At 40.7% G+C, this 72,089-nt stretch overlaps 2 long non-coding RNA genes across 2 annotated transcripts; both read right to left on the reverse strand.

Moving 5' to 3' along the window:
• Positions 1-1,241: 1,241 nt before the first annotated feature.
• Positions 1,242-24,944, reverse strand: LOC121356408. The gene is made up of 3 exons (XR_005955555.1): positions 24,789-24,944; positions 7,545-7,647; positions 1,242-1,351 (listed from the first exon to the last, which is right to left on the reverse strand). It is a non-coding gene; the product is annotated as an uncharacterized LOC121356408 (long non-coding RNA).
• Positions 24,945-54,411: 29,467 nt separating this feature from the next.
• Positions 54,412-71,548, reverse strand: LOC121356778. The gene is made up of 4 exons (XR_005955627.1): positions 71,423-71,548; positions 59,394-59,513; positions 54,929-54,997; positions 54,412-54,462 (listed from the first exon to the last, which is right to left on the reverse strand). It is a non-coding gene; the product is annotated as an uncharacterized LOC121356778 (long non-coding RNA).
• Positions 71,549-72,089: the final 541 nt, after the last annotated feature.

The following is a 72,089-nucleotide window of genomic DNA, read 5'->3' on the forward strand; positions in this document are numbered from 1 at the left end:
TTCAAAGACCTCCCCAAAGCGTTTGTTTGTGTGTTGGGCAAAGGAGAGGGGAGGGAAAAAGCTGGATCCTGGCTTTGGAATTGCCCCCGTTTTGAAGGTGAGGACTGTCTGAAACGCTTGGACCCGTTTCTAAATCCCCCTGCAGTCTGGAAGCACGGCTTGACTCCGGTCCAGCTGTACCCAAAAGCAGGGATAAATTATGCATGTGAGGGGCTGCAACAGCCTTCACATTAAATATTGATCTGCTGGTGCTGTGCCACGCTGCGAGCCCGAGCGTCTCCAGATCCACCTGTCTGCTCCGCGGTGACGGCCGCTCCCGCAGGACCGGCTCTGGCGTGGCACACAAAGCCTCCCGTCTCAAATAGGTGGGTCCAGAGCAAATTTCCTCAGCTTAATTTATTCCACACCCTTGCTAGCATAACAAGTGTTCCTCAGCCTCTGTGGATATGTATTTGAGAGGGAGCTGTCTGTCTACATTTGATTTTACATTTCCTTCGGCTGGTTCAGAGATCCATAAGCAAAACCTGGCACCCGGGGATGTCCAAGAGGATTGTGAATTCATGAACAATAAATGGGTTACAGTCAGACATACCTTAACATTTTAATCTCTGGTAGATAGGGCTTGGATAAGTGCTTTTGGATAGCTCTGTGTAATAGATTTATTCACCTGTATACATAGTTTACTTGACCATTTCTGAGCAGAAGGATTTCTTAGGGGTGAGGAAACAAAAAGTCTCCTCCAAGGGTGGCCACCTGCACTCTCCCATTGCTGGCCTGGCAGGCAGAGCTACCTTGCAGCCAGCTGGAGCACTAGAGCACATGCAACACCATTTTCAAAGGAGGGACTGGGCACATCATCCAACAAGAGTAAGGAAAAACCTCTTTCCAATCCCACCACAGCCCTTTTTGATCTCAGCCTCCTGCAGTGGGGACCATGTCTTGGAAATTCCCTGTAGCCTAGGAGACAAATCATGCTCTTACAGGCCCTCCTTCCCATATCTATCCCCCAAACTCCAACATAAAACGGTCATTTTTTGATCTGGAGGAATTTCTGCAGCCACAAACCACCTCTGACTTCTATGGGTACTGCTGCCCCAAGACATGGGCAAACTGCACCCAATATGACCTAGGTTTCCGGCACCAAAACCAAAAAAAAATTATCCTTCTGAGTTCTCCCTCCCATCCTGCAGCAGTTCTCCTACCTCCAGACGCAGGTCCTCGAGGTCCATCAGAATATTGGAGGCAGCTGTCTTCTCCAGCCCACTTGCTTGTCTCATCCACTTGTCAATGTGCTCCTTGTAAAGGTGCTGACGTTTGTTTGAGACATCAAAACTGTAAGACTGAATCAGACCTGTGAAGAATACAAATAACTGTGAGTGTTAAGTAATTTTCTTAACATGAAATAACTGTAAGCAGTTTTCCCAACATTTGTGCATTACATCCGAATTTATAAGTTATAGTGAGTCATCAAAACCATTTCCAATTATTTTAATAGGTGCTCCAAACGAGAATCTGAGCAGCCTCACCATATAAGAAACCTGGAAGGGTTAAAGTAGGTAACTTAATAATTCACTTTAGTTAAACATTTCCAGTTAAGTCACATATTGAAGTTTTTCCACACCTGAAAACATAGAATCTGTCTGAAAAGTACTTAGTAAAGAATTAGTGTGGCATGCCCATTGACTAGGTATTCCAACCAGATGGAAAACGCTTACATGCTCAGCGTTTACTAGATTTCCTCTCTTTTTTTTTTTTTTTTTTTTTTTTTTTGCCTAATTGTAACAAATCCAAGAAGGCACAAAGTTGGAGAAAACAATGTAATAAAGAAAAAAAAAATGGGAGAATCATACTTTCTTATTATTTTCACAGGAAGATTTGGGTTTAACTCTTGGGAGGAGACCCAGCTCAAATGACATTTTCACACAACCAGTACATCCTCTCCTATCCGCACTGAGCTGGGTTCAAAATAGCTGAATAGCAATAACTACCAGGCCAGTTGTGGATCTGACATTCAGAATTAAGCAGATGGCAAGCACGAAAATACAGTCTGGGTTAAACACTGACCACATTTGCCAGAAGCACAGACAGAGAAACCCCAGCCACATCCAGATCATAGGCAGAGCACATCCAGATCTACCAAAACAGTGAGAGCAGAATTCAGTATAAATTATTCTGTGCTAATAGTACACGGACATCTGACAGTATTTTTCTTTTCATGCCCTGCTTTTTTTTTTTTTTTTTTTTTCTTCTTTTTTCTCTTTTTTTTTTTGTTCCCCTTCAAAAGGATGGAATTTCACTCTGTACCGGACAGTTTGGCCAAGAGCTTTTTCCCAAATGGACGCAATCTCCTTTCTGATGTGAGTGCCTAACACCAGTCTCCTGCCACTCCATCCAGCCACGCTGCCCCCGCGGTGCTGCTGGGTAGGAGGTGATATTTAAAGCCATGCCAATGGAACACAACAGGGGATAGGCAGAGCACAGGCAACAGAAGGAGGATTTTGCAAGAGCTCGCTGGGTCACGATAAACTCCTTCTCTGGCCACATCCAGTGTCCAGCCCGTATGTCTGAAGATCTTTGCTGGAAAGCCTTTGTTATTTATTTGGAAATTCACTGTGGCTGTGGTTTAACTCTGTGTTTTGGAGCTGTTCTTTAATTGATATTGGACACTTCATCCTCCATAAAAAACGGTCGAAGGAAGACAGTGAGGCAGGTGATCAACACCAGTGGGTGACCTGGTCTCTATAAGAATGTTACTTAGACATCAAAAAAATCTGCTGGAGAAGAGAAAACAAGTGCACAAGAGCTGTATTTATGAGGTTAAGAGAATCCTACCTTTGGCTAAGCATCAGTAAATGCCTTGCAGAGAAACTTCTTTGTTTCTGGCACAAATAAATATTTATTATTGCACTGGGGAAAAAAGTGCTCTCACAAAGCCTAACTATTTTAATAAAAAATTTAATATGTTTATTTCTTCCAGACAGGAGATAAAAAGTTGTCAGAGAAATAATGGTTTAAATTACAGTGAGATGTTTCCTTGCCTAATCTTTCTCTTTCTTCTTTCCCAAAAATCTACGTGGCATGCTCAGAAGTTTTATTTTTAGTGAGAAATGTCAAGGAAACACTTTATGGTAAGTGGCTGCTCTCTATTAATTCTTTTGTTATTAAATGTGGGAACATTAATTACCATTAATCATTTTGGCTCTAGTATAGATTTCCCGCAATAAATTCTTTAAACACATATACAAACCCTATAATCTAATCAAGTAATTTTCTTCTACCTACTTGGAAGGGAGAAAACAGCAAGACTGTTATTGTTACTTCTATTTTTTTTAATTCTGAGGATGCAGAGGAGAAACTGGCAATGGGACCTCTATAGGAACAGAGAAAATACCCAATAACTATTCCTACAGACAGTGTATGTGCTTCTCACTAATAATCATGCCTTAGAAGAGGCAAAGTGCCTTAATAAAATGTAAAGAAATTCAGAAAGCAAGAGATTTATGCAACTCTAAGTCATCAAGGAAATATATTTCTCTGCAAATGCAAAGACAATAATGAAACTTTGTTTTTCCTCGAGAAAATAAGAAGTAAATACCTGAATTAATTCTGCAGCAATTAGCAAGGTGCTTCCTAATGTAGCTGTGATACAGCCCACATTTCCAGTGCTGACAATGAAGTTCATATTTAGTGACATAAACATAACTTTATTGAGATAAAGAAGAAATGTAAAGTTACAAATACAGGTTGCTGTTGTCAAGATAGTCATGGGAGCTTGTGCTCTGTTGTTTTTCACAAGGTAACACTGGGCTGCTGAACTCTTTTTAAACCTGCCATCACCAGATTCCCAGATTTTCATACTGGCAGGTGCATTCTTTAAACCACAGCGGGTAATTCTGCACAATAACGTTGTCATTACTCCTCGAAAGCCCTAATTTGAATAAACATGATGAATGAATACACTGCATTTCTCAGAACAAACAAGCTCCATCTTAAGCATGGAAGCCACAGTGTGACTGATTAAGTATGGATGCTGCTTGCCAAATCTCACTTTCGCTTTTAAACTTGTAATTGTTCTCAGAATGAAGTTTCCATAATGAACAGTTAAAACCATTTACCTCAAATATTGATTTACAGCTGGAGGCCTTGCATTAAAACGTGTCTTAGCCACTTTGGGCCTTTACCAGCAGCCAAGGTCTGTGCAGGCAGAGGAGAATAACTCTGTGAGGATTCCCTTCACTGGGATGTGATCCACACTTTGCACTCCAAAGTCCACAGTCATCCATCCAAAATCCAGCAGCTAAATAATACAGCCACATCCCAGCAGCTCCTCAAGTCCTCTCACCTCATGTTAAACTCTTTAGTCCATCCTAGCACAAGTTTTACAAACAGGTTTTAATCTCTCCACTCATGCCTTTCCCCACTCCAGACAGCTCCCACTGTTTCTGCCTCTAAGCTTCAGCTTTTCTGGAGCATCTGATCTCCTCCACAAATTTCCTTTTGTTCCCTAGGATTCTGGTGTCCTTTCAGGCTTCTTTCAAGGCATTCTAGACACTCAACATTTAATAGAAAACTCAGCCTTCTAAGAAAAGATAGCCAAACATTACTTCTCTCTTTTTCATTTTTTCTTCCAGAAGCTCCCTGAACTGACATAACACTTCACAGCTGGGCCAATTCCTATATCATATCCTATTTCCTTTCCTAAATCTGTTGCCTTTACAGACTGCAAACCACTTCTTCTATCAGGCAGCTCAAAAGTATTTTCAAGTAACCTGCAGCTGCTGAGCAGCTCCAGGGGGTCTAGACCACCTATGTGAGATGATGAATGGATGTTCTCACTCTTCCCTTAATAAAATCCTCTAGAGGGGAAATAATGAGGGTCACCAAAGATTATATAAATTCCTTGCTGATGGAAATAAATTCAAAAAGAATAGTTCCCAGAGATGGACAGAATCTTTGTGGGGAACGTCAGTGGAGGTGCAATCCTTCCGGACATTGGAACAGTCTGCTCAGGGCAGTGGTGGAGTCCCCATCCCTGGAGGGATCTAAAAGCTGTGTGGATGTGGCCCCTGGGGACATGGGTTGGTGGTGGCCTTGGCAGTGCTGGGGAATGGTTGGAATCCATGACCTTAGAGGGCTTTTCCAACCTTATTATAACAATAAATCCCACGATTTGCCAAAGCATTGCTGGGAAAACCTGACTTCCCATCTGCTCGGCAGAGAAATCACACTGAGACCCCTCCAGGAACGTGCCAGAGCGTGGATCTAAAAAGGCAGGAATGTGAAAAACCTCCTTTTCACCCCTTCCATCCACCAGCAGAGCTGAGGGTAACCTACTTTCCCCCAGGAGTGCCTGTGCTTGCGAGGAGCACAGGCACAATGGCAGGGAGCTCACACACATTGTTTGATAACGTTTTAGCACCCAAGTACCCTGCATCCCACGGCTTTCCTCCCTCCCAGGATGTCATGGAGTTATTGACATTGACAGAACCAGGTTAACAGAGACTAAAGGAACACTACAAATTCCTGCCCCTAGCAGGAGGGATTGAATAATTGCTTTTTTCCCCATTTCTGCTGCATTTTTTTTTTTCTGTAAAAGTTCTCAAGCTCTGGAAAACAACAGGTTGTAGTACAGGTTGTTTCCCACCATGCTGAAAATGTGCTTTGCATTTTGCACCATGATAGCCTGGACCCCCTCTCAAAATGACTCAGTAAAGAGGTAAATTCTGAGGTATCATTTTCTCCAGCTGTATAAACACTAACATTTTTAGAAAATATAATCTGGGATCATATATCATATGTGTGCTATAAGAAAAATAATTTTAACAATCCAGATTTTGAAAAGAAATACAGAGTTTTCTTAATTTGTCAATTTATCACAATTTATGCCACAGATAGTGAAAACTACTCTGGTTTCAATATTAGTCAGACATATCCAGAAAAGAAAAAAATAAAAGACCTGTAATATTCACCAGTACTTAATTTTTAGCAAATTTAGTCATCTTATTCAAGTCTTTTTCATTAGATTATTGTCACTTTCTGGGAAAAAAAGAAAATAAATTTAAAAATTAAAAAAATATAAAAGTGAAAAATCCAAGCATTTCCAGTTTCTGCTGGAGAAGAGACAAAATGCCTGTGACTTAAAGAACCTGTCACAAGTTATAAGCATAAATAGCACAGTTTTATATCTTCGGGAATAACTTCAAATACACAGAACAGCCCCCTGGTTTTAATCTTATTTTTTCCCTTAATAATTGACCTACATAAGCAACCAAATCCTTGGTATATTATAGTGGCATAATTTAAATTTCTCTTACGTGTACTGTAGAGTTGTCACTGAGGTCCCCAACCAATCATTATGGAAGACTGAGGGCTGGAGTGATGCTTTGGTTGCCGCAGTATTTAGGGGGGAAAAAAGGAGGGAAAGCAGTAAAAAAAAAAAAAAAAAAAACAACAAACCCTCTCGAAATGAACAACCTGGTGGAGGTTTCAATCCATTAGCAGCATTGAGCTTGCCAGTTCTGTACTGCAGCATTTGACAAGGCTCTGAGCCAGAGATTAAGGCACGTCTCCTGAGGAAGGAAAAGAACAGGAGCTTCCACACTTCATTAAGGATATGTTTTATTTGCAAACTGCCAACCCACAGAGTGGCACTGACTTTTGGGTCATGGAAAAGGTTGCAGTTGTGCACTTGAGCCGTGCCAAGCTGAGTTGGATAATGCTCCTAAAAAAGCAAATCAAAGAAAAATGATAAGGAAAATAGGGAAATCCACTAGTACAAACCACCTAAAATAGGACTTGAAATGTAACTTGTGCTCCAGTCAGGATTTTCCTCCTCAAAAATCGTGCTAAAGCAGGACAAGAGCCCAAAACAACAGGGAGCAGTTAACTACAAAATGCATATTCAAGCTGTGTATTTTTCTTATAATTTAAATATACATTCTCAGATTTATTTCACAGTGATTGCTTTAAAAAATGTTAATATCCCTATAGAATCGAGCCTTATCTCCATTTGATGCTTTGCCAAAGACTGTACTAACATTCCACCACTGTACACTTTTTTTTTTTTCCTAAGCTATTGTTGTTTTTTCCTGGCTTGTTTTTCAAAATCCAAATAGAAATACATAGTTTATATGGTTTAGAGCATAAATCATAAATCACTCATCATAAAGGGCCAGTTCTTGGAGTCTTTATTTGTTGTTTGCACTGGCAATTTCCCAATCATTTTCACAAGGAGCAGCATTTGAATAAAGACATGATTGCCAGTAAAGGTAAATTTTCTTTATTCCAGGAAAAAATGCTTTAACAATAATATTCTGGGTTAAGTTCCAGATCCTCTGCAGTGACATCAACAGAATAGTTTGAAATGAAAGGTGCTCAATGGCTAAAGGTAAGAAAAAAGAGTGCCCATGGGACCATCACTGGGAAGCTTGCCTAAGAAGACATAAATTATATTTCTGGAATGTCCATGACCTATTTCTTTGGATTTTAAAAGCTCCAATAGTGATCACCAGTGAAGCTGTGATTTGCTCTGCCTGTGCACCCACCTGGTCCAGTTGCAAACACCACTGCAGCTGTTGCAAAACTGGCAGAGGTGAAGGTGTAGCTCTACAAAGATCAAAGCTGATGGCTCTGCATCATCTTCAGTGCCTAAAGAAACCAAAGCAGTTATTTTTATTTTTAATTTGTAGCTGAAAGACCATTTATGGACATAAAATGCTGCTGCTGGGTGTCCTTCAATACTTAAGAAAACATGAATTTTATAATCTACTGCTGCACAGAACAGCAGTAATTTTTAAAGTACTTCAAGCTCAATCACCTTGGTAGAATGTATCTTTTTTTTTTTTTTTTTTTTTCCTTAAATGCATGCAGATCTCAGGGTATTTTCACTTAACACGTCCACACGTGCATTTACCAACCACAGCTGACTAGTGGTTCTTCCCTGTTGGGCTTCCTGATTTTCCCTATTTCACTACCTTTGATGACATTTTCAGCTAGAACTGGTAGTTTCTGTGTAGCCCAGAATGACAAGATGCCATGGGAGCCATAACTGGCAGCAAAAGTGGCACTCTGGCTCAGCCCAGGCAAAGGTTCTGGGAAGCATCTTTAATGAGATCAATGGAATATTTGCTTTGCCTCTCTTCTCTGTTGAAGACATGCAGAGCAGGGAAAGTCAACAGCTGCAAATATATTGGTCTTTTTTGGTCTTCTCCATTCAGGATAACCAAATTTGTGACCTTGGAAGGAACAGTTAAACTGCTTGCAAGGATGAAGTGGATAAAACCATCAGCCAAAATGAAATGTTCACCCAGAGCAGAATCACGGCATCCCCTTAGTCTTGAGAGAGAATCAGTGATTGGGAAAAATGTCAAAAGCTTACAAGAGAGAACTTTTGAACTGTTGGCCAATTTTGCTTTGGTCTTATAAATTTTCTTCACTTGCCATGTTCTGCCTTCATGAAAAAAAAAAAAAAAAGAGAAGAAACAACTAACAACAAAAACATCAAACCTATAACCATCAGTTAGCTCTGTGGTGAGGTGTTTTTCTGCCAACCTGAGGTCAGAAGCAGAGCTGGCATCCCAAAAACAAGGCTTTGTATTATAGCATTGTATTTTTGATGCGGTATTTGAGAGTCAATTACTGTTTCCATTATAAACCCTGTTTTCCAAGGGTTTATACCTCAACCGTTTTCATTTTCATCATGCTGAACTTGGCATATGAGTATTATGGGTTCACAATTTTTAAATAGACCAAATGAGGTTGGCCCATTTTTAGATACAGAGTAGTCAGAAACTGTTTGTCAGTTGGTTTTGATTTTTATTCTTTGAATTTCAAAAACTGAACTGTAGTTTCACTTTTAGAACTGCATTACTTCAGAGAATTAGTCTCTGCGGCTGTGTCTGATACCTCTCAGCACTTCTAAGAAAAATTTAATTGCATTTTTTTGTAAATAAAAAAGCCTGTTGACAAAATTCTCCCTTTAAGAGCTGATTTTCTTTGTGTAATTTCAGATGCCAAGACTCCCAAGCCATATGTCCTTCCAGAGGCTGGTGCACATCAAGCCACTTTTACAGCTGAGAGGTGGATTTTAGCCCAGTAACTTACCTCATTTTAGAAAACTGGGGGCAATGCATCAATTCAGAGGTCAACATCTCCAGTCATAATCTTTCCGGTGACTTCAGAAAGCTTTGGACCTGAGAGACCTGGAGGAATTGTCTCACTGTTTCCCCCACCAATGACTCAAGGTTGACTGTGCAACGTGGGGCAGAGGGAGGGCTGTCTCCTGGGCCAGGTGAAGCCCAGAACAGAGTGTACCCTTGATGGAGACCAAAATCCAGATGGCCACTGGCTGCTGAGCCCTCCATCTGGGGCTGCGTGTCACTCAGTAATTGCACACAGCAGATGCTAATTGCTTAAAAGCTCCTTCAGCTTAGAAAACTCACTTTGCCAAGGCCACGACGAATATTTTTCTTTGACTTCAATTTCCATGCATTCCTTCCACCTGAATTTCCTGCATTTTTTTCTATTAATTGAAGATAGCTGGAATCACAGGGCAATGACACAAAAGTTTCACAATTTGGCTGTAGAACTGTTGGACTGACTCATATTCAGTTCATCCCTGTGAACGCCTGTTTCTGGAGAAAAGGTTTGTTTCGTCTGAAGTACAAAGAACTCTAAGTTCATTCTTACTAGAAAGGTTTCTGGTATTTTTCCCCAACAGAGCTGCTCTGTAGTCTAAAATCAGAGCAGAATCTGCTCTCTATGAGCCAGATCTCTACTTTAAGGTGACCAATAAAACTTTTAACTTCTAAAACACAATTCCACGTAATTTTTTTTTTTTTTTTACAAATCATTCTTAGAGTACACCGGTAAGATCTGCAAGTTGGATCATACTAATGTGCTTCATTGGGAAAATGAATCACAGCGAAGCTGTGACTCACCCAGAGCTACACAGAGGATCAGGGTCAGAGACAGGAGGAGAACAAACATTCCAATTCCCACTGCCGTGGGTTGCTTTCCCAACACAGAAACTGAGCAGAAAGCAATTAGATTCCAGTCCAAACTTTGCTGTTGGCAATCAATTTCAATAAGTTCTAGGACAAACCACTACTCCTCACTCATTCTGGGGGCAGTCACACGATTTTGTCACCTCTCCTTACATCCCCCATTGCAGCAAGGTGAGGCACCAAGCCAGTAGGCAACACCAAGATCCATCACTGCTACAGTTTACATCATACTGTCAGGTGGATCCAATTTTTCCCACATGTGACTGACAGGCTGAATTTCAGGGGTGGAATGCAGAGTTTTGGGCTGCCATCTTCCCTTTCACCGTCTGTGTGGGATCACCACGGGCTGCATGTGCAGAGAGTGCTTGCCCAGATCATGTTTTTGTGAACACTGACAAGAACAACTTTCTTGAAAGCTATCAAAGGCATCCTCATTATCCTTTATGGGCTGTGTAGAAAATGTCTCCACTATTAGACATTTAACTGGAGTGCAGCAGAATGATTTTGCTGGCCCCCTCCAGTTCTTCGGGTAAAAGCTCTGTTCATAATCAGTTTCTGCTTTTTTTAATGAACCTCAAGAGGTCCCTTCTGGTACACTTCAGTTCCCTTTCTAGTGTCCCATTGATTTTACAGACTTTAGGAACTTGCTCTTAACCTTCTGCTTTTTCCCTGGATCACTGCTGAATGATTAGGCACTACACAGCCCTTTGTTACCCAGAACACTGAGAGTGATATCTGGAGAATTAAAACACCAGTTACAATAACGTTTGCTGGGGAAAGAGACTGTTCTTCTCTCAGGGCTATTGACCCCATTTATGTGCATGATTTTCTAAGAGGACAAGAATGACTTCAGACTCAGGGAAAAAATACAGGATGGTCTGCTTGAGCACAAGATTGAAATCCACTCAAGAGCCTATGCTTGTACTGTGAATTTCAACAGCAGAAGTGGAAGCATTTAGTGTTGGGAAGGGTAGGCCAGAGCCTGGAATATGGTGGGCAGTGTGCAGGAATAAAATGTAGAGATTAAAGAAAAGGATTTTAAAGGATTTTCCAACTAAAGTGTTTCCAGTTATCTGATTTGATTCACATGGAGCCACAGCAGTGCCAAAAATGCATGCTTGTTGGGTTTTTTTGAAGTTGGAGAAGTTTGAGAATTACTTCTTAAGACATGCCAGGTAAATTCAAAGAGAGGGATGCTTGATGCAAGGACATCCTCCTAACCACAGAATAGCAGTGCCACAGGCTGTGATTAAATGTGCTGTTCCTCCCAGAGACTCTGATCCTTCTCAGATGCTCTCATTCCACCCGAGTCCTGGTGCAGGAATCATAGAATGGTTTGGGTTGGAAGGGACCTTAAAATCATCTGATTCCAACCCCTCCTCACCAGGGGCAGTGATTTTCCCATGCAATTTTAGGACTTCTTTTCTTTGCCATGCCCTCCCCAAGTACCACATCAAATTTTTTCAGGGTAGATCAGTTCTTTGAAAACGGTAAAGGACCGAGCTCTGATATCATCCTGCAAACTTCCTCACTACCCCCCCTGCCCCAGGATTTTCCCAGGAGGGTGAAGTTCAGGAAACTCCATTTGCATCAACAGGTTTGAGGCAGAGTGCAGAGACAGCTGCAGCCCAATTACCTCCCGCCCTCGGCTGCTGCTGCCTGGCTGAAAGATGCTGGGAGGGGGGCAAAAATAAAAAAAAAAAAAAACAGCCAAGCTTAAAACCAGAGAAAGAAATCTCATCGTTGTTGTGGTTGTTGAGATGCCAGCTGAAAAGGAATCATTATAAAGAGGCTGATACTTTCAGGGGAAACAGAGGACTCACCCGAATGATCCCAGTTAAGGGCCTTAACAGAGAGGAGGCTTTAACGGCTCTCTGGAACTGGTGAGTCTCCCTGCTTGGCTGGGTTTGAATTGTGTGTTACTGCAGTAACATCTCACAAACAGGGACACCCCTCCTCTTTAAAACTGTTTGCTCCCGAAATAGCAACGCAATTTAGCAATATTTTGTATCAAGACAATTACATTGTAGTATTATTGTAGTCTTAGTACCTCATTAAAACAAAAAAATGTTAAATCCTTGTTTTGTTGAACACAAGAGATGAATAGTAAATATTGATTTAGAATGAATGCAAACATTTCCCTAGGAGTGGATAATTACAGCCTTTCTATGCAAAACACTTATATTTGAAGAAGCACTTCACTTACTTTGCCATGTGGTATACATTCTTTAGTACATTTTAAATTATACGTTGTCCTGGACAGTGTCTGCTCTATAATTTCTTGTGTCTCTACACCAGAGTCAGTATGTAATTTTAAACTGCAAACTTTCTGCCAACGAGAAAGGGAGAACAAGCTTAACTCTTTCCCTTAGCTGGGCTCAGAAATCAAATCAGACTGCACACAGAGTCCTACAACCAGTGAGTTCAGGGCTCGAGCAGCAAGGAACAAGTTCAGAGTAGCTGGAATTTAACAAAGATGCTGCTCCCAGCAGTCCTCGTTTTCACACGGTATTTTCTGATTGCATCCAAGGCTCCATGTGCTCCAGTTTCCAGCCAGATCACAAGGAGTCCAAAAGTTTGAACAAAAAACCCTCGACTTCCAGAGAATTCACAAATGAAATGAACACGTGAAAAAGAGCGCTGAGGTTAAGCACATTCGAACGTGTATCTCAAGGAAATAATTTTTTCTACTTATTTTGGCATTCAGATGGGCAGTTCCTTTGCAAACTGACATGGGAGAGGCTCGGCTCTTTCTAAGGAGGGCCAGGCTTCCATATGGTGCTACATTTTAAACCATGTATGTCTATTAGGTTGAAAAACTGCAATATAAATTCATAATCAGGCAACATGAATGTGAACACAATATGCCTCTAGTAACTTGAGAGATTAATCCAAATGAGTTATGAATTTTGTTATCTTATATAACCACAAGCACCCTCACTGCATATATTTCATGGACCAAGTTTTCCAAACCTGGGACCTTGCACCTAAATGACTTTTTTTTTCATAAATATTCAATCCCTCATCTCCTCATCCCAAAACAGGGACAAGCTTAAATGGATATTTAAACTCATCCTAGTTTAAGCAGCATTTAAGGATGCATTTAGAGCCCCCTGACACACCATGCAAGGAGAGGGTTCTGTGTGGTGCTGGATGCAGAAAGTTCAGGCCCCACAGAAGATTAGAGACTGTGGTTAATTCGTTGCAGTAATGAGCAGAGCAATGGCACTCAAAGGAAGAGCAAACAAGCGTTGAATGTGATTCCAGACATTGACCACAAATTGCATTGAGTAACCCAGCACAGCCCTGGCAGGAGGCTCTTACATGTGCCATATACTCTGGATATCTCCAACTTTTTCTGTAAAACTTACAAAGCTGCCTGTAACTACAGGACAAGGGGAAACTGACTCAGGCTGTGCCAGGAGATGTTCAGGTTGGACATTGGGAAGAATTTCTCCACTGAAAGGGTGGTCAAGCTGCCCAGGAGGTGGTGGAGTCACCACCCCTGGAGGTGTCCAAGGAACTCGGTGCTCTGGTTTAATTGAAGAGGTGGAGATCAGTCAGGTGTTGGATTCAGTGATGCTGGAGGTCTTTTCCAACCTTAATGACTTTTTGTTCTGTGATTCTACAGGTCTTACATCCACACATGTACACCAGCACACTCATGTTTGCTCACAAAGCCCATCCCAGTGTTACTTCTGCTGGATTTTTAATCAGGGAACCCATTGAGTATCTACTACCGTACAAAAGAGTTAAATACAGGTTTAAGGAAATATTATTGTATTAGGGAAGTGGTGGAGGGAGGGGAAAGAAACTAGATAAATTTGAAATAAAACAGATTTTACTATTTCAAAATAATTCCCTGGAAGGGGAAAAAGGGGAGAATGAATGGAAAAAAGCAAAAAAAAAAAAAAAAAAAAGGCAGCATATCAAAATACAGCAAGTTCTAAACTGAAACAGCAAAACATTGCTGGGGAAAACAATGAAATGCTGATGCCCCTTATTTTCTCCAAGATCTTTCTCAGGAGCCTCACACTTCACCCACCACCAAACCCTTTCCACAGTGAGGTTTTCTCCGGCAGCTGATCATAAGGAGACACATTTCCCTAAAGTGTGCTTCCTTAGGCACGGCTTTGTACTTCCCGAGAAGCTTAGCAGAGTATTAAGGCAAGAGACTTCAATCCTGTGGGCAAAGTTATGCGTCTACAAGGAAAATATTCAACCTCCCCACTTGGCACCTACCCCTGTGCTATTTGGAGGCAGCCCCATCTCCACAGCAGCACCCAGGATATTCCTGCTCAGAGCGACTGAAGAAACCTTCCACTGGAATTTACTGCCTTTAAAATTGCCTCTTCCCTTTGCCCCTTATTCCATGGATTTGCATAACCATAGGGGAAAAGACGACACGAGATAAAAATAAAAGCGGCCACTGCGGATCCAAAATCAAGGGGAAAGTGTCAGGGCAGTGTTTTGCTTTGGGTTTTAGTGGAGACAAAATAACTGAAACTACTAGGAAAGATAACGTATGACTAAGAAAATTCCCTGAGCAATCAGAGGATGTGTTTTCAGCTTTTTTACATTCTAGTTTTATTTTCTCACAGCAATGAAATAGGATGAGATTGGAGTCCCATGACCAAGCTGGCACAATCCACGCACCCTACCTGGATAATCACGGACTGTAAATCATCATTTTATAAGAATTTAACTTTTCAGCTTCCAACATAATCAAACGTGGTGGTGAGGGGGGCCACTAATCATGACAAAAAATATACTTCAGCTTCTTTCTTGAAGTGCCAACTCCAATAAGTTCTCCGAGCGAAATTAAATGCATGCTCTTATTCCAAACCACAGTTTCCCCCTGGGATGGCCCGATCTCAAGTGGGGGCTGAAAGGCCAGTTGAACCACAGCCCAGGGTTACACCCATTTTTGCAGTTTTTTTTAACTACTGCATGTAGTATAAATTGTATCCCAGCCCACTCAGTGACTGTGCTTTCCAGCATTGGTAATAAAAAAAGATGTCTTCATAGTTTCCACATTCCAGCACTAACGAGTGGGCCAGTCCATATCTTCCCTCGGTTTCTCACAGTTTTGTGTTTGTTTGTTTTAAAGGCTTCTCTGCAAAGCTAAGGGCAGAAAAGAAAGAAAGATCTGGTGTGTGGCGTGACGGTTGGCGCCGAGTCTGAGAACTGTAACAAAGAGTCATTTTAGAGTAGAAATTAAAGTGGAAAAGACCCATTAGTCCATGTGCTGCCTGTCCCTGCCAATGTGAGGGTGCTCCACGGAGCGATGCTTTTCCGCAGGCTCAGCTCCGAGCTCCCCGCTCCTGCCACCAACACCAAAATTGCGACATTTCGGCGCAAAACGCAGCCCTCCACATCCCAAACCTCAGAGAGGGAGTTCCATCTCCTGAAGCCTCCCAGAGACTGGGCATCTCCTCTCTAATGCCGCAGGGGGCTGGGAGGACCCTGGCCTGGCCTGTCCTCCAGCAAAGGAGCTGGTCGTGGTGTCGGCGTGCCAGCTGCTGCCCTGCCACCACAATGGCCAAAGCAAACATCACACCATGCAAATTTATAACAAAAAGTGGAGCAGAGGCCAAACACAATGCCCTCCTGGTGGGAGGAAGTGTGGAGACAAGACTTTTTCCTTTTTTTTCCTCCCCCTTCCTCTTGGAAGGGAGGAGAAATGTTTCTTGGCTCCTCACTGTGAAATACAGCAGTGGCAGGGGAAAGGGAGCAAATCCAGGCACTGGCTTCTGCAGATATCGATCTCTGTGCACTCTGAAGTGGATTGTGACCTTTGGCAACCTCACCCTCAGTCAGAGAGTGGGATCAGGGAAGACTATCTGAGATGGAAATAGCCATTTTAGTCACTTTTTAACCTTGCAGTCCCTCAGCAGGGTATGAAATCCTGGAGATCGTGCAGGTTCTGCAACACGAGGGAAGTGCTGCAGCAGGGTGGGCAAATTGGAAGGAAAGGGTGGAGTGGGGTCAAGTTTTTCCATCCCAGCTCCCAGATCATCTCCAGAAAGCTGATGGCATAGAGGGGAGTTAGAAAGGGTGAAGTCCATTGCCTGTGGCATGAGTCAGATGTAGAGGCAAGAGAGAACAGTGGAAGCACGAATGGGTTCACACTATTACATAAAAAAAAAAAAAAAAAAAAAGAAAAAAAAGGGGAAACCCAAAAGGGGTCCCCCTATTAAAAAAAAAAAAAAAAAAAAAAAAAGGAAAAAAAGAGGGAGTAATTTTATGCTTTAACAATACTGGCACTCAGGAAAGATGCAGTTCTTGAAAGCTGTCATGTGTTTGGGACTCCAGTATTCCCCTCCAGACACATCCATCCTCCATTCACAGGACCAATGGCCAATGCATTCAGGGCTAATTTGGCGCATTCTTGATCCCTGGGACCCGCTCTGCGTGTGCAGAAGAACTTCTCACAATGCAGGCAGTTGTGTGCAGATCTGCACACAACTGCAGGCTTTGTCCAGGACTTCTCCATGTCAGGCATCCAAACTGGAGCTGCTGAAGTCCGGAAACAGCCCAGACAAATAGCAAAAACACTATTTCTCTGTACGCAGAATATTTTTAAGCAGAATAAGGGCACTTGGATTATGCTGGCTGTGTAGGGGAAAAACCTTAAAAGTCCACAATAAGAATGTAAGCACTCAGCAGACAGGCCAGCCAGGGAACAAACCTCTGTATCAAATGATAATCAAGGCTAGGAGAAGCAAATCCAAATTTCCTAAGCACGGGGAGGGCTCACAGGACTGGTGGAGACGGTACTTACCATACGAAAGTGTTAACAAGCAGTGAAAGAACTGAAGCGCATCTAATTAAAAATGCATACCAAGGCATAAAGACAGAGTATAAGAGTAAACAAATGGCAGAGACCAGATTTGTTTGCAATAAATGAAGAGGAAAACACCACACAATGCAAACTCATCCAGCACAGAGGATACGCAGGGAGGCAGGCAGGGAAAGGCATCACTCTGCAAAAACCTCCCAGAGCAAAGTACAAGGCAAGAGAAAAGCACGTGGTGCACTCAGGCATGGATGAGGGGGGACAAAGGGCTGGAACTAGTTCCAAGACACCATCTCTGGTAAGAATATTTGCCGTTTCCAAACAGGTACCACACTGCAATATGGTTAGACCAAAAGACGCTGCCAAGCAGAGCTCCAGCTCAGCATATGAACAGGCCACCACGGGACACAAAACAAAACAAGGCCTTATGGGAAAGAGTACATTTTAATATTTCTGCTGTAAAATATCTAGAAATAGGCAGGAAGATACTGATTTTGTCGAGGTTGGAGATGTCATGAAAGAGTCACTTCTGTTTAACTGGCTGAATGCACAGAGTTTGTGGCTATTTACATGAGTGGCACTGCTCCATCTGCATTGATTTTCAGAAATAGAAAGGTCTTCAAATCTTAGAATGATTTGAGTTGGAAGGGACCTTAAAGCTCATCTGTTCCCACCCCTGCCATGGATAGAGACACCTTCCACTATCCCAAGTTGCTCCAAGCCCCATCCAACCTGGACTTGGGCTCTTCCAGGGACCCAGGGGCAGCCACAGCTTCTCTGGGCACCCTGTGCCAGGGCCTGCCCACCCTCACAGGGAAGATGTGCCATTAGAAGAGCTCTTGCATCCAGGAAATACTGACACCCTCCACTGCTGGTGTGTTCATCATTCCTGATTCTGAACAACACTGGAAAACAAAGACCAGACACTCTGCCAAGACTTGCTATGTCACACCTTAACCACAAGGAAAACATGGGATTTCCAGAGCCAGCAGGAACTCAGGCCCATTGGCAGCAGCTTGTCCTGTCTTCCCTCACCCCAGTCACGAGGCCACCTTCCTTTTTTCAATAACTATCTTTCTTCTGGGTCGTACAGCACTGAAAAATGGTGATCACACCATTTCCCAGAAGCAGCGTTTGCTTGATTACTGCAGAGCACTGTCATCTGTTTGTTTTTTCAACACATGATAGGCCACTGCCTTCATCCCTCTGGGATTCCCAGCCAAGCGCAGTTCCCATCCAAATGGGGATAAAAGTTCAATTTTATTTCACGGTTTTGTCTTCCTTACAACAAATCTTTTCTGACAGTGTTTTCTGACTGCTAAACTGTTTCGTTTTGAGCGATTGATCTAAAACATCTGTCTTTGAGATTAAAAGCAATGTTGAAGGGATATTGCCACGCTACTCCAAAGGTGTGGAAGTTTTTGAACACCAAACCAGTAAGAAACAGGAGGGAAATTTTAGGAAAACTCATGCACCTCACCACTTGTGTTTGCAGCGTGCATCTTTCCCCAGAAAGTTTTGCCAACTGCCACATAATACAGGAAGTCGTGCTTCAAAATATTTAAGGTTGCATTTCTCACTATTTCCTCCTTATCGTTTATAAGACCCACATTTTAAAATGTCAGTCTGCATACGGGAATGTTTAATCTCAAGGATGCTGATCCTTTGGGAAACTTTTTTAATCTTCTTCTAAAGTTGGGGGATTTGTTGGTTTTTTTTTTTCCCCCTTTGCTTCTCTCTTCTCTTAATGTTTTGCTTCTGTTTAGGCTGTACCTTTTTTCTTAGCTGCTTTTAAACCCCCCAGCCTCAAGCTGTTCTTCCCTTAAAGAGGACTTACATACACCTTTTGTAATGCAGCTGAAGGCAAGAATATTGCATTCCCCTGATATTTTATTTTTCCAAGAAATACAAAATGATAAACCAGCAAATTTAACTAAGAACATTTAAACTGTGAAAGTTTGTGTCAATGGATGTATGGTGTTAGTTCTGCAATGGGCCTGAATACCAGTCACAATGTTTGGCATTACATTTTTGTTTAAATTCCATTACTTCCGCTTGCCCATACTACTGCATTTATTTTTAGTGCGTGTGTTCCTTACTGCCAATTTAAATTCATTTAATGTTAGGCACACAACAGTTTTTCAATACCTTTCTGTTATTTGGCTGTATAATTAGCTTTCCAAAATATGATTTATTTTATTTTAGTTAAGTTTTGGCAAGAAATCAGGGGGCATGGGGGGTTCTTCAAGCACAGATTTACTACTGGCAACACTGCTATGAAGGGCATGGAGACCAGCATCAGAAATCCATCTTATTCACAGAAAGGGCAAATCCACTGGGGATTAAGTGTAGCCCCTCTCCACCCTCCCCTTCCCTGTCCCCCTTGGCTACCCTCCATTTACCAGCTCAGACATGGAACTGGGACTTATTCCTTGATTCAGAAAAATGAGCTATTAGAAGGCAACACCAGTTCCGAGTGTGCTGGACCCCGTCCAGGCAAAATTTGTTCATTTCTTAATAATAACAACATCACATCCTTCTAGTTCATTAATAAATAAAGGGTTTGGAGGGGCAATAAAAGGATTTTTCTTTTTTCATCTGCTAAATGAAACTATTGCTATAAAGGCCCTACATAATTCGCAGTAACCTGTGGTATCATAATAAATTGTGTTCTTTGGCCCTGAGCTCATACAGTGCTTAAGAATATGTTTAACGGAGGCACTGAATATGACTCCTATTTAGAAAAATAAAAAGAGATATTTCCTGCCTTTCAGGAGGGAAATATGCACCAATATTTAGATATTTGGTCACCTGTGCACCTTGGCTCCTGGAAACAACCACAGTGAGGTCAGTGACAACCAAAAGTACCAGATTCTGCTTATTGAAGAAGATATTTTATGCAAAGCTTTCTTCAGAAAGCTCCTAATCACATCAGGAATGGACTTGAGATATCTTCCCCCAAAACACCAGTGGACCAAAAGGAGCAGCCATTTTTGACAAGTGTTTTAGACTTTCTGCTTCAGGATAAAGGACCTGTCTGTGTGGATGGGAGCAGTCCTGGACACCAAAGAAAAGGCCAGTATCACACCAAAAAACCCACCAGCAGCTCCAAAAGCCATAATGAAATAAATTCAATTTGCTATCATGAAAGTGAAAAATTATATAATGAAAAGTATGTGTGTACATATATATATATATATACACACACACATATATAGGCTGGCCATCAACAGACACCCATCCCACACACCAATGCTGTTGTCTCTAGAACAGATCCTTTTGGAGTAGATTGTTTACTGCAATAGTTTTCTATATCTTCAGATAGGGACATTTAAAGGCCATTTAATCCAAACTCCTTCCAACAAAGAGAGACATATTTTCAACTAGACCACGTAGCCCAAAGTCCCATCCAGCCTGACCAGGAGCAGGGCAGCCATCGCTTCTCAGGACAACCTTTTTCATAGTTTTACCTCCCTTATTAAAAACTTCCTTATTTCCAAGCTAAACCAACCCTTTTTCAGTTTATCCCTCATCCTATCACAACAGGCCCTGCTAAAAATTTGCCCCCATATTTCTTATGGGGGAACATATGCACAGTCTTGACCTTTTGGTGTCTGGCAGCCTGAGGATATGGTGGACACCGTGCAGACCTCAAGGTGCCTGTTCTTCCCTCTGTTTCCTCCTCCAATGGAGCACTAATGAGTGCAATCAAGTGTCTTTTGGATTATTAATCTACACACAAGAATGCAGTCCTGAACCTTCAGAAAAAGCCATCCCACTCATAGTTTTAAGATCCAACATGACCCTGATGAGTCCTGCCCTGCATCCAGCTCATCAGACCCTCCAGGAAGAGGTGAGGTTTCAGGGTGACAGTGTGGCTGTGGAATGGGGTCAGCTGCTGCCTCTCCCAGTCTCACCTTTCCTGTGTGGAAAACAGGATGTCACTCAGTGATGTCTCATGCCTTTCCCCCAGTCAGACTGAGAAATGGGGACACTGCACATCCTCTTACACCACTCAGCTGCAAAACTGGTTTGGGGCTTTGAATAATTAACAGCAACGACCAGCCGTGGCTGCTTACAGGAGTCATCAAGAGAGATTAGCTGGAAGCAAGTACTGATGCTCTTAAACTTCTTATGTCTACAGCTGGCCTTGTTTTTTTCCCCTCCTGTTTCATTTAGCACCAAATTCTCCAGGTGCTTACAGGGCAGAGCTGAACCAGGGGCTGGTCCCTGCTGCCACCCCAGAGCTCAGTCCTGCTCAGGGCTGCCCCACTGCAGCTCTGCTCCCCACGACCCCAGCTTGATACTATCGAGTCCAAATTCGCTGGATTTTGTTTGCTGTGCCATAAAAAGAACATGGTAGCTGCAGACCATCATGCTAAATCATTTTAGCACCTCCTTTACCCTATATAGACTTACAGCGCTGAGAGCACATTTGTATTTTTCTCCTGCTACTTTGGATTTATACAAAAAAATGCCCCAATTTCCATTTATTTGTGACAGAATATTGCCTGTCTTCTTGTTTTATCTTTTCAGCTTAAGAAAAATAACATAGGACATGATCACCACTAACAAGACAGCACGTTCTATATAACTTCTCCCGCTGTGTTGTTTTATTTACCAGCTTTCAAATCCCTAACCTTCCTCTCTCCAGCTTCCTTTTAAATGAAAGGATCCTCTTGTCTCTGTGAAGTTCTTATCATCTGAACTGGTTTGCGTGTTAAAGTTTCAGCATCCATTTAATCAGTGATGGTTATTCTGCCTAATGACTCCTATACCCCTGTTAATACTCTTTTATCTGGCTCTAATATTTTAAGATCTTGTCTAATATTAATGCTAAATGCTAATATTAAAGATTTGCTACTAATATTTTAAGCTTTTGCTGGTAGTGTACTAATGTTTGGGGAGGTGCTTGGGAGTTCATTGTATTGGAAGGACCGCTGGATAAGTTTTAACAGCCTTTATGAGTATTGCATAGAAATCTAGGCAAAATAACTGGAATAGAGGGACAGGTTTCAGCAATTTATTTATGGAGTACCCTGCCAGCAATGAGCTCAGAATCAGGTTGAAAATGTATGTGTGTGTGGGCATGTGAGTGTGTGCCTCTCTGCATCTCTCCAATAAACCAGGATAGAGAAATATATCCCAAATAAAACAGGATAGAGGGAAAAAAAAAAAACCAAAAAACCTATTGTGAGGCAGAGGTGGGGGACAGCTGCAGCTTCTCCCCCACTGAGTTCCAGCCAGTGCTACCACCCCAGGTGATGCTACAGGGACAGGGAAGGAGGTGGCTGCTGTCCTGCAGGAATCCCAGCCCTGAATTACAATTCCTTCAGTATTGCTACTTCACCAATTTTTTCTATATACCTACAGACAGCCACGTTTATCTCTTGGCAATAGAGCATCCTAAAGGTTTACAGAGGACTAGGGGGAAAAAAGAATTAAAAGAAAAAATTAAATTTAAAACCTCCCATATTTCAATATCAGTTTATTACCATGAACCTCTGCCACATGCAAAGGGAGAACAGAATCCACTCTGCCTCTGAAGAACAACCTCTTCCACTAAAAATAAAATACAGTGCAGCATTTATTTCACCACGGTTTAAGAGTTAATGAAAGATTTGCACCTGTACAGCTGTTGCAGACTGAAACGAGCTTGTGGAGAGAATGTGTTTTCTGGTTGAGACAGTTGTAAATGCCTTGAGTAAAAACACTGAGGACTGCTAATGGATAGGTTTATTTTAAAGCATGCCATCTGCTATCAATCATAGAGAAGTATAGGAAGCAAGTTTGGCTGTGCTCCCTCCTTGTGAGCCTGATAAAGATAGGGCTGTGGTACTCTGGAACATTTAGTACTCAAGAGAATAAAACATCAAACCTACTCAGCAGCTCCACTAACAATAATAAAAATGCCTCTGCCTAAAGGTGACATTCTGAATTTACGATTATTTGTGTCTATAAAGTGTATTCTTTGGCTCCTGACTCATTCTGACTGTCTCACTACAAGAACAATACATTAAGCCTGCCTGAAGTAAATGGAAATCCTATCCTTTTATTAAACCAGCAGCCAGTACCTGAGATGTTCTTATGCCCTGTAGGACCCAAAGAAGGTTTTCTGCTCTGAGTGTTAATTCTTTTGGTAGGATTAAAGTCAACTGCAGAGAAAATGCTTATTTTGTGCACTCAGAACTAAGCCCTTCTCCAGGTAAATGTACTTTTAAAAGAATAAGAATAAAACCGAGAAAACCCAAGGCAGATTCTGAATATGTAAATACGCTAAGCAGAGGCTGCAAAAACTGCAATTTACCCCAATAGCTCATATTTTATGCTACTTAGCATTTGAGACAGGAAAAGCTTACGCTGTGAGAACCTGCCCAGGAAAACCATGCACAAAACTCCCAAAAGGTGTGTGCCAATCTTCCTTCCTAGCTCTGTAACTTCACATCTGCTGAAATTCTCCAGAATTGAATCCAGGGATTTTTTTTTTTTAATATACTTTTTTTTTCCCCTATACTGCATTTTCCCCAGAAAAGGCAATTGGAAGATGCAAAGCTACTTCCCGGAGATGCACGAGCATTTGGTTAACTTCAGAGGTATGAATCATTCCCCTGGCTAACACCACATCCCTCTTCTCTCACTCACACTCTGGTAACCCCACTGATCAGGAGTTTTCGAGCCTGCCTGCTTAAAAATAATTAAATATATAACCCTTCTTGGCAAATTCACCAGATATAAAAAACACTTAGCAATGGAGCACACCGGATCCGATCACACTGGGCTCCTGTCTCCTATCTGCAGCTTAACAAAATTCCCTTGCAAAGCCTGCTGCTGATTGGAAAGCGCTGCTGTGGAAGCTAGGGGGAAACCCACCTGGTGATCAAGCTCATGAGCCTAATTTAAAGTTAGTAGAGAAATTAAAAGTGGGGAAAAAAATTACAACAGCAGCATGGAAAAAAAATAAAGGAGTAAGCACTAGGAATAGGAAAAAGATAAAAAGCAATGGGAAAAGTGAGCTTTCCTTTGAAGTCTGCTCTGGAAAGTGACGGTGATTTCTTTCAGTGCCCCTCACACCTAGAATTCTTCACACAATGGGCCATAGGTCCAAGCAGAAAAACAGAAAGTGGAGGTTTAAACTTACAAAGTTCAAAAATATTAAATCAAGGCTGATTTTGGGCTGTATTCACTATTTTGTTCCTTAAGAGCTTCACTGTCTTTAAAGTCCATGGCCAAATGACCACTGGTTTCAAAGGATATCTTTAATCCCTTTGTCTGAGGAGCAAAAGAACTGAGAAATAAGTTTCTAGGGGAGGATCAAAACTAGTACATACTTGGAATGAGTAAGATGAAAGTTTATGAAAAAAAATTATGACACTATAGAGAGAGAGGAAAACCACAAAGATAGAGAAGATTGTTCTACAGGGAAGTGGATAAGTTCTGAGCATGTTGGGAGCAGTCTGCATGGTCGCTTGGCTGCAGAAACACATAAATACTGGAAACAACGCAGGAATATGGGAAGGTAAAGCTCAAGTAACAGGAAAAACTGGAACACAGGCAGTTGTCAAAAATTCCGTGCTCAGCAGCACATGGGGAATAACTCCCTGGAGGTAATCCTCACCTCTAGGTGAGGATTTCCAAATTATTCCCTTTCAAGAACAGCATCCCAATTCATAAGGAAATAAATATCAATGACCATCTCTCATTACTGAGCTCTGTACCAAAACCAGTCTGTTCCATGCTCCAGGGAGAGGGACAGCGAGTCACACAAGGGCACATCATAACACCGAGGTCACAGACCAGTCACAACCAGTAAAACCTCCAGCAAAAAGAGTTCACCAGAACTCCAGCTGATCAAAAAATTATTATAGCATTGAAACTTTCACAGAGACGTAGCTTTTTCTCAAAAAATGTCATTGCCAAGATTTTAAGTCTGGGATGAGGGGCTTGGATAGCCAGAGGAAAGACAGAGGAAGCCAATCCAGACTCACCCACAGCCTGATGTACACGCCCAGGGATGGCGGGAGGTCCAGGTCCAAATCCCAACTCTGAAGACATTCCCAACATTGCCGACAGCATCCAGAAGAAAAGATGTGCTTCACAGCCTTGTTCTCGACATTTTCAGGAAAAAAGAATATAATTCCCAAGGTTTTCTTTTTTCTGTCTCATGAGAAATGGAAACAAATTAAAAGGTTTGAAAATTTTTCATGGCATAGACTCCTATCTGCGGCCAGCCCTAACCCCACGCTGCCCAGAGGTTCACAGGAACTCTGCTCCTACCAGAGCTCATACGGTGAACTCCCCATCTTTTGCACAAACCTAACAGCATCATTTTAGACTCATATTTAGAACATTTTCCTGTGAAAGCTCGCAGGCTCGGAGCAGCTTGTCACCAGAGTTCAAGTCCCTGGCACACAGTTCATTGCAGCTCTAATGAAAAAGCACAATGATGGAGCCTGCGTTGCTAAGATTAGACATTAGTGGCCATATCAAGAAGAGAAATACCTGCAGATTAGCAGAGCAATTTGCTGCTCTAAATCTGAACCTTCTAATCTCTCTTTTTTTTTTTTAAAGTAAGTAGCAGCCCATGAATATGGGAGCAGAATTAAAACTGCATTTACTAAGTGATTTCTAAAATACTTCAGCATGTGTTTTAGAAAACTGACAAGTCATTAAAATATAGTTAATAAACATTATTCAGAACTCGTTGCTTTAGATTAACACTGTTTCAAAATCACAGACATTGATTGGTTCAGTGCACTGCTGCAAGAGGAACTCCGGCTGGTGTCCATGCCCTGTGGAAGGAAACATGATGGGCAACTCAGAGTTTACCTTGCATCTGCATTTTCTACCTGCAAACATATTTCACAAATATTTGCAAAAGACTTTAAAACTTGGCATCCTGGCCACTGAGGGCATGCATGGAGACTGTAATCACAGGCAAAAACCATGGAAAAATTGAAGGGTGGAAACAGACTGAGATAGTTGTCTTCTGGAGAAGAGTTTGGGAAGACCTTAGAGCCATTTCAAGTGCTCCAGGAGAACTGGAAAGGGACTTTGTGCAAGGGAGGGCTTTAAGCTGAAGAGTAGATTTAGATTAGATTTTAGGAGGAAGTTGTTCCCTGTGAAGATGGTGAGGTTGGCCAGAGAAGCCGTGGCTGCCCCTGGATCCCTGGAAGTGTCCAGGGTCAGGTTGGATGGGGCTTGGAGCAACCTGGGATAGTGGAAGGTGTCCCTGGCAGGGAGGCTGGAATAAGATGAACTTTGGAAGATATCCCTTCCAACCCAAAGCATTCTATGATTCTAAGACAACTAAAATAGGAGCAGAGATAGCAGCACCATTTTCAGTGACCAATTCAAAGGAACCTGAAATCATGAGCCATTTTTGATCAAACGTAGGTGAGAACCATCATGCACAGTTATCACTGATGACAACTTTTTAAAATTTATTGTGTGACTGTCAAGAAATTTTCTCTTTTAGAAGCTCTGCCCTGAGCCAACTGGAGCTGACTGCTTTTCTTATTTCATGCAACCATGATCAGCTCAGCTACTGTGGGAGAAACAAACTCAGGAACAACTCTCGACTTTGGACCATTGTTGGTGACCTGAAGCCACCAGGTGAGCTCCACCATCAGGTGCTCTCCCTGCTGCAGAGGACAGCAAGCAGGTTTTGAGATTGTTTGCTGATATTTTGAAGGAAGGAGGAGGATTTAGTGAGGTATTGCTGTTTTGAGAAGGGGTTGACCTAACTCTCTAGGACAGCCCCTTATCCTGCTTTGCTTTTTTTATCCAAGTACTGCAGGTCAAACTCCAACAGGAGAGAGCTGAAACTGAGAAGAGAGACAATGTGTCTTAAAAATGAAAACATTGCTATTCATAGTTGGCTTAGTAGTGTAGCTAAAGGGGAAAAAACCTCATGGCTTAGTCAAAATTGTGCCCATCTAACTTAAGCTAAGATAAATATTTGCAAATGCTCTTAATGACCATTTTTAATCACTTGCAGGATTTAGTGGCAGCTTTCTTTTGTTTTGTTTTTTTTCTAATAATAAACTACTTCATATTCAGAAATGTCTGTAACCTGGTGAATGGTTTTGATTTATAACATCTCTCAGACATCAGAATTCTGGATTTGAAAGCTAAAACATGAGGGAGATATATATCCTCAAAATGATTTTGTTTTTCATTCTTTTAAAAGGACTTGGAGTTCAAAGTCTTTCACCATCTCATATTGCTACTTATATGGAAAAAAGAATAACACCTTGCACCCAACTAAGATCATTTCAGTGATACCAGCAAATTTATGATTTGAAGGTTCTTATGAAATGAGTGTGATTAAACCCTTTTTATCTTCCCTGATCCAGGGTGCCATTTTTTGGGGCCACAAATCTCCATGAAACTCTGCAATCCTACTCATTTCCTCCCTTCACTATTGTGGCTTGGGCAATTTTATTCCACAGGGCCGAGCAGAGCAAGTGGTGGAGTCATGGAGTATCCCAAATTGGAAAGGATCCACCAGGATCATCAAGCCCAGCACCAGGAAGCTTTAGCAGAAGGAGAGTCTGAGAGAGATGTCACACACATGAGGGGGCTGGGATTGGAGCAAGGGTGAAGGGTGACTCCTCCAGTGACACATCTCAAAACAGCAGGGACATTTTGAGGCTGTGAGAAGCTGCTCTGAAGAATGCAAGGACAACTGCCTGTTTGAAAAGGAAAAAAAAAAAAAAAGAAAGAAAGGAGAAAAACAGGAGTTTAGGAAGAACTTAAGAAACTCAGAAGTGCAGCTCAGGGTCTTGTTTTCCTTAGCCCAGTGGTGAAGGAAAATTGTTGTCAGAAACACAAGTATTTAAACAGCCTATGACAGCAAGGAAGCCAACAACTGCTTCTGCCAGTGACCGGGGAGAGCTCAGCTGCTCCCTGCGAGCCAGAGGGAGTCACATCCAGCCCGGATCTGGGAACACTCTCTGGAGCAAAATCCCCTCTCCTCATCCTCTATAGCGCCTGTCTCATCAGCCATGGACCAAACCTCAAAGCTCCTGATCACACGAGAGCGTTCCCACTTGGATCTGGGCTGGCTGGTCCCCCCGTGGAGGGTGGCAGGAGGCCCCACTCGCCGTGGGGCTGAGTCACCGTCCTCCGTCGTCTTCTGCGCCGCTGCTTCCAGCACTTCCGCACGAGCCAGCACCGCACAAATATGTGAAAATATTCCTCGCCCACTCCCAGCCATGTTGAAAAGAAACCTGTTGTGGTTAAATGACTCGGTCAGTTCTTCAGGGATTTTCCAAGGTTTCCTATAAAAAGAAATCTGTGGGAAATGAATGATTGCATAATCGCTAACACATGCCAATTCATCTAAGCCTATTATCTTTTATGGCATTTTGTATTCTATTGTCCCTTACTCTGGTGAGTTTCTGTCTTACAGTTCTTTTCCTTATTAAATTATTTGCACATTTTGCTCTCTCTGACCCTTTTGCATCAGTGGGATACTTAACATCTCCATAAAGAAAGAAGTCAAAGACAAATGGTCCCACCACCTTTTCTCACATAATATTTTTCCCACCTTCACAGGAATAGCTCAACAACAATCTCGGTGAGAATGTGAAGGACCTGTTCAAGTGAGAAGTTGTATTAGCTGGGTCTTGATGCCACCAAAAAAAAAAAGCTTTTTCTTAAGGAATATGTATTTTTACAGAGGTTTTCTAAGGTCCCTGACAGAAATGACCAGTATTCACAGTTTTAAAATTACATAGTCCCTTGAAAATGCTGCAAGTTGCCTACAGGTCATAATTTCTTAGAAACAAACCCCAAGTGTCTTGGAAGTGTTAATTACACCGCATTTCAATTGGATTTAGGCTGCTAAACCACAGATTTTAATAGGAATTTCAGATCTTTAAAAACCTTTTGATTTTTGACTTTAGGGCCCTGACATTGCCTGAAAGCCAACCAGGCATTCACCTTTAGAATTAATATTTAATCATGTTTTGAGTAGGGTTTTTTCCACTTTTGAGTGGGTTTTTTTCAAGTTTTGAACTTTTCCCAAGAACAACAGGTTCATAAACATATGAATCATGGCTAAGCACTCACCTCTCCACAAGGTGTGGCCTCTGGCATCTCTGCATTTTTAAATAAGGGAAAAGTGCAGAAGACCTATGTGACTGAGAAGATACAAGGCTTTTTTTCCTAAAATCCCAGATATTGAGGGGAATTACCACTGGTGACTACTAACCACAGAACTCTAAGACCAGGGAAGAGCCAAAATCAGTTGCAATAATCTTTAAATTAAACTAAGAGGTAACTCCGCATAATCTTAATGTGAGAGAGGAGACTGCACAGCAATAATGGGCTTTAGGGACATTCAGGTAAAGAATAAATGAGATACAGGTTCACTGAGCAAGGCCCCTAATCCTAAACATGAGGTGGGATAGCCAAGCTTTGGTTATACCGCTCATCTCTGCATTGAAAATCCAGTTCTTCAGAGCATATCTGTGTGAATTTTCTCTGGAAAAGCAACAGGAAAAAAAGGAGGGTTGGGGAGAGACCTCATGTCCCAGACATCTCAATTCTCCATCTCCCAGTGCAGGGCAGCTCCACCTTAGGAAAAGAAGCAGAATTGGAAGGCTGGCCTGGATGTAAGACAGGAGGTTAATGGGAATCAGAGCTGGTGGTGCTGAAGACAGGGGAGAGGAGCAATGATCAAATATTGAATAACAGTGCAAACAGGAAAAAGCTCTGTTGTTACACAACACCCTCCCAACCATGCAAACCTTCAGTGTTCCTGCAGCAACTCAAACAACTGCAACAAAAAGCAGCTCTGCCCTCTCTTTTGCCCTTCTCAAGATAAAAATGTCCTATACTCCATTTCCCATTGAAGAGGGAAGCAACAGCCAGCAAGTCCCCAATTTACTGACAAGTTTTACCAACTCCAGCAAGCCAACAGGACCTACTCTTAATTTACCTCTGACTCCCAGCAAGAAAGAGCAGAAAAGTTCTAGATCAAGAGCAGAAACATGTCAGACCACGAGGTCTCTACAAAACAGATCAGCTTTCCAGAAAAAAAAAATATTATTTCCATTGCCCACATGAGCAGGTTTTCACACAGAAATACCCATTTTGGTTCTCCTATACTATTTTAGGTGTTCCTTTGACTTGTATATTTCTGAAACCAAATTTAATTTTTTTTTTCATCAGAAATAATTTGCAGGACTATTTGGCAACATTCACACCCTGCAAGTGTTTTCTTGTTGTCAAGGGCTCCTGAGGATCTCCAGCACCTGTCATCCTCTGCCAGCATCAACCTTTCCATATGGGCAGGTCTCCAGAAAAGATTATGGGCAGTGTAAAATCCACCCCTCTTAAATCATCATTTCTCTGATGTACATCAGAGATTCAGAGAGGAGAGTCCATTCAGATTTGTTGCTCCTTTCTTCGTTTTCCTTTCAAAAACAGGTTTACTCATATTTCTATTGGTTTTGTAAAATCTGCTCTGGTTTTTTTCTATTAGCTAACTATTCAGTCCATTGGTAACATTTTAAAGCACTTTATCAGCCTATATAATTTTATAATCATTTTGTTGTTTTCACAAAAAAAAAAAAAAAGTAACTAGTCAGACACCTAATGCTACTTAAGTGCAAATAGATTTTTTTGTGGTTGAATAATAACATCTGTTTTGATTTTCCAGCCACAGAAGTGCGTTTTATCTGGCCTTCCTTTATTTGAACTTTTCACATCTGCTCAGGCCTGCTTCCCATAAACCAAATACCAGATCTTTCCCAATGTAGGAAACTTACCTGCTCCAGTTGTTGTCCCAGCTCCAAAGACTTCTTTATAAAAATGTCAAAAGTCTAATAAATGCAATCTTAGTGCACTGTGTATTTACTAAACATTGCTATGTATTTTCCTCATCCCAAATAGTTGATACTCACAGACCTAATCATGAAAAATTTATTTTAATGAATGAACTAATTTACGTTTATGGAAAAAAAGTACATTGTGGGCTGGTGCCCCCTGTTCCACACAAAATTTAGAGATAAACTTGTCACAATGCTCTATGTCATCAGCTACAAATTCAATCAGAAATTATAGGGATGGTCAGATGAATTGTACTTTCAACAAATAAAAAAAGTCGTGAGGGGAATTTCATAGTCCATTTTCAGGATTGTCTGCAAAAATTTGGTAGTGAATTTTGTCTTTTGACTTATTCTGATCTCTTCAGAGGTGAGAAAAGTCAGGAAAGGAAAATGCTAATCAAAAACACTTTTACCTTTTTTTAGTAGCTATTTAGTTTCTGATTGTAGTTCACATCCCAAAACTTAAATATGTTTAGCTAAAGGAAAAAATTAAAGGCAATAGTATGAAACTTCAACTGAGTCAAAACAGGCTGAGGGGCTGGAAAATACATCCTGGGTATCAGATGAATATTAAGGATCATTCTTTGAACTCAGAGCTAAGGAGAATTCTTCTCTACTGATGTGACCAGGAAGATATGCAAAAAAAGCACCCCCTCATCAGCCTCTTCATAATATCTGCATCTATTCAGCATTTTTTGCCGCTGATAGAGAGATATATCTTGAGAACTCCTACGTCCCTGGGCCCTGTGCAGCTGTGTCTGCAGAAAAACTGCAATATTGGGCCACTTTCCACAGACAGAAAACTCAGCAAATGGCTCTGCAGAGCAGAGGAGAGAGCACTGATGGCAAAGCTGAGACTCCAGGTTTTCCTTCCCTCAGCACACCAGGAGCATCTCTTCTCTTCAAAGTCTCCTACCTCTGTCGTAGGGAAGAGACAGAGTTTCATTCTTTTATGCTGTTTTGAATATTTAGCAAATCTTGGGGTCTGTGATTTGGCAATCTCATCAAGTACAGCTTTATCAACCCAAAACACTCACCAGCAGCAATGTCTTAAATAGACAGGAGATAGAAAAGTACAAGGACCACAGTGGTTTTGGGAAATGTTGGAGGGGAAAGGCAATATCCGTGCACTGCCCTTGATTTACACCTTGATTTTTTCCATCTGCACAAAGGATTCAAACTGCGTCATGATGGAACAGTTGTGAGAATCACAAAGAATTTAACAAGTCAAAAATGGATTAAAAAGCACTTTATGGCTTGTTAAAGAAATCCCCCTGTTCCTCAGAAGCATTTCTAGCATCTTATTAGTGGTATTTGATCTGACTAACATATTGACTCGTCATTTGAATAGGAGATGAATCCTTTTTGATGGACCACAAAGGGAGTATAAATTCAAATGAGGCACTTCTCCAAATTTTTATTTAAGCATAACCCCAAAGAGCCCATAACATCTGTAAAGGTTTTTTCTGTGCCCCACAAAAGACTATCCTAATGATCTTTTAAATCATGGGGTTTTTTTATTTTCTTTAGAAGTAATCATTGCATATGTATTTAAATCAAATAGTAATGAGTTGGAAGTTCTCTTTTACCTGTTTTCTGGAATGCCATGCATTAATTTTACTTAAGAAAATACTGTAAGCCAATATAACATTTTTTCGAAAACAATCTGTCATGGAACTCGTACTTTAGCATGAGTTGAATTCATCAGCAGTCTCATACAAAGTAGTTCAGAACTTGACAAATGAAAAGCACAAAACATAACAGAGAAATATGCAAAAAAGCCTCATGCCTTTCAATCAATCTCTGATCTGAAATGATTTTGATCTATCCAATCTATACTGTTTAGGACCATTCCAGTGTCACCAAGACAGACACTGCTATGGAGTTAGTAGGTAGATCCATAATTGCCTTCTCTTTGGCAAAAGCCATAAAACTTGCTCCTAGTCATTTTTTTGGAGCAATTTTATACCATCTAAGAATTTGCACTTAGGAATAAGTTGGAGACCTCCAGCTCATTTTGAAAACAGTAATTTATAGCTACACAGACATTATGATTTTACAGTGTTTTGATAGTTACGCCTTCACTATCCACATGGAACATTTAAAAACGGATTAGAAGCCATTAATCTTGAAAATTTGAGGAATTTGTAGCCTGAAGAGGAACTCAGAGCATTTGCAGTCTAAGTCTCTTTCTGCACCTAGGTGTATGGTGTTATTAAGGTATTTTATCCTCTTCTTGAGCAAGTCAAGAATTATACTGAGGCAACCCTTTAGTGGTAAAAGTGCTGGATAATAAATCAGGGATCTCAATACTTTCTCACAGATACTCTTATTGACCTTGGACAAGTATTTAAGCTGGAAACCATTTTAGGCAGTTCCTGTCTCTTGTTACAATCTCCAACAGCACTCAGTCCATCGGATCCCCATATGCAATTTCATCCTTTAAGCACAACAATAATCACAGCCTCCCACTTCACTGAAAGTCTTTCATTTTAAAATTGAAATACCTTAGAGACAGGTCAAATCAAGTCCTTGTATTTCCCACACCTATGCCTTGAAATGTGGGGGAGATCCACTTGATCCAGGTCTTTGCAGCAAGCTGTTAATTCCTCCAGAGCCTGACCTCAGATCCTGGGTTCAGCTATTCCTAAACTCTGATAAATGTCAGGTCCAAATCCAAATCTGGATCCCAAACTTGTGGTATGGGCCCATCTGTACTTGAAAGCAACATATAAAAAAAAAAAAAAAAAAAAAAAAAGGGAGGAAAGCTAAGATCATGAATATTTCTATTTGAATACTGCATACAACAGATTTATGAACTTAAGCAGTTACTTTTTTTCTTTGTGAAATCAAAACTACCACAGGATTTCCCGTCCATATATACCATATGCTTTTTCCAACTTTGTTTAAAATTCTTAGCATCCCAATATGCTGAAGCTGCTGAGCACTACTGAGGTGTTGCGGGATTTTTTTGCAAGCTTTATCAACTTTGCAAACTACACTATATAGTCAAGAATTAATTTTTGTGTAGGAAAAATGAATTTTATCTATTTATTTCTGCAATATGGTAATGAATGGTGAAAGCATCATATGCAATAGAGCCCTTGGGGAGCAGCCTGAAATAGGATTAATTCTCCTAAATCACAAGAGTGTTTATTTCAGAGTGTACATTGGGTCAAGAGATGCAAAACCAAGTCCTGCCAGCACACGCCTTGCAGGATCTTCTGAGTACAATCTTCATTTAGAGCCCAGGCAGAAGCATGACAAGTGACACACCAACAACAGTAAAGGAAACTTATAAATGTTTGCAAATTCGTTTTATGGATTAATGACCCTACACATAAGAATTGACATTTCCAGGACAAATCACTTCTTTATCCTACTGGTATTTCAGCAGTTTTTGCTTATGCCAAAGCAGAGGCAAATTTTTCCTTCTTCAGATCAAACGAGATCTAAAATCTGGGAAGATTTAACAGTAAAATAAAAACAATGGGGATGTAAATGCTAACCATCTGCATTTGTCGCTGCTATTTCTTATGATGTGATATCTCCATCAATGGCATTGTATTTTTACTTTTGTTATCTCCCATAACTTTTCATTCTATTATGGTTAATCATTGATAAACAAACACTTTGACTTATAAAGTGGCAATCATCTTGTCTAAATTTAACTGTGTAAAAGTCAAACACCTACTCCAAGCTACTCGTGAAGGCTCCTTCTATAGATAGTGGTGACAGATTGGCATTTTCAGAGAGAGACTTATCCTACCTGTCTTACACACTTGTTTTAAGATGGGATTAATCACTCTGTGGAAGTACTTTCTTCTTTTTCTTTCCTTGGACTGACTTTAGTAAAAAAGAAGCACACAAGTTTTGTTATTCAAAGGGGAAAAAATAAAAAGGGAAAAAAACCTCAAGAGATTATTTCAGGCCTTGAATTTGAATCCACAGAGGTATTTAGCCTCAAAAAACAAGGTTTCTCTAGGATGCAGAAAGTTTCCTCCTAAAGGCAGATGGGAAAAAGGAGGGTGGAGAGAGACAGGAGCACAGCCTTTAAAATTATATTTATCACCTGCCCTGACTCCCTGCCTTCAGGGCTGGTGAGAAGCAATGCGAAGGAGAACCAAGACACAAGGGAATAGTAGACTTACTTTACTCTGCATTGTTTTACCCAAAGAAACCATGGCGATTGTCATAGTTTCCCTCTGGATGGAATTCCAGTGACAGAAAGGTTTTCCAGGCTTTGGCAAGAGAAAAGGGCTGGCCAACAGCTATTCTGCTTCAGCAGAAGCAAAGTAAAACCAGCATCTCCCTTTTTCACATGAGATCAGCTCCAGCTCAACACAGGGAGGGACCACACACCAACCATGGCTTCAGGACATGAGCCTTAGGAGGCAATTCAACGGAAACTTCTAATACCCTTCACATCATTCAAATGAAAAGATGCTGATGCTGAAGAGGGGAGAAACATTCTTCCTGGCGTCTCTCCATTTGAAATTCTGCTACAGTGACAGTATCTGGATTAGACTCCAGGACAGTATTTCTGAAACAGCAGGAACCCTGCTTACTGCATCAGTTTTAAATTATAAGCCTTCCAAAGATGTCAACACCACTTTCCTGGAGACTTTCCTGAAACTAAAACACTGAGCTTTTCCCCTGAGCCTTCACAGAGTCCTATGGATCCATCGCCCAGTGTCACCATTTGTATCGTGATTTGCCCATGCTGGGTCACTGCTACTACTTCATTTCTGCTCTATAGTCAGCCTGGCTCTTTGATGTTACTCAGTCACTATTTCCTTTCCCTTTACTTTTATCTCTGTCCTGGCATTCTTCCTTTAAGCATCCTCTCTACCAGATGGTCTCCATCTCTCCTTCAGAAGTGCCCAAAATATTCCTACTGCCTCCTCTTGATCTTCCCCCAGCAGCAAACCTCTTCATCCTACAGAGCTCAAATACCAATGGATTTCTCCTCCTTGCTGCTTCTTTCTTGCACTTTGAAAAGGAATTCACTGGAAGCAGCTAACCTCCAATCCTCATTATGCACGATGCACTCATTTATAAGAGTTTACCCAGGAGAAAAATTCAGACGGGATATAGGCTGCTACAATTGCGTTTTTTCAAGTGGAAGCACATCTGATGTCTGCGTGCCGAACCGGAGCTCTAGTTTTTAAAACAGGAGCTCCAACTTTTGCATTTGGAAATCCATATGGATCCTTTAATCTGAAGGTCAAAACAGCTTTTATGAAAGATACTGAAAACAATGATACTTTATATTCACCAGCATAATTATATAAAGATGATTCAATATCGTAGTATCATCAGAGGATTTGGAAAAGTCTCTGTGCTATGTATTTTTAAGATAGGGTTTAGACAGTGTAAGATGAGGCTTCAGAAGTTTACAGAGAGGAAAAAAAAATCTTGTCACAATTTATATCTTCCTAATAGGTCACTGAAACTCTGAGGATAACAATTGCTTTTACTTGCAGTTGGCAGTGCGCTATAGTCAAGAATAAAGCCCTAGATATTTTTGTGGAAGTACAAGCACTTACTAAAATGCAGCAGCATAATAATGTATTATATATTATACAAATACAGCGAGGTGGGATTTGTGTTTGTCTCTTTGTAAGAGAAAAAAGAACTCTGAAATGACCTTCTGTTCATAAGTTTCTTTGAAAAAGGCTTGGCCTGAAACCACTTCACTACTATTGATATAGTCTGTTTCTGTACATAAATCTTAAATGTAAGCACGGCTTCAAAAAATAACTAAGCAATCACAAAGCTTTACTTTTCAGATTCAATTGCCTTCAAATCCTTTACTGAAGTCCCCTTGGCACTGTCACTTCAAAATCAGGATAATGCTGCATAGTGTTTCTCAGTTTCAGTAAAACAAAAGCCTTATTGAATAAATATGTGTGAAAATGTTGTAAACAGAACCATCTCAGCAGCCACCACCTTGCCAGGCTGTGGTGACCCTCCCTGGTGACCCGTGTGGGCTCGGAGCTCGACTTCTTGGCTTATCCCAGCACTGCTAAATTCCACTGTCGTTGTCCTTAAAACTGTAGCAAAACACACGTTTTCCTCACGGAAACCTAAGAGCAGGCTTTAGACATCAAGGAACAGCAAGGTGACCTAGGATTTCCATATGCAGGAAGCTGCTGATCAAATGGTATACCCTTTTTTTTAATCTGCTTCTTGGATCGTGAATATAGAGGAAACCTTGTGGTTGTGCTAATCCCTTAACTCTGGGTTTGTAAGGAGAGCTTACAGCTCTCCTTACAAACCCAGAGTTTGTTAATCCCTTAACTCTGGGTTTGTAAGGAGAGCTTATAGCATTACCCCGTCTTGGAAACGTAAAAGCAGAGTGAAATATCCAGTATTTACTATCTCATGTCTCGTTCTGCTCTAAAAAAGGATGACTCAGGAAGGTTTTTCTTTTTCTACACATCATCTGCATATCCTACATTTCCCTGTAGTTAAAATATTAGCTCAGGCCCACAGATCCCATTATTGCAGCAAGACAGCCCCACATGCCAATGTCCCTGTGATCAGATTTCAGGGCTGTGAGCTCAGGTATCCAAATCCCTGAAACCAGAGTCACCCAGCAATTAATTCCTGACTTTTGGGCACTCCTTTTTGGCAGGAGGCACACAAGTAGTGCTGGTTCACAGCTGACTGCACCAAACAGCCACAAATCAGGACAAGGTCCACTGAATTAGATTTGATTGTCCTTTCAAAAAGGTTCTCCTATTAATTTGCTGCAATTTGCATTTCACTTTCTTATCAAAGAGCCTCGGTAGTCCTCAGAAATGCAAAGAATCTCAAAGGAAAATGTAGCAGGTGAGGTAACGGGGATTTTTTTCTCTTGTGGAAGGGTCATTTCAACATGTTTGTTCTAAAAAGCAAGAATTATTGCCAATTTTATCTCTGACTCTTATTCTGATTAAGGCTAGTTAAAAATAATTACAAAGTAATTATTGAAAAGCAACTTCTAAAGCTGCAGAATAAGAAACAACAAATAGGCTGCTTATAACAAGTACAAAGAACAGCTGTAAAGTTAAACCTGCTGAGTTTTAAGTACCAAAAATTGAGAGAGACACCAAGTATTCAGAAAATATCCTGGTTGTCTCTGAAGACCCGAAATATCCAGCAGGAATGACAGCACAGACTGGTAGCTGGGTTAAGGTACTGCAGTTTTATCTCAGCTGAACACAAGGTGGTCCCAGCTCTGCCCAACCCTCTGGCAGTCCTGTGTCCTGAAGCCAGTGCTGGATTTCCCCTCAATCCTTCCATTTCTAAACCTCTCATTTCCACAACCCCAGCCAGCAACGAGCAGTGCCCAAATCAGGTGTGCAGAGCCCAGGGAAGTGGCCTTGACACGGGCCAGGGTGAGGAGGGCAGCCTTCACTTAATAGTGGGACAGCTACAAAAACCTGATGCTTCACACTTCACACCGTGATGGGAAGCAGATGTTCGAGTCCTCGCTGTTAGAAAGGGCAGATTAAAAAAAAAAAAAAAAAAAAAAAAGAAAAGAAAAAGAAAAAAGAGCAGTGAATAAATGCTACAAATTGAGGTAGGGTCAGCTCTGCAATGTAGGAGATCAGGCTAGACAGAGGCAGAAATAATTTTCTTGCAGATTAGAAGCAGATAAATGAGAGAGAGAAAGAAGGAAAACATGCAGTACAGAAAGGAAGATAAGAAAGAAGCTGTTCATCTTATGTATGGGAACCAACTGCTGCATATGTATTTCCTATGCAGTTTTAGTAACTATCCCCAAGATGTTAATCTGAAACACTTTGCAGGAAGTGGACCATCTATTTAATTTAAAATGTTGCTTGGAACACTGCAGGATTTTCAAATAATTCAGTTAAAGCACTGGACACTCAAATCTGCTCAGTAAAAAGGCTCCAGCCAGGATTTTGAATTTCACACATGGATGTCTTACTTAGGAAAAAGTGCATTTAAGCACTCAAGTTGAGTTGTTTATACTTGCATTTAAGCATTTTTTCCAAGATAACTGTTTACTGACAACATCAAGTATAAATTACACATGCATGACTGAGGGCATACAGTCATCCACCACAATTAGTGAGGGTGGGCACATACTAAGCCCAAAAATAGGGGGTATTTCCAATGGAATTAATAGAAAAATAAACAACCTGTAAACCAAGGTGAATTCTTGTTCATAAATTAACACAGAATGGCCCAGTGGGAAATGTGACGTGCAGTTTTCACACATGGCAAAAGTTTGCTGGTGGTTGTGTCCATTAAAGGTGAAGGCTGTGTTACCAACAAGCACGTTTTCATCTGGCCTTAGACTTAGAAATAACAGTAAAAATCAAACACAAACAGTTATTTTCTTCCTTTTGGGATTTGGCACATGTGCTCTAACAGACATAGATGGAAACTTCTAAAATAAATTAAGGAATGTACTTGTCAGTTTATTAATCAAAGTTTACCTGCTTCACATTACACGGAGACAAATTAAACAAGCTACCACGGTACTCGGAAAACATCTGCTAACAAAGTCAGAAGTAATGATAAACAAACTTGAGTTCCCTTTGTGGTTGATTTCCATCCAGCTGCATTTAATTATAAAAGAGCTATCAAAGAAAGCTCCCCATTAGCAGCTAATTCAGAATGACTTCAGAAGAAAATCCCAGAGCCTCCAGGTGATATCTCTCCAACAACTTTCTCATCTCTGCAAGTGATTGAGAAGAGCTGAATTAGACCAGTTTGGTGATCAGTCCTCCTGCTAACTGCCAGAGTAGAATGAAGATGATATATCTTTTCAGTGACTGCCTGTTTTCAAAGTAGGACCTATAAGATGTAGCAGACTCTTCCTTGCAAGTAATCTCTGCCAAAAGTGTCTTTGCCAGCCAGAAATACAGAGATAACCCTGAAAATTGCTGTATGCATTTTCTAAAGCAGAGCAGCTGCTGATATCAGGCAGAAGGGGAGAAAATTTGTCGCTACAAGTTTTTTAATAAAGTTTCTTTGACTTGGGTGTTTTCCACAAAGAAATTGAAGATATGGGCATTTATAAATATCTAATTCTGGTTTAGAGCAATCAGGAATTTTTGTGTTGATATAGTGTATAGTCCCAGACTCATGCTCTGAACCAGATGGCAACAGCCTTATTGCAGTTTTTATTCTTTTTTAAAATTAATTATAAATTAATAAAGTTATTAAAATATAGCAGCCACTCTTAAAAACCATTTAAAATAATTGTCGTGGAAAGAAGCAAATACATCAGGCTTCCCCTGTAAATTCTTAAATTGAGAAATTTTGGTAATTTTTTAGATAGACAACCAAAGCTAAAAAAGTGAGAGATTTTCAATGCACCCAGATTTATCAGGAATTTTTATAAAATTCCATGGAGACCAGCACTAATCACACACTCTGTGTACACAGCTCAGTAATGCACAAGCAACTTGTAGCATATTCCAACCGGGAGCTTTGGACAACAACGCTTGACAAACCATAGAAAGATTTTTCTTTTTTTTTTTCCCCCAGCTTTATTCTTTCTGTACAAGACAGTAATGGGTAATTCTTCCCTGAAAGCTCGCTGCTGCCTGGCCAGCAAGCAAATATGAAATCAAAAACCCCGTGTGCCAGATCTGCACAGCTGTATTTGCGCTCCCGCGGCTCCCGGAGGAGCGCACACCACATGTCGGTTCCTTGACTTGGGGTGGGTTGGTGAGGTGTAAGTTAAAAGGGCAGCTGTACACTCCGGGAAATTTTCCAGATTCATTTTCTACCAATTGCTTTAACAACGCCACAAGCCACGCTGGGTTGGGATGCTGGGTAGCACAGGTAGGAAATAGGAAAACTTTTGCTACAGCTTATTCTTGATCCTGTCCCTGAGCTCTCTTGTAAAACTTCTAGGATCCTTATAGAGGAGGTTTTTTCTCTGCAAGAATAAAGGGGTTGGCTCTGATTGCTGCTATTCTAAGAGGTTAAGGGAAGAAAAGAAATCATTATATATCCACATGGTAATCAACCAAGGTTTCATGTAACTGTTGCTCTTGATGTGGTTCTTCCAGACTCTTCCAGAAAAGAGCTTATTGATGTACCTGGCCTAGAAGTTGGAGAGCCAAAGGAAGAAAATGATAACACAGTTTAACAAACCCTTTGTTTACGTAAACATCCATCCACAATCTGTGTCTGGTGGGGTGAACATACGGCTTTAATTTTACCCTTGGCACACGGATCAAACAATGTTGCCAATATCTATTGTTCTCCTCATAACAATATGCCTGGTGGTTTCAACATATCCTCTCCATTAGCTGGCTTCAGATCAAGCATTGCTGTGTATGTGCTTGTGTCTCCATAAAACTGGAATATGGATCTCTTTTTTTTTTTTATTTTTTGCCTTCTTTGTACCAAATGTGTAAGAAGGAACACAGTTGAGAATGGTGGTCAACCGTCCTCGTGAGTCATGAGAACAGCTCGCTTCGGAACGCGCGGCAGAGCAGGCACCGGGTGGGAAGGAAGGGTTGGATTGGATTTGAAAAGCCATGGCCGTGTAGCTTAGGCTCTTCAAAATACCAGAGGAAGTGGTGAGTCAGATCCTTATCCCTTTTTATTTGGGCTTTAGCAAACCTTTCTGGATTTGGTCCATCTCTGATCTATATAAGCCCTGCTCTGGAGCATGGACACACCACAGGTGGCTAGGAAAAGGGTGATTGGAGCTTTTTTCCCTTGGATTTTCCCTCTCCTTTCTATTTTTTAGCTTCCCTTCCTTTCCATTTTCTTCAGAAAGCCACAATAAAACTTTTTTTCTATTAGAAATTTCCAGGTCCTATAGAGGCAGTGTAACAGGGGAGATTGGGATCTGGGGAATGCTACAAGGAGAGACCTCCAATGGACTCCCCGAGCCAGGGTAGCTTGTCAACTCCATGCTAATCTTCTCAGCTCCTGCCTCGGCCTCTGGAGCAGCAGCACTGCTTTCTTATGCTTCCAGCAGCAATCGAACTTGACATTTCTCCTCTATATTGTGCTGTGTTTTAGCCCATACTTCCAAATGTTTGATCCAAAATTCACTCCAGTCAGTGGAAAGAATCTCATTGCCTGGAATATACTTTGGGTCTGGCACCTTCTTTCCACCTGATCACTAATGCCTGGTTTATATTTGATAAATCAGTGAGAAAATAGAGGTTTCTGATTTCTCTGGTGCCATTTTCACAGCAATGGAGAAAAATCTCACTGAAGAAACATTATCACTGGTAAAGACAAAAATTATATCTAGGCCATTCAGAGAACTTACTTTGGTGGTTTCTTTCATTCATGACATCTTGTTTTCTAAGGCTGAAAGATGATGTTAGAGAGGAAGTGGCTGAGAAGGTTGATGGTGCCTCAACCATTTGTGCTGCCTGGAGCAGAAGCTGCTGCTGGGGGTGGCAGTGCCCCAACACCCTTGGTTGCTCTGGGGGCCTACATGTGGCATAAAAGGATGACTGAAATCCTGTGGGAGCTCTGCAAGGAGGCAGCTCTGGGAGATAACACCGTGGTGATCAGCACCACCAAAAATAGGGCTCTGCAGGCCTTTTTTTTTTTCCCCATGCTCTCATGACACTCCTCCTCACTGGAAGTAGTAATTCTGAAAAGCTTCAGGGTTTATTCAGTACTTCTGTTTTCTTCCTGCTGCACCATTTCTCCCTAGCCTGCTTCTCCCTAGTTTTGATGTTTTATCTTCTGAATATGCTGAATCCAAGCCCAGTGTTTGAGTGATTTCACTGACCCTGCCGTTCTGCATGCCAGCATAGATACATATCTTTCAGGTTTACTTTTATCTATGCTAAATTCACTTCCCCCTCACGTTTTGGAAGCAGAGAACAACTGCAAGGCTTCCTGTGCATCCCAGACTATGAGTTTTAAGGAGTTTAAGAAGAATTAAGCTTGATGCTGCTCGTGCTCTCATATATATTCAAGCACAGCTTTTGGTCTCCTCGCCACACATGTGCTTCAGCCTGTTCTCGACTGTCACAGTGATAACATTTCTATATAAACTCATTCATTAAGACTATCAGACTGTAATTATCTCTGCTGTGCAGAACGAATGCAGGTTTCCCCCTGTAATGGCAAGGCAAGAGAAGGAGGAGAAGAAGGAGGAGAAGAGGGGGTAGAAGAGTAGAAGAGCACTCTTTTTTTTTTTTTTTTTTTTTTTGGAATGACTGTTTTTCTCTGAAAGCCATGGCCGTTCTGGCATTACTGGAAAGCCTAAAAGTAACATCCAAGTCCTAACCCTTAGTGGCTGATCCCATCAAGATGCAGAATCCTTCCCTGAATGAACCAGGTAGTCCATAATTTTAATACATATTTTCGGGTCAAACCAAAACTTGGGAGTTATTTCCCTTAAAAACACCTGTGGGAGATGGGGACACTGGGAGTCCGTAGGAGAACAGACTCCTGTATAATTCAGGCCTTACGTGGAGAAAAAAGTAGTGCATTAACTTTGAAATTCTCTAATACCACAGATTTATTTACTATAGAATTAATTACCTTGCTTGAAGTAATTAATTACCTTACTTGAAGTGGCACTCATTGACACATGATATTTTGTCTAATTCTCCACTGTGCATAAAAATGCAATATATATTGTAATATAAATTGTAGCTGTTATTGCTTTAAACACCAATTTAATCAAGGGGTTTGACAAATGTAACCATAGACTAATTACCTTTTTTGTCAGTATTTTATGTTAGGACTTTGTCAATTTTACTATCAGTTTGATTTCATTCTGAAATAGCAAATTATCATCATAAAAATACTCTTGTCCTAATCCATGCAGTGTAAAAAAATGTTTATTCCACCCCGTGCATTGTCACATTAGACACAGAACATAATTTGAGTTTAGATGCAGTGAAAATTGCACAGCTCAACACAAGCACATGGGTCTAGCATCAGGGTTACTAGAGGGTTACTACAGGGTTATGTAGGATTTGGTTCTCCTATCTGAGTCCAGCAGTTGCTAGAGCTCTGCTTGGGATAGATTTGAGGAATGGAAAGAGTTTTCTGACCAAACATCCCTGGTGAACTCCAAAAAGTCCTGCTAGTCAGGGAATTAAATCAGTATTAAGCCAAACTGAGGCAAATGTTGGCATATAGTTAACAGAGCATTGTCAAAGAGAGCTCATGGTTTAATTTTAGTGGGGAAAATATGGTATCTCAGATACCATGATATGGGTGTTTGTTCACAGCCACTGTACCTGTCAACTATTATTATCCTGATGCTGCCGTGTTCCCTGAACTGTTTTGATTTCTTAACAAGAAGAGAATTTTCTCTGATGTGCCATCTGTAAGGCACAGTTTACCATAGGAAAACTTTATCTCAAATTTTTAATAATTTTCTGTCAATTCCAATAAAATCAGATATATTTTTATAATACTTACAAAATAATAGCAAATATGACTCACCACATGTGCCACTATTTCATTTGATATCCTTCTTCTCCCACTGACTTTTCTTTCCAGCACAAAATGCAATTTAAATGTCAACTTGAACTAAAAAAAGTTACATTCCTGGGGAGATTACTGGTATCTCATACAATCTGAAATAATTTTACTTTTTTCCACTACTTCACCTGTTTTCTTCTATTTTAGACTCTCATTGTGAAGGTTCTAAAGTTAACAAATGGTGGAAGGGATGAAATAATGCACTTTTTGTTTACATATAAGTGACAGGACAAGTCATAGAATTATAGAATGGTTTGGGTTGGAATGGACCTTAAATCTCATCCAATTCCACCCCCTCTAATGGGCAGGGACACCTTCCACAGGCCCAGGTTGCTCCAAGCCCCATCCAGCCTGACCTTGGCCACTTCCAGGAATGGGGCAGCCACAGCTTCTCTTGAAAATTTTTGCCAGGGTCTCACCACTTAATTTCTTCATAATATCTAATCTAAATGGACAAAAAATACTCCAAATCAATTGTGGACAGAGAATGTCCATGCATGAGGTGCAGGTCTGCTTTGCTCTGTCCAGAGATTATGTGCTTGGGAAATTCGTTCAGCATTGTGAGAGCGTTCCCATTTTTATATTTTGGATTTACCTGGAGACTTTCAGGTTCTCCTAGGAAAGTATCATGCCTACCCAAAGATGTTTGCACTCTCCACGAGGTTGTTTTTCATTGGGCAGCACCACAGGCATTGGATACAGGACCTACCAGCCTGGATTTTCCCTTCTGGGACATGGCACAGAAGACTTCTCCAGCTCAAGTTCACTGTCACATAGTAAGGAAACAGTGATGGCAACCAACTGCCCTGCCTTAATGCCAGAGTTCAAATCCCTTCCCTCACTGCTGAATTTATATGCATTTTTCACTTCCATAAAAACATCTTAATCCATAACACCAGAGAGTTGTCATGGTCTTTCTTTCCTAATGATCACTCTTCCTCTGAAATTCCTAAGAAGACTGCTGAATGTCATCCTCAGCTCCCTGTAACATTGCACAACAGGCATGGGAAAATTGGGAAAAACTGTTTTGCTGACATCAGTTAGACGTCAGAAAGTTTAGTGCTGAGATTTAGCCCTAATCTCTGCATTTTAGCTCCTTAATTCCAACACTCCTGGTGCTCCCCAGTTTGTGAGAAGACACAATAAGGACTGAGAAAACCAGCTCCTCCATATTTTTTAATCATAAGAATAACTTGGACTGTTCCACTTCAGGAGAAATGAGGATTATGATATTAAGCAAACTGAGGACTCACTACTGCCTGACTTAGAAAAGATGGAGATGGTTCAGCCTAAATTAAAATTAGAGGTTAAATATGCCAAAGACCCCAGAAGAACCAGGAAATATAGGAAGCAGGCTCAGGTTCAAAATGAGACCTAAACTTACCTGGAATTGCATGGGAAATAGTTGATGGAAAAGACATCTAGAAGAATTCCTCCAAGAGAAGAGTTCTTGGTCAGCCTGCCTGGGCTCTCCATCCGCTCCGAATACAGAGTTTTCTTACAGACACAAAAGGTTCAGCCGTGCCACAGATTTTCAGGATCTTGATGGCATCTGCAGGAATGGACAAGATTTGCATCAAGAAATATTAACCAGGAGATTTATACAATTATTTTCTAATTATATTATTGAAAACTGGGGCTAGACTCAAGTTCTGTATGCTCACATTGACTTCAAGGGGCCTTTGCACACCTGAAAACCCACTCTTCCTTTCTTTTTCTGGAATTCTGTGCATCATTCACCATTGTCACCTAACTTTTGAAGCAAACAGGTGATGACATTTTTAGCTCTCAGCTTTGATTCTCCCCTGCAGTAAAAACCCATCCTTTGCAGAGAATGGGGAATGATCTTTCAGGAAAAAACCCCAGGCTTTAGGATGCATTTCATTACTCATTTTCTGTCTCAATTTAATTAAGATAGATATATCTAAGGTATAGATAGATGGATAGATAGATATATCTTCCCAAAAAGAAAGGTCTCCTGCAGCCCCTGTGTATTCCAGAGATTTGTAGGGTTGCTCTGCTCCACGGATGGATGAAGAGCACCTCATACTGCCTGTATTTACCTCTCAGAGGTGTTGGAGGCTGTAATTAATTACTGTTTGCAGAACCCATTGAGATTGTTAGAGAAAGGCACTAGAGAGCGAGTGGTGTTATAAATTATTACACTTGAAAACGTTCAAACTCGTCAGCCTTCCACTGCTCGCCTTCGCGCAAACGAAGCATTTCCCTTTCTCCTCCTGGAATAAAATTTGCCCTCTTGACATGCACAAACCATTAGAGAGGCTGTGCTTACAAGCACCTAACAGTATTTTCTCAAGTTTATTTTGACATTGACTTTTAATCAACGTGACGATGATTGAAAAAGCCAGTCCAACGTTTCACTAAAAGGAATATTAAAAGTGCATTGATTGTGTCTGCAAAGATATGCAATTAAAAAGTATAAGTGCTGTTATTTAACACTTGACTTTACTTATTTTGAACTCTTGTGGCCCTGTTGTGTACATGGTTAAATGTGCAATGCCGTGTGTTTCAAGTAACTTGGCTGTAAGCAATTTTATATTTTAATGAAAATAATTACAGTTTGAGTAATATGAAGTGTATCTGAAGTATAACCCCTGATGCTACTTTCCCAGAATTAGCTGTGATATAAATTATCATGATTTATTACAGTGACTCTGTGCTTTATGTGTTTATAGGGGATCCTGGCTAGCAATGATGATTCTTAACTAACAAAGAATTGCATTTCAAAAGCAATTTTTTCTTGGATCTCATCTGTAATTCTTCCCCAAAAGTGATATGATTTAACTGTGCTGCAGTATGTGCTATTGCAAAGATGGCATTATTGTGCTGTCATTTTGACAGCTTACTTTAATTTACACCATTTAATGGGTGAATACATTTTTTAAAAATCTGGTGTTATTCTTTCTTAATATACCATATGCCATCGATCCCACATGCACTTCTTTGCATAAGCACACCAAGCTACAGAGTGGTATAAAGCAACCTATGTGTCATGTACAACCTCTCCTTTGAGTGACACATCAGAAGCTCAGGTCCTCTCTGTTCTTCAAGGATTCTGTGGATCCTGTGACATTTCTGAGCCTGGAGCTGAAATATGTCACACGATACGTGATGTCCCCACTGGCATCTGTCCACCTCAGAGATGGGCACTTTTCAGATACACTGTACAAAAATAAATTTCTGAATGTCATTTGCCTTGCTAAAAGCAGCAATATAGAAAGTGTAAAGACTGTTGTAATTACATTACTGCAAAGGCCAGTATCTGCAGCAGCTGGTTTCAATTCCAACCACTATTTTAAACTATTTGGTCAAACAAAATCTCTTCCAGCTCCTGACACATTTTGCCAGCTAATGGTAACTACTCATCAGCACGGGCAAAGGTTGGACAATCATCCCCTTTGTCTTCTTTTGGGGAGGGCAGCCTGATCATTCCCCTGTCTGGGGAATTTCAGGGTCACCTCCAGAGGAAGCAGACAATACAGGGGTTTGATCCAGGCCTGTCCACACCTTTCCCATGAATGTACACCTCAGCTCAGCAAACACCAGCTTCAGTAGGGCTTTCCCATCCAGACTCCTTTACTTAGGCAGCCTTCCTAAAGGATTCAGATAGACTGCCAAGGCCAGGCTGGACAGGGCTTGGAGCAGCCTGGTCTGGTGCAAGGTGTCCCTGCCCATGCAGGGATTGGAACAAGATGAGCTTTAAGTTCCCTTCCAACCCAAACCACCCTATGATTATATGATTCTACCCGTGTTACTGCTCAGAGGATGCCACTGGGAGCAATCCCTCCTCCTCAGGATGGTCTGTCACCCTGGGTTCATGTTCAGTGTGAAAGCATCTCCACAGCTCCCAGGTCACACCTGGCTTTTCTCTGCCTTGCTTGGACCTGTCCACAAAAAAACCCTCAGCTGGTTCACTCAGCAAAGCCTGCAATCCTGGCTCAGCAATAATCTCTGAAGGCTTCAGAAAATCTGCTGTGGGACGTTATCTCAGTAGAGGAAAATTTCATTTGGGAAGCAGCCCAATTTAAGAAAACAATTTCATGACAGCGTGGAAAGTAAGCTGATGAGCTCCAAGAACTTAACTTTATTTGGTAGACTTTTGTCTGCTTTCCAAGGACACCTAAGAGTTAAATAATTTAAGACTGTAACAAAAACAACAAAAAGGAAGATATCCTAGTCATTCCATTTTCCTGTTACAAATATTGTTTTTGGACAGAAATCTGCAAATAAAAGTGCAAGACGAGCTAAAGATTTTAAGCAAGAGGTATCCAAGGTTGAAAAGGATTTTGTTGACACGAGCTGAAGAAATACAACATACCTTTATACTTACTTAGTTCTTTGTTGTTATACATGATACCCAGTATGGCATTACAACCAACTGTACATGTCATAAAAGTACAGAGATGCCATGTGGAGTGAACCTGCAGTGAATTAATGCCTCTGTCAAGGTGTATCCTGAAATGTATTATACCATCCTTGCTTCAAATTCCAGTTTACATATTCCCTGCAACTCACAGGACCAGGAACAATAAATCACCCCAGCAAAAACAGGAAATGGATTATTTTGAATTCCATCCCACTGATTAACAGTAGATTCGGAATGAGAAATCACGTGAAATATTTAGAAAATTGTGTGCTTTTTAGTAAATGATAGCTACTGTGGAAAAGTATATAATTCCCCTTTTTTTCCATGTTAATTTAAGACAGTAGGGTTTGGGTCTGGAACACAAGTCTGATGAGGAGTGGCTGAGGGTGCTGAGGCTATTTAGGCTGCAGAAAATGAAGGTCAGGGGACATTTATAACTCTCTACAATTCTATGAAAGAAGGTTTTGGTGAGGTGGGCTCAGTTTCCTCTCCAAGGTAGCAAGGGACAGGACATAACAGCCTCAAATTGCATCAGGTGAGGTTTAGGTTAGGTATTAGGAAAATGTCTTTCATGGGAATGGTTGAAAAGCATCGGAACAGGCTTCCCAGGCAAGTGATGGAATCACCATCCTTGGAGTTTTCAAAAACTGTGTGGATATTGCACTAGGGGAAACGGTTTAGTGGATAACCTGGTGGTGGTGCTGGGTTGGTAACTGAACTTGAGGGTCTTAAAGGTCTTTTCCAGTCTTAATGATTTCACAATTACACCTGTGTCTCACCTTAAAACAAAAAAACAAACTGCTGGGAATTTTATATGCCCAGAAATGAGGCATTTGTAATAACAGAGCAACAGATGCTGATAACTGACACACACTTCCTGCACCTACTGAAAAGGACCAACATCTTAAATTATCTCCAGGTGCTATGGAAAACCTGCAGACCACTGAACAGCAAGTCAGAAAACTGACACAAATGTGATTTTTTGGGGTTTTTGTGCATTAACTTGAGTGGCCACTTCAGACAGAAATATCAAAGTGAAACAGTAAAGAAAATGCAGCCACTGCTATGTGTTAGGAAGGGGCTTTAAATTATAACAGGATTTTTAAGCATTATTTTTTGCAGAAGACATCTCTGAGGTAAGATTTTCACTGGACTTTGCTGCATTAGTAGAGAAGTTGCACATTTTAAATCTCTAGCAGAAATCCTACAGAGCAGAAGGGGCAATGAACACCAACTCCCTCTCCCTCCAGTGCAAAAGGAGCAGATGAGAAATTTTACAAGTTGGACACATGGCCCCTTGACCTGTGTGGTACTGGATAACCCTCTGCAGTGTCAAGCAATGGATCATCTTACCTGCTGCTGCAAAACAGACTTCCTTATGTGCTTGGAGAGGACATTTCCCATGTCTGAGACAGAATTCCTGTCCTGCTTCACCTATGGAAGGAAAATCATAACAAAACAGAACCCACAAACAAACCCCACAAACAGAAAGACAGCTAAACAAATAAAACAAAACCAAAAAACAGAACAAAGAGAAACTTTATATAAAATTGAACTCAACTCCCAAAATATTTCCCAAACCAGCCTTGACAAAATATATTTGTTGTTACATCCACCCCTCCTTCAGGGTGGAAATGTGTTAGAGTCACAGATGTTAAAAATTTTAGACTTTCTATACTAACAAACTCTAACCCCCAAGAAAACACTACATTTAACCTAAAGCCATAAAAAAACTTTCCAAAAATTAATTCATAACACTAAAACTATAAGCATATAATTTAATTAAAAATGTATAATATCATGTAGTAAAAAACTTCAAGTTTAAAATTTTAGAATAGAGTAATATATATATATGTATAAAACAAAATAAAATTTTTAAAACAGAAACAGAGCTCTGGAAAATGCAGCAGAACTGAGAGGCCCTGATGGAAAGGAGAGTTTCTGGACACTGAGAAAAGCATTGCAGCAGATTGGTGCTGTATTTTATTTGTTTCTGATAGATTTAGTTGGTCAGTGCTCTTCCTCCTTCCACACAACACATGCACACTGATCTATAGCACACACATATGGTCACCAGCATAGAGGCAGCAAATGCCAGATCAGATAGAGAAAGGGTGAATTTAAGAGATTATAAATGTCTTTTCATAATAGTATATATTCAATACTGTCATAAAGTAAGAGTGTCCAAAGACAATATGAACGCTTTTCTCCTCTTGTATATGACCATAAGAAAATAATTTCAGTTCAACTTAGTAATGGCTTTGCTGCATTGTTAAAAGGTGATTAAAAAGACAAAACAATTTTCATTTTGAATCTCTAAGGAGAGCCATTGCCCTCGTGAATATCAGTCAGAAAGGTTCTTTCCTGCCATGAGGTCATGAAAAGGTGAAACCTTTTCAGTGGGAAGGGGGACAGGGATGTTTTTGGTGCAGCACATCCTGGCTGTCACGCAGAGGGGGAGATGGAGGCCTTGTGAAATCAGTTCTGTGTCACCTCCACAGCTGTGTCCAGCCCCCTCGTTGTGGTTTCAAACACAAGTCCAGCTTTATGTATCTGCAAAAACCCTCTCACAGAAGCACTTTCTTCAAAGAGATGCTGAGATTTGTTTTATCAGATAGAGCTGCAACCCTGTCTAACGCGACACATGAAGAAAGAGGAAACTTCCCTAAAAACATTCCAAGCTCCTCTTTGTGCCACCCACACGTGCAGTCATGACTGAAGGACAGAGCTGCGTGTGGCTCTCACGCACTCCAGGGCTGGAGCCTGGGGAGGAATCACCCCAGCAGCTCCTGCCAGGCTGCCCAAGGCAGAGCAGGATTTCCCCAGGGCCTCCCTTCCCTCCCCAGCACAGAGCTCAGCACTCCCTGGGTGCTCAGCACAATAAAAACCTGGCCACAAGATTTAAAATCAAAGGCACTGAGTTACAAACCCTGCTGAAAAATCTGGCACTTTGCTGAAGCGTCGAAATACTTCTGGTCAAAATATGGCCATAATCACTAAAATATACAATTGCTTTTCATAATCAGCAGTATTTACTCACATAAATAATTTTATTGACCCTGGTCACAGGAAATGCTAATTTTGTGTGACACTGGGAAGGACTTCTAAGTCTTAGGAGGCAACCATGGCATAAATATTGCAAAGACAGAGCTATCTAAGACTGCATCACTACAGCTTCAGTGCATGCAAACCAAAGTCAGTGCTAGTTCTGCAAATGCTTCTGCATCACCTCATCAGTGTGTGGGAGCAAGAGGTAGACTTGTATCCCTTGGAAAATATGGAGAAGCAAAGAGATGGTAGAGAAAAAGAGGAAGATTTTATTTTAGATGATTTTTAAGGTCCTTTCCAACCCAAAACTTTCCCTGTTAGGAACGTATTTGTGGAGCAGAAAACAGTGACACGGTGCCTGAGAAAGGATAAACAAATTATTGCTCTATGAGTTTTGCTTTTGTTCAGCCTCAAAGAAAGAGCCACCCAGTTGAGACACTCAATATTTGAGTTTTAAAGGGAATTCTCTGGCATGATGGACCCTCATTAAGGGATCGCTCTGTAATTAATCAGCTAATGGGCCATGAGCTGATGGCAGATGTACTTCAAGTCAAACCTCTGCTCTAGCATATTTGTAAAGCTTTTTCAAACAGGGTCCTGGATCAGACCAGACATAGCAATCTTACAGTATTTTCTTTAAGTATTGCCCAGCCTTGGAAATACAGCTGAGCGTCTTGGATTCTTCTCATAAAGTGAAAAGGGCCATGTGTCTTGTAAAGACAAGCCCCAAGGGAACTGAGGTAAAGTATTTTTGTAGCCTTAGCACAAATTTTCCTTGTGTTTATGACTTCATTATTTTAGTGGGTGTGTTATTTCAGTGGGTTTTTCAGCTACTTATTTTCTATCTTCTTTATGGTTCTCTATTTTTTTTTTTTTTTTCCCTGTCTACTTTAAATAAGGAAAATGGACTCAACAGATGATGCAGAGGTCTTTATAGCAGAGCTACTGGTTTTCATTTCTGTTTCCTGAACCTCAAGGAATCATGTGCTTAAGATGCCCAAAGAATATTTTTGTAACATAATATTAAAGTTACTGCTGGTGTCTGGTCAGTGTAAGAGCTCCCCATATGAGCAGAGGTGAAAATTTTAGGCATCTATCTTCTGTTAAGTGTAGTGAAAGAGTTAAGACAAAATGAATTAAGTGAACACAACCGACAAGAGAAAAATTGTTTCTGATTAGCAGGAAAACCCAGGATTAGGATGTGGTTACTCTGTAATTGCAAAATCTGATCTTCAGTAATATCTGGCAGGATTTTAGAGAAAAAAGAAGTGAAAGGACTGAAAACTAATACTAAGCTCATTTAAGGTGAATTAATCCAAAATACTGGTCTCCATACCTATGGTTGGCCCCTACACTGGGAGAGCCCTACCTCTGCAAAAAGCTGCTGGGGTTGGTAGGACAGATGTGTGTAGCACATCTGTCTGGCCTGGGCAGAGGGGTTTTCACAAAAGTGCCCTTTTTTCTAGGTGCAGCTTCAGCCAAAATGCACAGAGACAGCAGCCACTGATCAAGCAGAGCTGGACCAATGACCCATCCAAATTGTTGGGTTATTAATTATCACTTCTGCTTTACCTGATGTCAGCTCACCTGCCATATCTGCTTTACTGGTAGCTTGGTTACCTAATTAACAGTAATTTGCATTTTAACTGAGCCTGTAAGTTCCCTGTAAAGTCTGTGCTTGGGGACGCCAGTGATCACCAAGTTGCTGGTCAATGTTCTGATAAGAAGTAATGCTTGAGTAAATCCTACAAGCCATCACCCTAAGGCAAAGTAATCTCATGGTAGGGATGGCTGAGTAAAATAATAATAGAAAGCATGGAGCTTTTCTAAAACCTAGAGCCAAATCTTTTACAAGACATGAAGTTCTCGTTTTTCTTGTCCTTTTTTTTTTTTTTTTCTGTTTTAATTTGTTATAGACTTTTTGTTGTGTGTCAGGAAAAAAAAAAAAAAAAAAAAAACACAAAAAACCAAAATATCAAGACAAAAAGTCTGTTCTTGGATTTATGACATGAGAAACTCCAGAAAGGAAAGGAGACCTCATGAGAAAGCCTGTTTTCACTACATTTTTACATGACTTTCAAAGTGTATGCAATAGCCAAAAAAAAAAAAAAGTACAGAAGCTAAAAATCAATAAAACATGAGGAGTTTCTTCCCCTACCAAATCAAAAGAGGGGATACCATGCATTAGAACCTGGCAGAGTCCTGACCTTCCAGCCCATGACATGCAGTCTGCACCTTCAGCAAGAGCCTGTGGACATTGAGTTGCCCAGTGCTCAGCTCTTCCAGCTGGAGGTATCTCAAACACTCTCTTAATTTCATTCAAATATATTCAAAATATGGTGGAGAGGTAAAAGAACCTACTACAGGCATAGGAATTGTTCAAAGCAACAGGCAGAAGTGATTTCAAATGAGAGCAGATAAGTAAGCTGCTGTAGTTTATGTTTTCCTGTTTAAAAAAAAAATTTCAAGAAAAAGAGAAGAAAAAGAGAAATGTAATGGATTTAATATATAAAAGAGTTTGGTAGGAAACACAAATGCATGACTGACTCAACACAGACGAGAGTGAGGAATATGCCTTATGGATTTTCTTAAGGGGAAACCAAAAAATGCACTTCCCCACTCAAAAAAATGCAACATAATTAAATTTCACACAGACAGGACTGGACCTAACATCAACCAAATAAAGGTGCACAGAACAGGTCATTAAAATTAAATAAGAACATAAAGTCTATCACTCACTCTCTTCTGTAGCTTTATTTCTCCTTTTGTTTCCTTCTGGTTTTGGAGTTTCAGAGAACATTTAAATTTACAATTCTCCTCTTATACACAGGACTATCCACTGCACTCTACCTATGTCACATTTCTGCTGGAGGACCTCAGCCTTCATGAAATAACCCAATTCTTCTTGCAGGCCCTTTTGATTAGGCAGTCCTTGTTAAGTGAGATCCAACCAGTGGAAAAAAGAAAAAAGAAGAATACATAAAAAGACACTAAAAAATGGTCATAAAAAAAAATCAAAACAGCAGCTAAAGGTGCCTACTCTGCAAATGCTGTGGTTAGAAAATTTGAATCTCATGGAAACCAGCCTTGGGTTTGGGCAGGAGAGCTCAAGTCTGGCTATAAATTATTTCTGCTGATGGTCAGGATCTGGCCATTGAGCTGGACAGAGTTTCTCATCCCTTCCCTCACCAAGAGATTTTCTGAGCCTCTTGTCATACATGGTGTATTGCTCAGGGACCTACTGCAATAGCATCTTGTGGGGCAGCAGCCCCATAAAAGTGAATATTGGTGCCCTCTTCACACATTAATCTGATTTTCCTAGAAAAGCACCAATGAGGGAAGTTGCTGCTCACTGTGCTCTAACAATCTATCCAAGGGTTAAAATATTGATCCTTACCTACAATATAATGTAGCTTGACATGTTTCATCAAGCATGTCCTTCTCACTCCAGCTCCAGAGCACTTCTCTGAAAAGTAAAAACAGTAAAAAAAAAAATACCCTAAGATTTCTACTAACATGTAAAATATATTTAAATAAACAAAAATAGCAGAGAGAAAAAAAATTATCATAGCACAATAGATAATTTAACACCAAACTTTAAACAAATAGTGCCATTTGCTTTTGAGGCAGCAAAAAGAGTTTATTATTTCACTATTTCATCTCACCTTGTGCCATTAAAATATAGGACACAAGTAGTAAAACACAAAGTAAATATGTACATATCTTTACACCATGTAGGGCAGCTATAAATCTTACTCTTTGATAACAGCTGTACTATAGCAATCATTTGAGTAGTGCAGCTGCCACAACAATATCAAATTTTATAGTTAAAAGGCAGTCAAAACTTTAATGGTACAGTGGAGGTAGATATATATTGTGCTATAAATAAACATTATCTAATGAAGAAATGAAACATGTTTATTTTTCCTTGACATATCATTCAAAATCATATATCTTTGCTGCTGCAAGCTGCTATAATAGCAGCCATTATACTTCAGCATGTATAACAACCAGGTCTGTAGTTGGGCTAATTACACTGGATTTAAATGAGGGATGGGAGAACTTCAGACAGCGTGGCCTTGCAAGCAAGGCTTTCATTTCAGCAGAGCAGTATCTTAAAATGTTATCAGAGCTAGCATGTGCTGGCAGAGGTTCTGAAGGGGCTGGGAATGCAGTGAGAAACGAGTGGGTTTTCCCCTCAGACGATGACTTCTGCTGCGCTGGTGTGACAGGGTGTAATCGATCTGGGGAGCAGGGGACCATGAGAACTGATGTGCTGGTTCAGTCACTGCCACATTACTCAAATATGAAAAACCTCTGAAAGGATTCAAGAAAGCACGTGTTTAGTGCAGGCAGGCTCATCTCCTTCCCGAGGTAATAATGTGACTAAAACGTGGTTTCCGTGAATTTACTGGGGTTTCTGCAGTGCTCACATTCAGCCTAGGGATGCACTGATGGCAGCTATGGAGATATTCATCTGTCTCCTGCACAAAGACTGAGTGAAGGCATGGGAATGATTTTAAACAAGCTAGAAACATCTAATATTGAAGAGTTTTGAGAACACCGCTCATTGTGCTATGTAAGGGAAGGCCACAAAACATTGCCTAATGTTCAGGTGTGTGTTTGCGCAGGAATTTTCTCATGAGTCAAGAGTGAACTTCTGAAAGACATCTCCCAGTCCCTGCTGCACATCTCACTGCAAAGATGTGTCTGGAAACCACTTGCTGGAATGACATAAAATTCCCACCAAGGGCAAACCCAAAGCTGTCCATCAGTGCCAGGGAATCAGTCTATGGGACACACTCAGTCCAAGGCTAGCCCCAAAAAAACAAATGTGGTTGATTTGAGGCCCTCAGCATCAGCTCCATCTCCACCGCTCACTAGGATCATTAAGGTTGGGAAAGGCCTCCAAGGTCATTGAGTCCAACCATGAACCCAGCTCTGCAGGTGCACCACAAACAAAGATGTTGCCTCAGACTACCAAATAAAAGACCAAAGCCTACAACTACAGCATGTCACAAGACAAGAAAGAAAGCTAGGGGTGACAAAAAAAATATATCTTGGGTTCCTGCAGCACCAGGGAAACTGGAAAGTAAAATTCACAAGTTCCATTCCCTTAAAAATCCTCCTTAGGAAGCTCTGATTCCCTTCTTCACATCATAAAATTCTCCCTGCCAGAAGGGAGATTACCATCTTGCCTGGAGTTTGCCTCCTGTTCAGTTTGGATTTCTCTGAAGGTGACACATGGACACCCTGGTGGGAATTGCTGCGACCCGGGGGAGCAGATCCATTGGAGAGAAAATCCCTGACAAACAGCTTATTACAGTTAAACTTTGTGCATGCCCACCATTGGAGATCCTCAGGGTGCTTTTGCTTGCCATCAGCAGAGCATTTATCCAAAAAACCCCATGAGATGCTATAAAATAAACCCAACAGCTGTTAGCCGAAGATGACAAATCCTAGACACCTTTTTGTCACTTTGCAACCTATACAATTTAGTCCATGTTTACAAACAAATTGCTGCAGAAAAATATTAAGTCCTGGCATTTAGAGAAGCTCTAGAAATTACTCACTCCCCTGGAATTCTGCATGACAAATTAAGACTACTCTTCTACTCCTAATAAATGTAGCTAGAGCAAAGTTTCATAAACATTCTTGAGATTTCTTCTGTAACAGCTTTATTTTGGCTCCCCACTTTTCCTGCTTAAACAAATGGTAAGGTTGGCTGATATTGTCAAAATACAGCACTTCTCATGAACCAGGAGTCATTTATTAATGTAATTTATTGAGCTGGCATTGTAAAACATAAAATCATATTTTTACTGTGGGACTCACACACACTAAACAAACAAACAAAAAACAGCAAAGAAACCCCTCATTACCCCCAAGCTAAGAATATTTTCTTTTAAAAGTCAAATTATTGCAACTGTGGATCTGTAAGTAAGATTATGTGCTTCCAGAAACTGGCCTTTCAGAGGCCAACAGGGTAAGTGTTAATGAACCGTGCAATGTTGGGTAAGAACAGAACAGATGTTTGCACAGCCATCAGGTAGACCTTTGTTTATATAAATGCACCACAGTAGATAATACCTAATACCTTTCTCATGGCTTAAAATAACCTTCCCACTAAAAATACAAACAGGCTTTTCCCCAGTTGTGAACATGCTTAAAATCTAATTAATACACAGCCGGCTGCAAACCCACCAAACTGCTCAGGCAGGGTCGGACCTGTCACCCAGCATCACCTCTTTCATGACACAGTCTTAATCTCCTCCTTTGTCCTTATATTGCAGTTTTTGCTCTAAAGGTTTCTGCACTAAAAAAAGTGGGGAGGTGAAGCCATAGTTCAATTCAATTTATTTTTATATTGCCTCTCATACAAAGTCTTTCAAAACTCTTTATAGTGAGAGATAAAATAATCATATAACGCTTGTCGGAATTCAGCGCTGTGTCTTTTACACTCAGGGTAAAAGCTACGTACCAGGAAAGTAAAATCAAGAATATTTAGAAACAAAGAGAAGATTAATAAATACATATTGTTCCAGCACTGTGGGAGAAGATGGAAGCACATCCCTGTCCTGGTGCATTTGTAGCCCATCCTTTAGTTTGGAAGGTCCCAACATAAAGGCATTGTTGGAGAGGGTGAGAAGGGCGTCACTCAAAGGAGACCCTTCCAGATGTGCTGGGCACAGAAACATCAGTCAGTTGTTTTCCTTCATATGGAAAACCCAGCTTCTATTCAGAAAACAAGAAAACTTCAGCTTATCCTGAGAAAGGAATGGAAAAATGCACCAAGTCACCCACACTCATCATCTGACAAACAACGCAGGAGTATCCCCACATCCAGAGAGGGAAAGATTTTTGCAAAATACGACGAGAAAAAGCAAAAAGTATCTATGACAACACCATTATTACAATTAATTTAAACTATTTATAAACACTCATTGTTCAAGAATATTACCCTATAATAAGTAATGCAATAATTCATAAGGATAACCCTGGAACCAGGTACACACCACACCCTTTCAGAACGACACAATCAGGAGTCATTGAGTGGACTGTTTTTCCTGCTATACCTATCAGATCTAGGAAATAAGCACCAAAAAACTGCCTCTTGGTCTCCCAAAGTAACTCTACCCCATATCTTAACAAAACCTGAATATCAGGATGCTGATATTCACCCAGTTTAACCCAGTATAACCTCAAGCAGCACAGGAGAAAAATGCGCCTGAAAACAGACTGATAATTAAAGAAAGCGTGTTATAAATTCTGTGATACAGTCTTAAATTGTCATTGTAAAAGTTTACTACATCTTTGAGGTCCATCGATTCAGAAGCCCACACATAAAGAATCCTGGTAAAAGAGCATCTAAGAAAAATATTTGGGCAACAGCTAATATTTCTTCCCACCTGTCTTCATGCCCACACCATTCAACACAAGCCACATCTTTATAACACACAGTAAGAAAACACAATATATAGTAACTCATTTTCTGACCTTTTAATATTTCTGCCATTGATTGTCAGAAGTGAGGGCGGCTCTCTATCCTAAGGTGATGGATTATTTAATTAACTATTGACCTTTTCAGTATCAGATGTTGACAATGAATGTGCTCCTGTGTAAGCTGCCTCCTCTGGATGCTGCTCAGTTCTCCAACGCACGTGGACTTGTCTCACATTTTGCTTTTAAGCATAACGTTTCTATTATTTCAATCTAAAAACAAGTCAAAGTCTTTTATTTAATGATGAATACTTTTATGATCTATTGCTTTGAGTTTTCTTTTGAACTGTGCTTCCAGTGGAATTTATGTGCATATTAACAGAATTGTGTCGTTCATAGATAAAAAAATTTCTACTGCTTACCTATGACTTGGGTTTCCTGGCATGTTTTCAGGACAACTTCTGCACCATGAGGCAAAGAATCCAACCCAGAAAGGAGAAATTGTTCATCATCTGTGCACACGGGTCAAGAGACGTCCCAGACTGAAAATTGTAGCAAACATTTGATATTAGGCTTTGCCTTTGGGCCCAGCAAAGACTCCAGCCAGGAACATGACATTTACACCGAGCACCTTTAAAAAGAAAGAATTTCACTACTTTCCCACAAGACATGCAATGTGAAGCTTTGTTTACACACAGGAAAACTGACTTAAGGCTTTTTCTCCCCCAAAATAAAAGATCCAGATCCTCATCCTGGAGACCTGGGATCTCAGTGCTCTGTTCTCAGCAATTATGTATTCAGCTACAATCTTTTTATAAGCAAACAAGGTATTTTCCTCCATGAGCTTGTTGTTGCAACCAAACACTGAACAAATGATCCGTGCCTCCAGGTTGTCAGAGAGATTTACATGTGACTACACAGCGGTTTGGGTATTCCACTGTGATTTCTCTCCAGGACTGAGAGAGATGATTAATCCAACATATTCCTGGTAAAAACCATCCAGCATTTCTCCAGGAAAAAAGTTCCTAGCCTGGAACACCTTTGTAATAAATACTCTCTTCTGATTTCATCTGTTCACATAGAAAATACATATTTGCCAAACCAGCCAGGCACCAGAGGCCTGGTGGGGGCCTGCTTTTTTGCCTTTTTTTTTTTGCAATAATATTTTTTCAAGGTGTTCTATTTTCTTAATTATTTTGGTAACTATAAAACCACTTCAACGGAATAATTCCACGATGTATCCCTGCACCAGCAAATAACAACACATTTCTAGAAGGTCTGTTTACAACAAATAACGTTCTTGTCATTTTACTTATTTTTTTAATCATATTTTTGTCTGTGAAATCAGCCGCACACACATCAGTAAATATTTCTGTGGCTGATGGATTTGGTAAGTGGTTTTAATCAGGAGCTTTCCTTTTGCATCAATCAGCCTTCCCTGCAGCCCAGGAGAAACCCCTACATATGTCATCGATACACACAGATAGCAGAGCTATAAGTCTGATTTTTTGTGATGTTAATACAATATTATGATGGATATCTATTAGTGGGGCGAGCAGAGCAGCAGACAGACTCCAGCTCCTCTGACAGCGGCTGCTCTTTCTTTGTCAGTGTCAATCCGCGCCGGAATCGCGGGGAATGAGCGAATGTGACAGGAGAGGACCGCTCCAATTATGGATGAAGGGATACTATCTACTCCCACTGGTTGATGTGATTTATTCGACGGTCCTTCTGCATTTATAGAGCAGCAGATTGTAGCTGCTTATGAAGTGACAAATAGTGCTCAATGACATTGACTGACTTGTCTGATCAATTTAGCTCGTCTGAAAAGTAGCCGCGAATCGCTGTCCTCGGTGAATGACGGCACCAACGGTCCCGGCTCAACTTCACCGACCTGAAATCCCAAATGCCGTTAGGAAAACTATTAAAGAGGACTCCTTTTAATCAAGTAGCATGACAGTTCCATACAAAGGATGAAAAATAGAAACCTCTCCTACAGCTTTGCTTTGAAACTCACCTCACTTAAAGAATGTTTTGCCTTTGAGACCATGTCAGGAGAACATTTTTATTATTTTATAAGTTCCTGAATATTTGATATATTTTGGTGGAGGAGTAATGTATCTGATAGAGGGGAAACAAGTGAAGTTTTCTTGCAAGAACCAACAAAGTAAATTCTCATGTTTTCTAGAAAAGTTGCCAACTGTTTCAATTTTATTGAGCCTTAAGTCATTAGACTAATTTTAAAATTCAGAGCTCCTGAAATCTGGTGATGATGTAATCCAACTTTTATATTAAAATCAAGAAGAAAAAGAAAAAACTAAATTCCTGGTCTTGTGGCCAGAAAGCAACTTAAAAATGTGGGTTTTGTGAATGCAGTACAACCAAAACCCAAAATAAAATTGGAAGCCAACTTACAAATGCTGAAGGGTGTTTGTGGATTCTGAGAAGTAACCTTAGGACTACTGGAGCCTGGCAGGACTTTTTCACACTTGGGTTTGACGGCACAGGAATTTCTTAGAAGTCTGGCTCATTTTGGTAGAGCTGTTGCGTTAATTCCCTAATATTGAAAACTGTCAAACTCTTAGTGGCTGGAAGCCCTCCTGGCAGAGAGAGTTGTTAAATGGGAAGAGGTGGCAGAGCCAGGCTCTTGGGTGCCATGGAATTCCCACAGCTTTCCTGAGCCTCACTACAGCCCTTCTAGTAATGCTTGAATTACATGATAAGGTAATTTGGCATTTGCAAAGGCCTCAAAACAATTCCTTTAAACAAACACAGAATTAAAAACCATTGAGAAAGCATTAGCAATTGCATTTTATCTAGCATAAGATTAGTATTTTTATAAAGTCATAATGTCACATCACACCTTATAAATAATGCTTATGATATTTCTTATATGAAGCAGGCACAGGAGTTGCCTGCAAATGGTAATTCCGTGTATAAATATATACAAACTTGTGAGGGAGTCTACACACACATATCAATATATATATGGCCATAGCACAAATAAATCAATGTCTGCATGTGGGGGGTGCCTGTGGGCCGTTCATTATATATTACAATATTAAACTGTTATCCATGCACAAGTATATTTATGTATATATTTCAATTTATTAGAGCTAGGCAGGCCTTTACAGACTTAATAAAGAGCACCAGCATTATAAGCCAAGAACCATTTTTCCCTTTCCCTGTATTATTCAAATTTATTAAACAATATTTCACATTTGTTTGACACAATGTCAAACTCGGGACTCCTAAAGAACTGCTGCAGCTTTGGAACTGTTATGCTTTCTTGGACTTTAATCATTTTTGGCAAGGCTCCATTTCCTGTCAGAAAGTGAAACAGCTTAGGAATGTCATTTTCACGAAAGAAAACAGAGAGAATCCGAGAGGAAGTTCTCCTCCACTCCAGAGCCCCTAAGATACTCAAACACACTCGCAGGAGGGCTGGAATACATCAAACATTAGCAGAGGGAAAAGGACACACTTTTCCCACATTAAAATACATGGATAAAGTTGAACTTTTGCTAAAAATAGTTCCCATGACTAATCCTATTAAGTTTTTAAAAAATTGGGCTGTATCTCCCTTGAAGTCAAATTGTTTTTTAACTTTAGAATGACATTAGAAAAAGACTCTAAAGTGCCTTTGCTTAAGTCAAAGTCCCTGGAAGATTATTTTTTCTTTTCTGCTTTTTTTTTAAGTGAGATATGAAAAATGAGGACAGGAGCATGGATCACACTTCTAAAAGGGCAATTTACCTATTGAAGAGGTGAGGAGGATCAGTCTCTCCCAGATCATCGCTGGTGATTTACTGTGTAAAAGAGGCTCCCTACAGAGGGAAGAGGTTCAAGGGAGCAGACACAGACTGACCCTTCCCTGAGCCAGCTCAGTGCTTGCAGGAGCTGAGCACTGAGGCAGCCATAGAGGAAGCCCTGTAACAGTTTTGGGCAAGAATCACCTTTTTTCTTCGGTCAGAAGGCTGGTTATGTAAAAACCACCTTGGCTTCTTGTTGTGACGGGGAAACAAGTAATGGCCAGATGGATTTTGAGAACACATCCCACACCCCAGTAGGAAAAACACTGCACCAGGAAAGTTAGCAGTTCCCACTGCATTGTGGCCACGTTGGCAGTAAATAGAACTAAGGACTTCTGACAACCACCAGATCCCTGCACAATTTATGAATCCTATTTGGACCTCATCTGATGCTTTTCTAGCAGACCAAACACTTCCCAAAGTTTATGGCATCCTTGTTTGTCCTAACATCCCAGACAGAAATCCCAAGCTGTGGTAATACCACGGTTGTTTCAGTGGGAAAGCAGAAGGAAGCTGGCTGCAGAGGAGGGTGAGAATCCATTCCTAAAGGAAAAGTCATTTGCAACAGGACGCCGAGATAAAAAGGATGTTTATCTTATTCAAGGAATTTGACCTAAATCCAAACAACACTCATACAAAACTAGGAAAGGCAGGTAGCTTTATCTATCACATTTCCCCTAGAATTGGGTTAAACACCAGGCTGTGGGAATTAAGGAGCCTTACAAATGTCTTAGCCCTGATTTTGTTGCAATATGTGTTTAAACCTGTGTGTCACAAACCCCAGTGGGGCACAGGCTGCCCCGGAGGCCAGATCAGTGAGGCCAAGCTGGGAGGACATTCCAGAACTGTGATCCACAGGATCCAAACACAGAAAGAGAGCACCCAGGTGGCAAAAGCTGAGCAGAGTGTGACATGGTCAAGGAAAAGACAAAATCCTAAAGGGACAAAATATGATCTATACCTTTGAAAATTGTGCATACTTCTAGCTCAGTCACAAAAAAAAGATCAGGAATTTGTATTAATGAAATTAGAAGGATGTTGGAGAAGGAACAGTAAAATGAAAATAAATTAATCACTCCCTTAGCAATAAATTTGCCCTTTCTGCAGTTTGCTGGGGGTTTCTTCCTATGGATAGGTGAGCACAGAGCACAAGGGGAAGAGGAATGGAGGGGTCGCAGGAGTTGTCTGCTTCCATAAGCCTTCACATCTCCTTGTTTGAATTCATTCTCCATCTACATTCACTTCAGCACTGAACAAGGAACAGACAGAACAGCATAAACCTCACTCAGGTTTGTACATGTAGGGGCACACAGGCATTCCCTTCAGGAAGGGAAAGAGCAGAGCAGGTTGTGGTGGGAAAACCACCCCCCTTTGCATTACTTTTTTTCTCCATCTCTCGGGCAGCTGGGTCAGGTACAATGGGGTGGTCCCAGCATGTCCCCCACACACCAGGGGACTGTAAAAACTCTCAGCATCAGCCTACATCTGCTTGCCTTGAAGTCGTGCCCCCCACCCACACTTCCATAGCAGCTGAGTGAGGTCAATCCCCACACACTTGTGAACACGTCGCTCATTCCCACCCCCCTGAAGCCTCTCTAGCAGCATTGTTTTCTTTTCTGCCCCCAGCTGAGCTTTCATGGTGCTCTCTGATGTTCCTGCAAGGAATAACTCATTCCCCCAGCCCAAAACTGTGCAATAGGTACCTTTGCAATTTTCCTATAGCACCACTGCCAGCCATCCTGACTTTCCTTCTTTTTCCTCAGACCAGCCTTGCTGCTGAATCTCTAATTCCAACCCAGCACATGACATTTGTTTGTTGTCAAAAGTATACCTTGGTGCTTGCACTTACAATAACGTCTTGTAGCAAGTTAGGAACATTCCCAGTCATTTATTTTCCAGCACAGACTACAGGTTTCCATGGCTATATTCCACAGGAAAAAAAAAAAAAAAAAAAAAAAAAAAAAAAAAAAAAAAAATTCCAATTTCATGTGTAGATGAAATACTTCAAAGTCTCAAACACTCAAGCCATCACTAACACATGCAATAATATAAACTGGAATGAATTTCCAGGATGTAGTAGGCTGAAACTCAGCTTTCGGAGTGGCAGGGTTGAAGTGCCCTTTGACACCGACCCTCCCTATCTCCTCTCCCCACACCAACTAAATCCTCCTTACCTCACCTTCTTCCCATGGCTGTCCCAGTCTCACAGCAGCTGGCAATCACCAATTAACACCAGAGACCATGAACTTGTCCAAGCTGCACCTCTGCCTGCACTTCCAACCCATCACCATAGTATTGGCTTATACTGCAAACCCGTGAAGTCAACTCATTACATGTTCCTCCAAAAATCTCCCCATTCCTCAGCACCCAATCTTCATTCAAACCCATCTTTACCTTCATTGTATCCTGTATATTTCCCTGCATGTTAAGGCAAATACAAGATCATTTAGGTTGGGAAAGTCCTCTGAGATCATCAAGTTGAACTTTTAGCCCAACACTGCCAAGCCCAACACTAACCCATGTCCCCAAGAGCCACATCTACAAGTCTTAAATCCCTCCAGTAATGGATACTTAAACAGACTCTATGAAGGATTATGTGATAAGTCATTGTTAAAAGTTTTGTTTGTATTGTTGGAGGAGTCTTCAATTTGTACCGGGGGAAGAATTCTGGAGAGCGAAATCAATATCTGGAGCTATACTTCTGTTTTTCTGTACAGTTAAATACATGTAAGGACTTACTGAACTTCTTGAATTTAAAAAAAAAAAAAAAAAAAAAAAAAAAAGATAAAACAATAAACCATACTGTTAATTAGCTGTTAAGCAACTACCACCATGCCAATTCTTCTTGATAAACTGTGTCACTTAAATCCCAGCCTTTTCCCACTCCCGTTGCTATAGGTGCCTCTCAAACAGCAGTTCACAAATTACACTTGGCCATCCTCCCTTCTGTCCCAGCCTGGTACCTCCTCGAGGGTGTCACATGCAGCCATCCATTTATCTTCCCTTTTTATCAGCTTGCTGAGCCATTCAAAGATGGGGAGAACTTCTCAAGGCCTCCCCCCCACCCAAATTTCCATTTATATCTAGATTTTTCCAAGCCCAACACAACCTAATGGGCAGGAGAAGGCCTGAGCCCAGATTGTTTAACAATGCCTTGAGGGGCTGATTCACCAAAGTTCGACGCTCTGACGAACAGCTTGCTGCAGCTCTAATGGTAAGGCATATAAAATGCATCATACATTAAATTTAATGTTGCCTCATTAGTCTTAATTAGATTCCTACATTACACCAGGATTATAGTTTCTTCGTGTTTATGTTTGCTCCTAAAATAAAGTCTGCACTAGACAGCAGTTTGGTGTACTTTCTAACCATTGAATAAATATGTCCTGAATGGATACCTATGAATACTCTTGACCTAGAAAAAAGTAGAAACAAATTAGTTGGTGTTACAAATGCCTTTCAGACAGAGAGACTGCTTAGAGTCAGCTACAAATGAATGAATTTAAAGGGAAAAAAAAAACCTGCAAATATTAGAATATACCTTCTATTTTGAAGGGTAAACAGTGCAGGGAAAGGAAGGGACTTTGTTTCAAACAAGTGGTAGCTTTTCTATTTTTATGGATGCTTTGATAGATTGCTCTCATACTAATTAATTTTGTCTTCAGGATTAGATTTTTCACAGTTTATTTACTTTCAGTTGTAAAATCTGTTTCCAAGTGATGCCACTAATTCATCCTTGGAACTTGGTTCCAAACACCAGTAGAGCTCATCCCATGATTAGTCAAAATTACCTACACCAGAACCACACATGCCAGAGGTCAACAGTTTTTTAACATGGAGCATCCCACTTTTCCTTCTGGCAATTAATTTAACAAGCAATTTTAAATTTAAAAAAATTTGGAAAAAATACAGCTTATTTTGTAATGTCAAACTGAAGCTTGATTGTTATAAGCATTGAAAAGGTGAAAGCTGGTTTATCAAATGTTGCCATTCTTAATATTTTGGCTCAGATCTTGCCATGAAAGAGTTCAACCTCTTGAAGCTATTTCTCACCCAGCACAGACTGTAATTCATACAAGTCTATCTCTTTCTTTCTGACCGATTTGTCCAAGCTCCCAAAGTATAGAGCAAAGAGAAGTCAATTAGCATTATTACCAGTGAGTGTTCTGCTGATATTTTTAAGATTATTTCCTTTCATGTCCCATACCATTAATTTGATAAAATTTAATAAAATTTCATTTGAATTTAAATTTGCATGTGGCCTGATTTACTTGTTAATTAGAATTTGAAGAATATTATTGAAAAGACAGTGCAAATCTGTACATTTAATTTGCTTAAGGGTTTAAAAGAAATTATTTTGTCCTGTTTGGATTTACCCTTTTAGAAATCTTTGCACAAAAGAAAACACTTGTTTCTTAATATTTCAGTTGGCCCTATCAGGTACACTAAAACAACATTATTTCCTCAGAGATAAAACAAGCTGACTTAGGCTTTGAAAAATCATTTCCTTGGCTTGGGAAATGGGGAAAACGCTTAGGAAAATTTTCAAGAACTATCTGGCTTTAAAAGTAGATCAAAGTCTAAATATTTGTTTCACAGACAATACTGAAACAATTATTTAAATGACGAAGAGTGTACACGTACTGACTTTGTTCAAACACAAATTTAAACTTTTCATCCACCTACACTACAGTAGCACATTTTCCTTAGGAATGACATCTTGGGAAAGGCCTGTACAACACAAAAAGGAAAAGGTTTAGATTTTCTGAAATCCCCTAATCCTGCCTTTTTGCGGTCTCTCCAAAAACTGTTACCTTTTTCCTGAGGGGATAAAAAGCTCAGTGGTTTCTTCACTTCCTGGGGCAAACTGCAGCTACGGAACAACTTAAATCCCAAACAAACCAACCAAAACCCCAGAAACACAGAGAACTACTATGTTTCATCATGAATTCAAAGCAACAAAATCTATCAGTAAAACATGGATGAGGACCTATCGGTCGACTATAGATGAATTCACAGGAGGAAGGAGGACTGGATGTATTATGGACATATCTTTAGCAGCTGATATCATGTATAACTACAGCACCTGAAAGAAATCTGGGAGAGGAGGGGCAAAAAAAGCAGTTACTGAATGATGATCTGTTATTTAGAAACTGATGCCTAGAAACATACACTCACTTTTATCTTACAATCACACAAAGTGTTTCAGAATGGGTAAGACTTAACAGAATTGTTTCTTCTGCCAAAAGGCCCAAGAAAAGTCAACTCTGTCTCCTGCGTGGGTTGGCTGCAATGCAGGATGCAGCCAGGCAGGACACATTCACCTCCCTCTACCTCTGGCTCATACAACCTCCAGCAAAAAATAAGATGTTGTAGGAAGGCTGGGACTTTTTGTCTTTTTATTGCCTTGCTGCCGTGGCCCGCTGGCAGCAAGGACAGCCAGCCATGCTGGGCTTCACTGGGAAAGGCTCCCAGCATGGCTGGAACTAGATCCATGGAGAAGAGGAGCGTGTGAACCCCAGGCACCCCATGCTGCAGACCAGACCTCCAGATGTTGGAAGAGCAGCGTCTCCCCCTTGGCGAGCGATGGAGGAGGCGACGAGGGTGGTGATCCTGCCGTCGGGAACTGCTCTGCTCTGCAGAGCTGGCAGGAGATGAGAGGTATGTTCTGCTCTGCAAAGAGCTGCAGCAACTTCCTCCAGAGCAACAGGGAGCTGAGCAAAGGGCGGCTGCACTGTAAATCACAGCTCCAAGGCTTCCACAGGTGAGGCACAGCTGGGCAGGGCTCTGCACACTGCGATGGAGCAGGCCGGATCTGGTCCAGCGCATCGCCGTGCTGGTTGGATCCAGACCTTTCATTTTTCTGGCTCTGTGGGAGGGGAATCTATCACCTTCCTGTTGGATTTCTTTTAAGACATAAAGCAAGCTCTGGGACAACACCCAGAAGTGGATTAATTATTTTATTCTGCCTTTCCAAACAAGGTTTGCGCGTTTCCGGGATCAGCCACGCTCCTCGCACGCACATGAGCTGTTCTGGCAGGGGCGCCTCAGCCCAATTTAGTTTGAGTGACAAAAGTTAATTTTATTGATGCACAGCCTTCTGTGATGCTAGGTAGGAGGTCCGACAATGCAAATCAAACTGCTTCTCCCAAAATATCCCAGTGATTGATAATGAGGCAGTGATGCAGATTTTTGACACTTTTGATCCTACCATAAGTAAATGCTAAATTTAGCCCCAAGAATTTAAAAAGCTAATGCCACATTGCTTTAAAAGTGATCAGCTAAAGATATACATAGTTTAACAAAGTCCAATGTTATTCAATGAAGATTTCTTTTTTATCAATGCCAAAACAAAGCTGTAATAAGCAAGATTTCAGAAATAAGGGGGAAAAATTAACTTGAAACAAACCTAGGCATTGAAACCTGTCAAATATGCTATTCAAGTTTAATTTCACTGCTAGGTGAAAGGCTGCATATTGCATCTTAATTTCACTACTGCATATCTACAAACATATATGTGTCAACTGTTCTGCAAGGTATATAAGGGACATATCCAGAAACATTTGAATAAGGAAGACGACTGACATTTACAAGAAAACCTTTATTATATGTCTATATTTTTTTTCATTAATCATGCATGTTCATTAACCAATCATGGTAATTTATTATGCACTGTTTGAAGACATGTTGCATTACATTGGTGTCATTGTCACTTTGATCATCTAAAGATCTCACAGGATGACATTTCCAACCACAGGACCTGGCTCCTCTGTACGTGCTGCATGAATATGTACTAGAGACTCAGAAGTGTTCAAAAAGAAAAGGAAAAAAATCAACAACAAACCTGCAGTGCAACAGTGTTTGCAAGATATAGAAATTAATTATGTAGCTCAAAGATAACAACCCACAAATTAGGTAGAAATATTCAGGTGAAGTGATTTGCACATGATTTTAATAGTGGATAAGCACCAAAAGGAGATGGTATTCATTTTGTCATGTAATATTTGATCATTAAGTGTTTTGCTAGGTTGTATCATGCTCGATCTACACAACAATCTGAAAAACACACTCTTTACAAAACAACCTAAAAATGTTCTCAGAAGTCTGGGCTTTTATCACTACCAGCTATTGCATTGATATAGCAAGAAACTAAATATATGTTTACCAAAAGACAGAGGCATAACTACCATAATGCAGCACTTCCTTTCTCCTCAGTCTGAGGTCACTGCAAGAAATGTTCTGAACCTGAGCAATACATAGAGTCTGATTTTATGGAACCAAGGTTTACAACTTCTCCACTGCTCATTTCTGCCTTCTATTGCACCTTTCATAAACCTACTGATTAATATCAAACAGTGAACAACTCTGACAAGCAGGATTACTAATCCAACATAACTGTTTATAGTGTGAATGAAAAAAGTGCTCCATTTCCAGCCACTGCACTTAATAATAAATTCCTGTTGTACTTAAATGTTGAAGGGATTACATAACTGTCAAAGTTCCTTTAAATGTTAAGGGTAGCAATCATATTAAAGACATACTATACAGAAGTGAAAGCAAATGTCAGTTTAGCTATTATTACCATATTTGCATGGAGTTTGGAAATATAGGGCCAGATTCCTAAACATGTCACGTTTGGGCTCGTTGTGGCTGAGCAAAGAGGAAAAGGAGCTGCAAACCCACCCCGCCAGTCATACTGCGATCCTGTGCCATATAAGGGCCAGAAAAAGGAGCTTCACGTGCCCTAGCACAGCCACGGGGCTGTTCTGGATTCCACCAGCTGAAACAGGACCACCAGGACAATTGTGCCAGAGAGACGGAGGAGAATGCCACGCATTCCTCCTCCCTTGCTCCTTCTTCCGCTGCGCATACTTCACGCGAGGAAGCTGCTGGATTGGCTGAATACCATGCCAGGACAATTCTGAAGCACCCACTTAAGACATGCTTATGACAACTGTGACCCTCTTGGGTATCCCTAAGACAGCGAGAGCCAGGAATCTGGTGCAAACAAGATCAAATATGCAGATGCTCTCCGTGCAGTCTTTAGATACCGTTCCTCTGACCTCTGCTATTGGCTTAAACATATTAAACACCCTGGAGTCAATTAGTAACAAGCAACACTATGAATTGTCCAGGGAAAATTGGGATAAATTAATTAAACTATTAAAAAATGAAATTTGACAAAAAACCATAGCAATAAAAGCCCCAGTAAACAGACCTCCAAACCAAACGAAGACCGAGATCTCAGATTGCACTCTATATTTACCCCCTTCCCTGCACTGGAATCATTTGCAGGATTAAAACCTGAGCCTGGCGCCTCCCCACACTATGGCTATTGGCAAAGAAACAATTCTTTGACTGTCTTCCAGTACTCTTTTAAAGGACTGGGGTTATTCACGCAGAGCCACACCCCACATCCAGCAAGAGAAGAGGAATGCTTGCCCATGGAAGTTATGTGCACGCAATGAAACCTTTATTCCCAAGTTAGAAATGGGACCCCATTATTAGCATTCCTGATATTCATAGCACTGCTGGCATTCCACGGCATCCAGCAGGGCTCAGCCAGCAGCCTCAAGGAAAAAAGGTCTAACCTTGAGTTTTATATCATCATGAAATCAGTTCATTTCAGAAGAACTCACCTGCAGTGTCCTGCTGTAGTGTTTGCTTTGAAAGACAGAGAGGATTCCAGCCATAGTCTCACCCAAAAGATGAATGCCAGCAATGCCAGTTGATGCTGATATCTTGGAAGAGCATCAGTGCTAAAACCTTTCCTCCAGTGCTCCCTTAGTGTTGTTCCTTGGAAGTGCCCCACTGACACACTGCCTCACCAGCAAGCTTTGCCTCATAATAAATAGAATAATGAAAAAGCAAAGAGGAGCAATGTAATTAATTCACTGCACATCCAGGGATAGTTACAACATATTTGATACCTAAACATTAAGTATTGTCTGGTAACCTACTCAGTGGTGGGTGGAAAGCAGTCTCCCATGGCTCAAGAATCCTTGAGATGTTGAACATTTTCCTCTACAAACGCAAAAATTCAAAACATTTGCCAATAATACACATGTAAGAATAGAGATGTCTCTGGAAAAGGTCTAGAGAAGGTCAAATTGCTTTGAAACATTGTCTCTTTTTTTAGGATAGATATCACTATGGCAGTGATAAATATTTTGTGAAAAATCTAAATAAAGCAGCCTGGATGTTGCATACTTAGAACGGGTGTCACTAAAGTTGTTTTTTTTTTTTTTTATTCCCCCAAGTGAAATTTCTAGGAAGGATTTTGGCAACTTTGTTAGTGTGGAAATC

This window comes from Pyrgilauda ruficollis, unplaced genomic scaffold, assembly GCF_017590135.1.
Source record: "Pyrgilauda ruficollis isolate IOZ18807 unplaced genomic scaffold, ASM1759013v1 scaffold3, whole genome shotgun sequence".
In the NCBI taxonomy this organism is placed as follows: Eukaryota; Metazoa; Chordata; class Aves; order Passeriformes; family Passeridae; genus Pyrgilauda; species Pyrgilauda ruficollis.